The sequence below is a fragment of the Triplophysa dalaica genome, chromosome 22 (genome assembly GCF_015846415.1).
Source record: "Triplophysa dalaica isolate WHDGS20190420 chromosome 22, ASM1584641v1, whole genome shotgun sequence".
Lineage (NCBI taxonomy): Eukaryota > Metazoa > Chordata > Actinopteri > Cypriniformes > Nemacheilidae > Triplophysa > Triplophysa dalaica.
The window spans coordinates 6,115,789-6,186,699 of record NC_079563.1 but is presented as its reverse complement, the minus strand read 5'-3'; the positions used below and the strand labels follow the sequence as shown (position 1 = coordinate 6,186,699).

The window sequence follows — 70,911 nt, the reverse complement described above, 5'->3', positions numbered from 1 at the left end:
AGAGCTGGAGTAACAGCAGACAAGACTGTAAAGAGAGAGAAGCAGATCTGGTGATTATAAACAGCAAAAAGGAACAAGTGAGTTAAAAAATGAAAGGATCTGGTCATTTGTGTGTATACATGTGTGATTGATTTGTGTATTTCACTGCTCCATCATGACAGGAGTTTTTGCAGAAAGCTACAGCTGGTTACTACTTTTGGATTGGGCTGAGGAAAGAGGAAGAAGTGTGGAAATGGATTAATGAAACCCCATCGACAACAAGGTGAGAGATCATTAAATAACTGATCATAAGTCAGAAGATTTCAAAAGTCTTACTCTTTGGTACTTGCTTCATTGTTTCAGTTTTTGGATGAGTGGATACCCAAGACAGTACAATAACTACTGTGCTTTAACGTATACATCAGGATTCGCTGATGATTCATGTAATGATAACTATGGATGGATCTGTGAGAAAAGTTTCAAATCGCTCATAGTATGATACATACTGTATATAGAGACAATGATATAAAACCTTTTTTAATTCTGTACCAGTATCTCTGTTAAGTAATTAAGTAAGTATTCACTGCATTATAGTGTATGTAGTAGAGTAGGCGGGGCGAGACAATGGTTCGGTGTGCGCACAGCTGGCGCTAATTCACAATTACTCACCGGACTCGAACCACGGTCTCGCCCCGCCTACTCTACTACAGTGTACAATCTATCTTATATTTTTATGCATGTATTATGTATGTTTTAAATTTAAAATTATGGCTGTATTTGAAATAAGACTTTTTGACACAGATTAACTGCAAACCTATTATAGATGTTCTCTATTATGTAAAGGTTAAATTAAGGTTATATAATAGTTAAGGTTATAAAAGCAGGGAAAGGTTTTCTCATGATCCTGTCTGTTTCTCTCTCGTTCCAATGTTGTTCCGCCCCCTTGTTTGTCACCATGGACTTTTATCATAGACCACACCCATCTCATCTGTTATCATAGCCATTCATTTATTAATTGTCACTTCATCTGTGTCTTTTTATATTGTGTGTGTGTGTGTGTATATAGTGCCTGTGTTTCTTGTATCATTGTCGGTTATTGAATGTATGTAGTTGTGTTGTTTGCTGCCATGCCATGCCTAGCCCATGTTTATATATTTTACTTGACTAGATGCTGCACTTGGATCCTTCACCTAGTTGTCTGTTTTGGACTATATTGTAACAGAATAACCGACCCTCAATAGATCCAGCAGTTCGTTTGGCTCGACTCCATCAAGGTGACAATTCCCTCGAGGACCATATAAATACATTCCTAGACATCGCTCATCTATCTGGACTGTATACTATTGAGTTGTTTTTTGATAGTTTAAATGATCAGTACCAATGTACACTTAACCGTAGTGTCCTCAAGGGTCCCTGCCTCAATACCTGGAAGGTATTGGCCTCCAAGCTAGAGTCTCGAGCCGTGCCTGCCGGCCACCACTGCCCAGCCCCGCCTCTGCTCCCCAAACCATGCCAGTACCATAGTTCTAGTCCCTTTCATGGGATCCTGGACTTCATTTTTGGGGGGGAGGCGTCTGGAATCCGCCCTTAAGGGCTGGGTTATGTTATGATCCTGTCTGTCTCTCTCCTGTTTTTAGTGTACCTTGTTTCCCTCTTCTTCCAATGTTGTTCCGCCCCCTTTGTTAGCATGGACTTTTATCATAGACCACACCCATCTAATCTTTTGCCACTTCACCTGTGTCTTGTTATCTTGTGTGTGTATATAGTGCCTGTGTTTCTTGTATCATTGTTGGCTATTGAATGTACGTAGTTGTGTTGTTTCCTGTCATGCCATGCCCATGTTTGTCTTTGACTATCTGCTTGATTAAATTAGTTTGATGCTGCACTTGGATCATTCTCCTAATTGTTTGTTTTGGATTAGATTGTTACAGTTTGTGCTGACCTGTAGATTGTGAAAAAATCTCTTTGCGCTGTCCGGCAAAATTGAAAGAAAAGGGTTCACAGTGTTTTTTCCCGTACTTCAGTTGTCATGTCCATCACAGTAAATATTTATTTAAGGCTCACTGGTGCGACTCACTTTCTCAGTGTAAGGAGCTCTGCACCCCTGTCAGCCATTCCCCAAATGCAAATTTGTTTTAATTTTGTAATATAAAATGTATGGTATTTTAATGGAAGCCACTAGAATTTCTGTGATTTGTTTTTTATGTAGAACATCACAAATCAATGACTTTAAAGCTGGGTTTTCAAAGACTGGATCCAAAATGTGCATTGAAAATTGCCAGCCGATAAAATGTCCTTTAGGGATTGTATACATATACCATCTAAAGCTAAGGCAAGTTTCATGATACAGTAATGTATTATTTTTTTTTGGTATGTTTTAACAAGAAATGTCATCAGTAGTGTAGTAATTTATAAATTTCACATCATTGAACAAGATATATGATCGTTCAGTGGTTGAGAAATTAAGTTAACTTAAAGCCTTAGAAATGTTGCCAAATTACGAAATATTTTATGTGTTGCTGATGTAGAAAAGCTTATTCATGCATTTGTGACCTCACGGCTTGACTATTGTAATGCTCTACTTAGTGGTTGTCCTGTATCATCGATAAACAAACTACAGTTAGTTCAGAATGCAGCTGCCAGAGTTCTTACTAGGTCAAGAAAATACGATCACATAACCCCAGTTTTATCATCGCTTCACTGGCTACCCATTAAGTATCATATTGATTTTAAAATTCTTTTAATTACTTACAAAGCCCTGAACGGTTTAGCACCTACATACTTAACCGAGCTTTTATCACGTTACAACCCATCATGCTCTCTAAGATCTCAAAACGTAGGACTTTTGACAACACCTAGAATAACAAAATCCACCAAAGGGGGTCGAGCTTTCTCATATGTAGCACCTAACCTCTGGAATAGCCTTCCTGATACTATTCGAGGGTCAGACACACTCTCCCAATTTAAATCTAGATTAAAGACACATCTTTTCAGCCAAGCCTTCACTTAATGCATAGTTAATGAACAGCAGCTACGCGTATCATTCTCTTTATTCTCTTTCTGAATTCCAAGTTACAGCATGTCTAGACGACCGACAGATGCCCATCCCCAACTTGGGATTACGCCCGCTACAGCTGCAGACTGACTGACCATCCCAGCTCCATCTAAGGCAATTCCACCACCAGCCAAGAGAAATATGACCATCGGACCATCCCAGCTCAGACCAATACACCCCCAACCAAGAGCAAAGATGGACTATTTGTCTTATTAATGCTGAAGTTACAATATTTGGTATTAAATGTTAAACTTAAATCACATGTCAGCAGTTTGAGTGCAGCTATGACACATCAGAGGGGATCTGGCCCTCCCGGCTGAGCCTGGTTCAATAATGGGAGTTTGGGTTCCTCGCCACAGCAGGGCAGTGTTGGCCTGCTCACCGGGAGACTGCATTTATTTAAAATTAGATATCATTTATTAGAATGATCTTACTCGTTGTATAAATACCATGCATTGTGCTGTGTTTTACCTTTTCTGTTTTTCCAGTTTGCCCCTGTAAAGCTGCTTTGAAACAATACACATTGTGAAAAGCGCTATATAAATAAACTTGAATTGAATTGAAGTAACAAACTCTGTTTCTCTTTGCCAAAGTGAAATGTTTGATTTGACTGCACTCAGATGATGTAATGCTGCAGTTATTGCTAAGAGTTCATAGTGACACAGGGATTGAATTGAGACTTCTGTTTCTAATACATCAATGTCACAGTTTGGTTTGGTTCGTGGATTTGGAACCACAGTTTGGTTCGGTTCTGTTTGATGTGAGGCAGGGTTCATGGCATGACAGCAATGCTAAAGAGCACTAGAAACACAGGGAGTGCTCTTCTACTTTTTTTGTCATGGGAACCAGTCCTTTACAAGATCTAGAACAGATTTGACAAGGGGATGAGATCTCACGTGTAGTTGGTCATAATCTTTCGAGAACTTTGGTCTTTGCTATTTGACTAAAAGCTTGCTAGAGGTTGTGGGGAACACATCAAGAACATACTGACCTGGGATAAAAGAACGAATTCTAGAAGATTTATCAAACCAGGTTATAAAAAAGGCTGAGACAACATGTACACCTACCAGAAACGTGTAAACAACATGCAAGAGGAATCTGTGGAAATTCGAAAGAGAGGTGGAATTCAATACCAGCCTGTGTGTCCCTGGTTGACGGCACCTTTCCTCCGGGATCCTGATGTACTCTGCTTTCCTGGCACCCAACTCCACCAAGCATTCCCTCTTTTCAGTCTTGACTGTCTGAGAGCAAATGATGGGAGCTGATGATGATGAACAGTCTCGGCTATTGATGACCCAAACAGGAACCCATATTCAGCATTCTCCACACCACATTCTCAATAAATGCACAGACATCTTTGCATATCTTAGGCATCCAGGAGACTTCCAGGATCCAGTTTTCAGCTTTCCATGATGCCTCTCCTCAGAGCATTTTTGGAAGGGCATTATCCAATGCCGTCCAGAGACCTTTGAAGGGGCAGGTGTTTAAGACTTTTTGACAGTATTTCAGCATTCGGAATTGCTTCTCTGCTCATTTACACTCGCGCTCGCATTCCTACCGGCCTCGAATGCCCTCTTCGAGGGGGTCCCCTCCATCTGTTTATGAAAAGGGCTCTTTGGGCAAAGGGGCAAGTGCACGAGCACCCTTTGAACCCCCCACAAAATTACACATACGGTTCTCACTCTTTTTTGAGTACTGGACCACATTATATCTCAAACCATCCTCATGGACCCCCAACCCCCGCACTCACACCCCATATCATTTTCTTTCCCCAGTACCAAAACATTCCATTCCATTCCATTTTCTACCGCTTATCCGAACTACCTCGGCTCATGGGGAGCCTGCGCCTATCTCAAGAGTCATCGGGCATCAAGGCAGGATACACCCTGGATGGAGTGGTACCAAAACATATTTCCACTAAATTATAATATATATATATATATATATAATATATATGGACCTTGAACTCTGGTGTCCGGTCTGGTGTCAGGTATCAGAAACAGATGAGTGAACTTACAAAGATTGCTGTTTGCACATGCACACTTTCACACACTAGAAGGCCTCTGTTACTCTTCTGTGTGAGATGGTGGTCTAGTGGGTTAAACCACTGAACTGGTAAATCAAAGGTTGCTGGTTCGATCCCAGCAGCCACCACCAGTGTGTCCTTGAGCAAGACACTTTACTCCATGTTGCTCCAGGGGGATTGTCCCTGTAATAAGTGCACTGTAAGTAGCCCAAATGACTAAATTATTATTATTATTATTCTGAATTCTGATCGAATTGATGAGGTGAAACTGATGCCATTACTGTTTATTGCTAAGAACTTAAACTCAGGAATATGGTAATATTCCTCCAGCTGGCATATGACATCAAAGTACTGCAAGAGAAATTCAAAAGCAAAAAGAACAGAGGCTGCGCAATAGAGTATATTAAATATGATTTGGTTTACATGAACCTTTCCTGCAAAGTGAGTGAATATAATTTACGAATACAAGTAACCAGTCAATTTACAAATTAATTTGACTGCAATAGTCGACTCGATTGATTTTTATCTGTGTCTGGTTAGTGTTAATTTCAAACCCTGAATGTAAGATAATAACTCAAAACATTTTAAAAGGTTCTACGGGCTCCCTGCAATTATGCCACGGACCACTAGGGGTCTATGTACCCCCGGTTGAGGAACACTGCCCTAGATAAATATAGTCAAAGGGTGTAAAAATAAATCTGCATCATTAAGCCTTTGATCGTTTATTTTAAATGCTACAATAATCCAACATTTTATTAGAGCATAAGAATTTTAAATGGGGAGGGGATTTCATTATTTTATTTATACTTTTTCAACCTTTTTTTGCCAAGATGGCAGCTCTAAGTCTTCACCTACATTTACATTTAGTCATTTAGCAGACGCTTTTATCCAAAGCGACATTCAAGTAAGGTAAATAATGGAAGCAATAGGTTCAACATTAGGACAACATAAAGCAATTGTGCAATAAAGTGCAAACAAGTGCAATAAAATCTCACAGAGCCTACAATGCCTATATACATATAATGGTCAGATGAAACAAAAAGCAAACATTTAATGGATTTGGTGCTCACATGAAAAAAGTACCTAATATGTAAATATATATACAAAAAGTTTATTTCCAATCAGGAATCATATTTTTTATCATGTTATCATGTTTTTATTGTTCTTTTGTGTGTTAGTTAGCTGTATTTTGTTTAGTTAATATGGCTTATAAAAAAACACGGATTTTGGAAAACTGAGTTATCTTATTTGGAACCAAACACTTATGCACTTCTGTACCTTTACTATTTTGGGCCTAATTCTCTGCTGGAAATCCTAGATATCTTTTTCAAATAGGTTGCATCATGAATTCTAGCAAATATCAAGAGATTAAAAAAACAATACTTGACTGTCCCTGCAGTGAGTCATGTACTGTAATGGGCTAAGTTTGGAACTTCCAACAGGACAATGATCTAAAAACAAACATCAAAATCAAATCAGGTCACTGAACACAAGATCAAGCTTCTGCCAGGCCCGGCTACTTAAATGACTGAGGGGCATGGTAAATTCTTAAGGGGGTTATAACTTTAATCCAACAAAACACAGATAGGTCTTTTGTATGACACGTTTTCGAAGCGCTTCTTAAAACACTCTAAATGCAAACAGATACACGATAAGTTAATGTAGACATTTTGAATCTCTTCATTGTTTATCAACTCACCGGAGCGGCTGCCACATACAACATGCTTGAGAAATATGCTCTTTTAGAAGGAAATATTCTCTTCTAGAAAGATCTTGAACACTTCTGGCACTGCCGAGATGCCCAGGGGAAAGTCGCTGCAGGAAGGGACGATCCACTGCACCACGTCGTGAGAATCCGGCAATGTAGATACGAGCAGTCTTGTAGTCAGGAGTGAAGGCTCTGGAGAACAAAAGGTGAATGAATGAAGAGCGCCGGCTTCCTTTTATATCGAACATCTGTAGGCGGAGCCCGGCATGCAAATTAAATTCACCAATTTCATTGGCCTTTTCTAAAAGTAGTCGGACTTGTTAGGTTCTCAAGGGCGAACCCCATCTCTCGGTTCGACACAACGTCGAGAGACCGACAGAAAGGGAACCAGGTAAATCATTTTATTGCATGTGCACACAATACAACAACAACCAAAACATTTTTATTGTTGTGTCCTTGTTTTTCAGGAGACTGCTGGAACACAGGGTGGCGAAGTGACTGCCAGCCCAGAGTCTGCAGCATCTGTGGAGTGTCCGGAGGTCCCAGCACGAATGCTGCCCCGACCGCATGGCACGGGTGGAAGTGGTCTTGTGCTGACTGAGGCTGTCCTTCAGACACAGATGGACACAATTGATACAATCACTGTCATAGCAGATGAACTCAAACAGATAAGGATGGTTTGTGTGACATAAATATATTGCTAAAAATAAAACCTTTGCATTGTTATCTTTTTACAAATGCCGCATTACTTCCACACGGAGCCTTGTACCCTGATGATGGCCTTCATGTTGGGGAGGGCGGTGTGGTTCACCGTCAACATGCTGGTGGTAAATTGTGGTCTAGTGGTTAGAGAGTTGGACTCGTAGCCAGAAGTTCACTGGTTCAATTCTACCAGGAAATGACTGAAGTGCCCTTGAGCAAGGTACCTTACCCCTGTTTGCTCTGCAGAGCCCACTGCACCCTACTTGTAAGTCGCTTTGGATAAAAGCGTCTGCCAAATGAATAAATGTAAATGTAATGTAAATGTAAGGGAGGTCGGCAGCAAGAGGGAGACCGTTCCTATGTGCCTTGTTGTATAGAATGGCACATGCCATGATGATCGGGCAGACTTTTTTTGAGTGACATAAAAGTCTACTATCCAATGCATCAAGGCAATGCTCTTCACTACCGGGCACGAGCGTGGGCATCATTGTAGTGAATTTCTTCCGCACTGTGAGGGTTTGGGAATGGGTTAAGGAGCCAACATCTGAAGGGGAAACCACTGTCACCGGCACCGTATTACAGATTAATTGAAGACTAGGCTTGAAATACCAAGAAGCCATCGCACACGGCGCCTACTTCAAGTCTATTCCATACACTGCTGTGCACTAGAATAAATGTGTCATGTATTGAACCAGGATATCGTGAAACAACATTTGTCAGAATCATGTTGGGCTTACAAATAACTTTCACATTAATGGAATGCACATGTTTTCGATTCACATACAGTAAATAAACTCATTCTCATGGAGCTGGATATCTGAAGGGTCTGGAATGATTCTGTTTAAAGGAATTGTCTCATTAGGCATTACTCAGATCTTGGCAAAAAGAAGGTTGCAAAAAGAATTGAATAAAAGGGAATGATCAATTATGATAAAAGTGTAAAAAAAGAAAAACATTTGAATCAAGTTTAAAGTTCTTATCCTCCAATGAAAGGTGACATTTGTGTGTGTTTTTTAAATAAAAGATCAAAATGCTTAATGATGCAGATTTACTTTTACAGCCTTCTTTGGTCATATTAACCTAGAGAATAAATCATTTTGAGCACAACTGTATATACTTTATATTGGCCTTTTATGTATATACTTTATATACCCTGTACTACATCTTCAAATGTTTCCGTTGTCAGCCACTTGAATGTCACGTTATGGGTGAACATCACACATTGACCACTGAAGTCTGTCAGTGACAAAAGGTTGAGGAGATGTTTTAGACTCTCGATGGAACAACATACAGTATTATAAAAGTGTTCGATTATTTGACTGTAAGAGATCAGAGATGTCTGATGTTATTTATGACAATGTGACTCTGAACAGAGGAGAGAGAGTTGAAATGATGGTGGACATCTATGAAAGTTCAGATTCTGTAAGAAATCATGAAGTCACAATAAAGACAGCAAGTGCTTCAACATACAGGTTCTGACATTCATTTATCACTTGATTTATTGAAATGAGACAGCAAAGACAAATGTAATGTGATGTTGGTTATTTTTTCAGGAAGTGTTTCAATGAAGAACAGAAGACAAAGAGCAGTTCAAGTGTGTTTGTGGTTGTTGTGTGTTCTTCTGTTGACTGCTGAAAAAGTGCTCTGTGTGTATTTCATCTTTGACCGAAACCACTTCCTAACACACAACCAACTTGGTTGTGTGTTAACTTGGCCAAAGAAAGAGAAATTGCTTACAGAATACACTGAGACACTGAATCAGAACAAAAACTTGACTGAAGAAAGAGAGCAAATCAAAAACAATACTGATGAACCGCAAAATTCCTTGCCAAGTAATCATGTTTATTTTTACTTTAAAAGTTAATTTGAAGGTAGTGTGACATTAAATCAAATGACTGACTTGTCTAAATGGAGAGGTTGTGTTGAACTGTTGGGAAGTCGATCACAAGAAGTTTTGTCTTTGGTGAAGTTGAGTTGGTGATATTTCATTCAGACAGAAAAGTCTTGAGGCATGCCAAGTTAGGTTTAACCTGGGTTTCAAAGTTCTTAAACTCCTAAATACTTACTATGGTATCTGTGCTGTAACATTTACATCAGGATGGATTCATTATTCATGTGACAAGATCAGTCAATCGATCTGTGAGAAGAGATTTTAAAAGTCATCATATGATCAGAGTGTACATACAATTTAGTCACATATAGTTGTTTTTAATTTTATTGGTAATAAATTTAACAAAATATGTATATTAAACAGTCAACCAGTTATCCTCTTCGTTTCATTTAAGTCATTGTAGAATCCTGTTGATTAAAACAGTCCTTAAAATCATTTAAGATTATAGCCAATTTCTCGACCTTACAGTTTTAATGCTGTTATTTATTGCACAGTTATTTTTGCTTCTGTGAAACGTGTTATGAATATGACAATAATAATACAAGCTCTAAAAGCTTTGGTCAAGCATTTCTTGATCTAGAATAATTTAAGAGAGAAAGTTAACTTCTAGAAAAGATGTATTGTTGTTGTTTGCCATTAGTATTTTGAACCATCACCATTGTTGATCTTCAGCACTTTTTCACGTCACTGCAGAGAACTTTTTTCGTCACTTCCTGTTAGCTGAGAGCGTGGTTTGAGACAGAGCGCCATCAAACTTTTTCTAAATATATAGTTTATTCCTGTTATATCTTAAGATTTATGTTCTAAATTGATAATTCACAGAGGGTAAAACTTATCCTTAAGTGTATCCCATACCAAAATCGTCATATAACGCACAGATACATTTGTTTTATACGATCATTCGCTATTAGCCCTCCGACTGCTTTACTCACTGTTCTTATCATTACACCACTAATGGCTAATAATTCAGATATGTGTTTAACGTTACCTTTGAGTGCAGATGATGAATCTTTCTTCGCACTTCAGAACTGGAAGTATTGGAGAAACAGATCCACGATCTACTCGAGAGGCAAACACATCTGCGAGAATGTAAAACGGCGCTGGAAACATCCCAGGCTGACGCTCGCAAAGCTGCGGTAAGTTTTTGACGTGAGTGTCACTTCTACTCCACGTGATTCTGTGCACAGATCCCAGGCTTCAAGAACACGACGAGCCCAAATGAACTTCACTCCAACACAAACACCCACACGGCGAAATCCAGGACCGGAGCGATGACCTCTTCCCCACCGCCACCACCGGCCTTCGAGTTCCCTACCGGTAACCGCTTTGCCGCCCTCTGCGAGACGAAATGCAAAGCTGTGATAATCGGAGACTCAATCTTCCGGAACGTAAGCGCTTCATTCAATCAAGGTAAGGTGCGCACTCACTGTTTTCCTGGCGCCCGTGTTCTTGAAGTCTCTGCGCAGGTAAATGCGATTCTGAAGGACGACGCAAGAGTGGGAGCCGTAGTCTTGCACGCGGGGGTGAATGATGTGAGAATGCGGCAGTCGGAGATCCTGAAAAGGAGAGTCTGGTCGATACTGTTCGCAACGTATTGCCACGGCCAGGATCATCGTATCAGGGCCGCTTCCTACTTACGGACGAGGGAACGAAAAGTTTCAGTAGACTTTTTACGCTTAATAATTGGTTAATGTCATGGTGTATTGAACAGAAGTTGCTCTTTGTAAATAATTTTGATCTGTTTTTGGAGCGACCAAGGCTTTTCCGCCCCGACGGCTTGCACCCCAGCAGCATTGGATCGGAAATTCTGTCTGACAACATCTCAAAGATGCTACGCGCCATTTGACTAGTAAGTACAAACTTTAATCATAGTCTGTGTTCCTCTCACCCAACTGTTAAGAATGTTCCTGCTTCCAAATGCATAGAGACTGTGTCTGTCCCCCGAATAATACAACTAAATAATAATTTATGTGAAAGTCAGATAAAAAACCTTATCTTCAATAAACCAAGAGAATATATTTATTGAGCAAAATCAACGCCTAAAGTTTGGGCAACTTAATATTAGATCACTAAATCCAAAGGCAGTTATTGTAAATGAAATGATCACAGACAACAGTTTTGATATACTATGCCTTACTGAAAGCTGGCTTAAGCCAAATGATTATTTCGGTCTAAATGAGTCTACTCCACCAAGCTACGGTTATATTCATGAGCCACGTCCGGTTAGTCGAGGTGGTGGTTTCGCAACAATCTTTAGAGACTTTCTTACCATAACTCAGAGAACAATGCATACATTTAAATCATTTGAAGTGCTTGCGTTGAACATAATTGCTCCAAACAAAAGTAAAAAACCTTTGCTTTCTCTTACATTGGCTACTGTTTTTAGAACCCTTGGGCCTCACAGTAATATTCTGATAGAGTTCGCAGACTTCTTATCGGATCTATTGGTTAACGTCGATAAAGTGCTGATTGTCGGAGAATTTAATATCCACGTAGATAGTGCGTTTAAAGAACTACTACACTCTTTTGGTGTAACACAATACATCAATAGACCTACTCATCGACTTAATCATACACTAGATTTGATTATATCTCACGGAGCCGATCTAACCAATATCGATATTATACCTCAAAGGGATAATGTTTTCGATCACCATCTTATAAAATGTACAATGCGCACTGCAGAAATCAGTCGTATTGCTCGTTATCGACAGGGTAGAACAATCAACTAAACTACTAAAGATAGTTTCGTAAAGAACTTGCCAGATCTGACTCCTTTAAAAACCTTACCAAATATCAAATGTATCATAAAATATAGAATGTATCATAATATACGGACCATCTAAGGCAATTCCACCGTCACCCAAGAGAAATACGACCATCGGACCATCCCAGCTTAGACCACTAAATCCCCAACCAAGAACAAAGGCGGACTACTTTTCACATTTATGCTGAAATTACAATACTTGGTATTTAATGCTAAACTTACATCACATGTCAGCAGTTTGACGTTATAGCTGCATTCAGTGGCCCTGATTGGAGGTTCCTGGGTGGCTGTTTGTGGGGAGTGAGGGGGCTCGTTGGTTGTGTTTGGGGGGATTCATTTGCTGGGGCTGTGTGGGTCCGGTTTGGCCTTGTTTTGTGGTCGATGTCGGACAACATAGGAATAAAGTTACAACATGCCATTACTATTTTGCCTGGTTGTTCCTTTGTTTTCTGGTGTCGATCGTGGAGTGGGACCGGGTTGAACCTGCACTGTTTTTGGCGAGTGGGACTTTCTGGGTTGCGGATGGTGGGCTCTCCCTCTTCCTTGTGGAAGATCTACAGACTCATTTTTAATGAGTGAATTTAATAATAAACCATTCAAATCTATTTATTTTTTGTCTCTTATTGAAAGAAAAATGCAATAACTCTATGGGGCCCAGATAAAATTAGCCAGAGGGCCCAGAAACCCTAGTGACACCCCTGATTATGATGGTTAACCAGCTAGTTATGTCATTGTTCAAGAGGTGCACCCCTGATAGACCCTTACTTTGAACAGTATTACATTGGTGCCGAAACCCGGGAAGAAGGAGGCGGGAACCGGCGAACATTCATCCAAACTTTAATAAAATAAACAAACTGTAAAACGAAAGTAAAATGCTGTCATCTCCACACAAACATATTAAAACATAACATCAAAACCAGGCCTGGTCTTCTCTCGTTGTACACTCCTGTCGCTCATTCTTTTATGCTTCCGATCTCCTCCGTTAGAGATAGGAGACCTGTGCAACGCGCAGCTGACACTCATTATCACTCGCATCACCAGCCTTGCGTCGTTCCGTCACGGCTCTCATCCCGCCTTGCTCGTTACAGCATCTTATTGAGCGTGGTGCGCCAGTTTAATCAGACTATACTCAAGTCTCCAAATGGGCGCAAATACATGTGTTATTTAAAGGAGAGGTTGTTCGAATGCTTTCACTAGATGTTAAATAATTCTCTGGTGTCCCCAGAGTGTGTTTGTGAAGTTTTAGCTAAAAAACACCACAGATCTTTTAATATACCATGCGCTTCATGCCCACTTTTGCATGTGAGGAGAAACGCGCTCTTTTGGTGTGTGTCTCTTTAAATGCAAGAGAACTGCTAGTCTCCGCCCCCTTTTCAGCAGAAAACATGCTGTGTGAGCCTGTGCGCTTCCAGCGACAAAACAATAAAGTATGGTCACATTAAGCGAACGAGAAACATGTTCACGTCTTTGAACACCAAACACATTTTTATCGATAAACACACCTGTTACCCCCTGGGCCATTCTCGAAGCCCCTCCGGTCCCTGTTGGGAGAGAGAACCGCGTTGTGTGTTTACAAACCAATCACACAGTTTTCTGAAGTGAAGATACTCAAGACAAATGCATCGCTATTTCTCTAAATCAAATGAACGTTACACAGAACAATGTTTACAAGCCACACACATTGCTTTCTAATAGTGAACGGACAAATGTGTCACAGTATCTACTTTTTTTACCGCAGGTCGCTGGGGTTTTACTTAAAAAATACCTGTACTTACAATGTCTTTATTTGCAGCTTTGCCTCGTTCAGTGTGGATGATTTCCGTTGAAAACTAAATAAATCCATCGCTCTCTTGTCTCCCGTGAGTCTGGGAACATTGTTCTGTGCAGCCAACAACACAACAGTTCGTAAGCTTTGCTACTTTGCTACTTTTTTCATTGTGTTGGAACTTCACACATGTAAAAACAACAATGGCGGTGGCGCAATGGGTGGACACATTCAGAACAAGGGGCGGAATTGTTATAATAAGAACGGCTGCTTACGACAGTAAGAGCGCGATTTCTGAAGCGTTCGTTTTCTCAAAGGCTTGCAGAGAAAGGCTCACATACAAAAACTTAATGATTTGTCTTGTTTCACGTTTTCTGAGTTGGCAGATGCACTGGAGATCCGATTTAAGCATTTAAACATGGAAAAAGTCTGTTTTTTTATGAAATGACCCCTTTAACAACAAGGTACAGGATTGGAAAATGAGAACTACGGCGGGCTAAAACTAGCAAATAAACTTGCGCCATTTCTTGCCCCGGGTGTACGATAGGGCCCTCAAAATAAAAGTAACATATTTGCAGAAGAAACACTTGAGACTGGTGTGAAAGTTGGCGCAACAGCCCTGTGGTTAGTGCGCTGCCATATAGTGCCAGAGCATTTGCAGCCTGACCAAAGTTCAATTCTCATCTCAAGTGTCTTTTGTCAGTCCTACTCCCCCTGTCTCTATCCAATGCTTCCATCTTCTTTCTCCACTGTCCTTTTCAATTAAATGATAAAATGCCTGAATATATATACTGTATAAATATAGAGAGACTGGTGTGAAAGAAACACTTAGCAGCACTTGAACTACAGAATTATTGTAAGCTGTACCAAGAAGTGATCTGACGCAATGATTTTAATGCAAACTATTCAAAATTACCACTTTTTGAATTGCATGGAGATGAATGAAGGACTTTTTGCAATTGAAGCCAACTGATCTTGATATTGTGGTTCATAAATAAAGAGATCATCATTTGTCTGTGATTGAGAAACCTATACATGTGTTAACTAACACAACAGCAACCCAACATCCACAACATATAATGTTGATGAAATTAAATGAAGTTTGATCCTAATAGACAAGATCTGTTTACACAACAAATACTGCTGCTGCTATAAAACTAGAACAAAAAATGATGCACACAACAATGAGAGATATAGAGCAACAGAAAATCACCTGAAACAATTATATGATGAGACTCTGTACTTTTTGTTTGTCTTTTCAGATATTTATAAATGTTTCCTGTACTAACAACTTAAATGTCACATGACCTTAAGTTTTAACACATTGACATGTAGAGTAATTTCCGGTGCGATTTACAGTAAATGGTTTGAAACACAAGAGCAGAACATACTAAACAGATTCAGAATAACATTCAGGATTAAAACAGTTATAATGTTTGGCTGTAAAATCCAAGAGATCACTGAAGTGATTTACAGCAATGAGATCAGTGAAGAGAGAGTGAAGATGATACTGGATTCTGTAAGAAATCATGAGAGACAGCAAGAGCTTCAACACACAGGTACTGACAGTTATTTATCACTTGATTTATTGAAGTGAGACAGTAAAGACAAATGTAATGTGATGTTGGTTATTTTCAGGAAGTGTATATTGTATAATTCTAAAGAGGGTGGAGAAGTGGATTTGATTTGATAGGAGTGGGTTTGGTGTTGATCTGATAATGTAGATCCAGTGAGGTTGTTAGGTGCCGTGGACGATCTGAGAAAGATGGCTTCAGGTTATGATGAAATGGAAATATCGAACTTCCTTATCTCACAAAGAAATGAACTGCAATTGTGATTTGACCCCCTAGTGACAATGGTGGCTGCGCTCTTGTGATTTATCAACATTCGTTCTGATGGTTTGATATTCTAATCCCTCAATATCAGCTGTTCTATTCTAAAAGAAATGCATGAAAAATAAGAAATGAACTGAAAATCATGTATGATTAACTTCTGGAGAACCTGCAAAAGCAGATTTCTATAAATATCTTCAAAATTTTCCATAGTTAGCCACTTGAATGTCACGTGATGGGTGAACCTCCCCAATCCAATCTCACTTTACCAGTGAAGTCTCAGAGTGATAGAAGTTCAAGCAGATGATTTATACTCTCAATGGAACAACCTACAGCATTAGTACAGTGTTGGATTGTTTGAATGTAAGAGATCAGAGATGTCTGAGGTTATTTATGACAATGTGACTCTGAACAGAGGAGAGAGAATAGAGATGATGGTGGACATCTATGAGAGTTTAGATTTTGTAAGAAATCATGAAGTCATGATAAACACAGAGAGACAGCAAGCGCTTCAACACACAGGTACTGACATTCACTTATCACTTGATTTATTGAAGTGAGACAGAAAAGACAAATGTAATGTGATGTTGGTTATTTTCAGGAAGTGTTTCAGTGAAGAACAGAAGACACAGAGCAGTTCAAGTGTGTTTGTGGTTGTTGTGTGTTATTCTGTTGACTGCTGTAATAGTGCTCTGTGTGTATTACACCACTGACCGAAACCGCTTGCTAACACACAACTATAACTTGACCAAAGAAAGAGAGGTAATGAAAAACAAGACTGATGAACTGCTAAAGGCCTTACAAGGTAATCTTGTTTTTAAAATGCGTTAAACAGGTTATTTTGTTTTGTTAACACATAGTGTGACTGTAAATAAAATGGCTGATGTGTCTGAATGGAAAGGTTGAAGTGTTGGGATGTCGATCACAAGCAGTTTTGTCTTTGACAAAATTAAGTTGAATGTGATGATCCAATAATTTGACAGAACTGTCTCTCAGACATGCTGAAGTGGAGATTTTAGCTCACTTCTCCTTACAGAACACATAACAACAAATTTAAGTTCCTGAAACAACATATCAACACAACACATGTAAATGTATACATATTTTACATCAATGTCTGGTTATATAATCCAACTGCTCTTTTTTCAATCACTTTATCACAGACACTTGGTTTTATATAACATTTATCTTCTAGTTATATGTTTTTTAAAAGACCAACTTTTATATCTTCACAATTTTATTTGAAAACATTCAGTATCAAACATCATTAATGATCATTATTCCTATGCTGTGTGTTGTTATTGTGCTCTGAGTGTATTTCTCAGTAGAGAAAATAACACGCAACTATAACTCAACTTTGTTATTGTTTGTTACATAAAGTTGAGAAACACCAATGTCTCATGAACATCAGTCGTCTGTCTGAAGAAAGAAATCAGTTAAAAGAACTAAACAGATGGATGACTGAACAAGGTAATCTTGTGTTTACTCTTATTTAAACAAGAATTCAAAATATTTTTTTTCTGTCATTCCACTCATTACTAAGCATCCAGACATACAGTATTACTATTTTGATCTTTATTATGGTATAATAATTGCTGTTCACCATTGTATAATACTAATATTTTAACATTTTGTATGTTTAAGTTCTGGCAAAGCTAAAATCTGAGATCAGTTAGATATGGGGTTATAAGTGACTGTGTCTTGTTCTGTTGTACCATTTTCTTGTATGTTCTTGTGTAGTGGCCTTTAAGGTGTCTATCTCATATCCTGTTTGTGTTGTTTTTATCTCCCCTATTCCTGTAAACCAAAACAAATCATCTAAAATATGTCATAAAATGTATTAACAGGTTGGAGCTCTAAAACCTTTAACTGGATTTACTACAACTTCAGTTTTTATTACATTTCATCTGAAGTGAAGAGCTGGAGTAACAGCAGAGAAGTCTGTAAACAGAGAGAAGCAGATCTGGTGATTATAAACAGTAAAGAAGAACAAGTGAGTGAGAAAATGTTGTGTGTGTGTGTGTGTGTGTATGTCTTCATGGGTGTCTTTGGGTTTTTATCTGTGTAATATATTTGTTTCATTTTACAGGAGTTTTTGCAAAAGTTTACTAAAAGATATAATCATAATTATTATTGGATTGGTCTGAGTAAAGTGAAAGGTGTGTGGAGATGGGTTGATGATACCACATTGACAACAAGGTGAGAGATCATTAAATTTAATTTAGCTTTAACTTGGGTTTCAAAGTTCTTAAACTCCTTACTGGTGTTTCAGGAATTGGATATATGGAGACCCCAATACTTACAAAGGTAACTGTGCTGTAACATCTACATCAGGATGGATTCATTATTCATGTGATTTGAGTAGAAGATGGATCTGTGAGAAGAGATTTTGAAAGTCATCATATGATCAACGTGTAAATACAATAAATCAAACAAACGGACAAGTTTTAATTTGAAACAATTTTATCTGTTTAGTCATTTTTATAAAAAAAATGATTTTGTTTATGTAAACAATATAACAAAATGTGGATCTTTACCAATCTAGTTTGTATTCTTTTTATATTATGCAAAATCAATAAAAACATCCAGAAATATGTGAAGATTCTTAAATAAAAGTAGACATTAGGTATTCTCACACATGTTCATGTTCTCTCTTTCTCCCTTTAAACACCTGAAAGTGTTTTATACCGATCTATTGAAGATTTGAATGTTGAATATTTTCTTTCGGTTGTGTTCATCTCAAAACATCATTGATTCTTAAGAGCCGCCTCTGAAACTGTTCTGAATGGAGGTATTTAGTGTCACCAGTTTCTTCTGTGTTCAGTACAATGTGACTTGTTTCTCAGTTGTTAAATCTAAAGAAAATCATGTGTATAGCAGAACTCTTACGGAGGACTCAAGTTAAACATTTAATAATGAAAAAAATCACACTGTTGAAGAAGAAACACATGTTTGCTTAGTTTATTATGTGGCTCAGTATTGACTTTGGTAATCTGTGGGTGTTCTCTTTCTTCTTCTCCATTTCACAATCAATAAAACAAATAACAAATAAATCCATTAATAGATCAGTGCTTCGATAACTTCAAATGGATTTAGTACAATTTTAGTTTTTATTACAAATCATCTGATTCTAAGAGTTCAAGTTACAGTAGACGAGAATGTAAACAGAGAGAAGCAGATCAGAAACAGCTGAAACAGTGTAAACTGAATGTATTTCTGCCATCCACCAGAGGGAGACATCTCCTGACCTATTGATCATAGACAAAGCTGCCTCCATTTCCAGTCCTGTAAAGTCACCCTTACAAAGAGTTTATTCAAATATGATATTAATACACTTATTTTAAAGAAGACTGTTGGTAAAAATGTACACACATACTGATGAAATTATGTACATACAGTACTTGGTGCATAGTACGTTGCTTTAGATAAAAGTGTCTGCCAAGCACATAAATGTTTGGTTTTTTTTCTGAGCTGGGTTTAAAAGCTGTCCTATCCTAATATATGATGATGTCTTCTAACCTCTTAAAGAAATTATATCATAGTTGCCCACTGTTAGTCAAAGAAGCTCAAGATGTCACAAGGCATTTATTTGTCATCTGCACAATTTACGCAGGAAGAACAAGGCATTGAAATGCTTGTGATGAGGTTCAGGCTTACATTTTTACAAGACAAAACCAATTTACAACACCCGATGAAAACACACATAGAGACCACATCAGGAGGCCATCAAGGTCTTCACATAAGTCCGGTGATGGAGCGAGCCGTACGACAGCTCACCAATCAGAATATCAAAGCCTGATCATCTCTTATCAACACTTGATCATCTCATATCAGAAGGCAGCTCCACATTCACATGATCTCATTCTATGCAAAGTTAAAAAAGTTCTTTCCACTTTAGGTTACCTGAAGCAAATCAGCGAGCGTGCCCTTACGCAATAAATATATTCGTTACTATTAACTGTCGATTTATTAAATCATTTAATGTATTGTATTTGTAAAATATATAAAACAATAGGTTGTATTGAAAAATATTAAAGAATACATTTAACTATGTGTTCAGGTGTATAAAGACCTTACATAATGAAATGTTATGTTTTCATCATCTTAGAATAAGCTATTTCTAAATACACCGCGGGTCCCCTACATAGAATTCACAATGTTGTTTCTACAGTAGCCCTAAATGGACAAACTGTTCTACAGAACGTTTCGTAAAAATGTTATCTCCCTCATCAAAGAAGTGAAAACGTGATCACATCTTTGTCCTTTGAGAGCCGCCAGAGTGCTTGAAAGGCAGGGGGAGATGTGGAGTCAGCCATGGGTTGCAATTCGCAACCTCACCGCTTGATGCCGCTAAAATCACCACATTACTCCTTTAAGATCAGACACCTGAACAAAATGAGCTCAGGTACTTTTTAGCCTCATTGAAACAACCTACAGCATTAGTGTACAACAGTGTTACAATGTTTGAATGTAAGAGATCAGAGATGTCTGAGGTTATTTATGACAATGTGATCAGAACTGAGACTCTGGACAGAGAAGAGACAATAGAGATGATGGTGGACATCTATGAAAGTTCAGAATATGCAAGAAATCCTGAACACATGATAAACACAGAGAGACACCAAGAGCTTCAACACACAGGTACTGACATTCATTTATCACTTGATTTATTGTAGTGAGACAGAAAAGACAAATGTTATGTGATGTTGGTTATTTTTCAGGAAGTGTTTCAGTGAAGAACAGAAGACACAGAGCAGTTCAAGTGTGTTTGTGGTTGTTGTGTGTTCTTCTGTTGACTGCTGTAATAGTGCTCTGTGTGTATTTCACCACTGACAGAAAACACTTACTAACACACAACTATAACTTGACCAAAGAAAGAGAGACATTACTTACCGAATACACTGAGATACTAAATTTGAACAGAAACTTGACTGAAGAAAGAGAGCAAATCAAAAACAATGCTGATGAATTATCAAAAAAATTTAATGCCTTACAAGGTAATCATGTTTTTAAAAGCTTATTGTTATTTTATGTTGGCGGGACTGAGATCGTTTTTCTGTGTAAACAAGGAAATCACAAATATCATACCTGTGTTTTAGTATGGTACTTTATTCTCGTTTATCGTCATAATAGTTTGTGCCTCTATTAGTATTAAGTGCACTCAAATGTCTTTCAGAAGAAAGAAATCAGTTGATAATTGAAATGGAAGAACTGAACAGATGGTTTATTGAACAAGGTAATCTTGCTTTTACTCTCCATTTAAATCATAATTGTTCAGTTATTACTCTGATAAGCACGCAGTCTTTAAGCGGCATAGGTATTTTGCTTATTTTGGACACATTTAAGCATTTTGCTGTTTTATAGTATAACATTACAGCATTGCACATATTTAAGCACAGACAAAGCTAATACCTGAACTGTTGTTTTAACAGATCAGCACTCTGATAACTTTAAATGGATTTACTACAACTTCAGTTTTTATCACATTTCATCTAATTCTGAGAGCTGGAGTAACAGCAGACGAGACTGTCGGCAGAGAGGAGCAGATCTAGTGATTATAAACAGCAAAGAGGAACAAGTGAGCGAAAACATATGTTTGTTTGTTCTATATGTGTTTGTGTGTTTGATCTGTGTATCTCACTTTTCCATCATGACAGGAGTTTTTGCAGAAGAGTGCATCGAATCGTAATTTTTATTGGATTGGTTTGAGTAAAGTGGAGGGAGTGTGGAAATGGATAGATGAAACTGTATTGATATATAGGTGAGAGAATTAAACTGATGGTCATAGTGTACAGAAGGAATTTCTTAAAATCTTGTGTCTCATTTCATTCACTTGTTTTTCAGTTTCTGGCTATTTGAATACCCCAACGTCAACCTAGACTGTGCTTTAACATCTGCATCAGGATGGTACTATGTTTCATGTGCAAATACATATAGATGGATCTGTGAAAAGAGAACTTTGAAGTCACTCATGTGAAAAATATGTACATACATATTCATTTATTAAGGGACAGATTTACTAAACGGAGCAAATAATTTTGGAGCACAATTCCAAAAAAGTGTCGATTTGGAGGAAATTTCTGCAGTTATTTACTGACAATGCATTTAAATTCAATTTAAAAGGGATGTTCCAACAAATTAATTTGCAATAAGATCCGCTGCAAAAATAACTATATGCCTTCAAACAACACTTCAACTTTACACATGTTTGCCTGAGACTGGAGAGAAACACTTTGCAACCCATGAACTATGACCATGAGCTGCTCTGGGCTAAAGTGCTCTTTGTGTGTTTCTGATGTACCTTTGAGCACTTAGACAACTTTCACAACTTTTTTACCAACTCAGAACTATAAGAGACCACATTTTACATTTTTACATTTTAAACATTTATCCAAAGCGACTTACATTGCTTTATCATATACATTTTACATAGGTATTTGCAATCCCCTGGGATTGAACCCATAACCTTGCGTTGTTAATGCAACGCTCTTACCACTGAGCTACAGGAAAGCTGTAAAGACCAATCCATTAACAAGAGTGGAAAACGTGGCCTTTATGAACAAAGCAATCACATACTGAGTCGCCTACAGAACAAAAAGTTATAATTTACAGTTTAACAATATTTTATGGACTCCTTACTTCAATCATCTGTGTTTGCTGGAGCAGATCTGTTGATTTTAAACAAAACAAGGGAGTGAGTGTTTCAGAATTATTTTAAATGGGTATTCGTCTGTGTCTGGTCTATGTAAAATATCTTTGTTCATTTATTAAACCAGGCATTGCTGAAGGCCACATTTGGTTTTTATTTTTTAGATTGGTCTGAATAAAGAGGAAGGTATGTGGAAATTTGTTGAAACCACATTGACTGTAAGGCGAGAGATTACTGTATTTGTAACTGGAGGTTGTAACGTTTTTAATAATTTATCGTTGGATAAATTAATATTTCCCTTAATATATCTCATATTTGTGCAAATCTTGAGAAAGAATAAAAATGTCACACCTTCTACAATGTTGTATGCCTAAAAAAATTTATGAGTAGACAAAAATATCTGTTTATTGAATAAGAGATTCATGTTTCAAATGTCACCTTTTAATCTAAATGTCTTATTATACACTCACCTAAAGGATTATTAGGAACACCTGTTCAATTTCTCATTAATGCAATCATGGTGGTGGTGTTATGGTGTGGGGGATGTTTTTTTGGCACACTTTAGGCCCCTTTTTGCCAATTGGGCATCGTTTAAATGCCACGGCCTACCTGAGCATTGTTTCTGACCATGTCCATCCCTTTATGACCACCATGTACCCATCCTCTGATGATAATGCACCATGTCACAAAGCTCGAATCATTTCAAATTGGTTTCTTGAACATAACAATGAGTTCACTGAACTAAAATGGCCCCACAGTCACCAGAGCTCAACCCAATAGAGCATCTTTGGGATGTGGTGGAGTGGGAGCTTCGTGCATCCCACAAATCTCCATCAACTGCAAGATGCTATCCTATCAATATGGGCCAACATTTCTAAAGAATGCTTTCAGCACCTTGTTGAATCAATGCCACGTAGAATTATGGGGCAGTTCTGAAGGCGAAAGGGGGTCAAACACAGTATTAGTATGGTGTTCCTAATAATCCTTTAGGTGAGTGTAGGCTAATGTTCCTCACAAGCATGTGCTCTCAATCTGAGTTGACATAAAATAGGCATACTGTTCCGTCTTTTTTAAATATATAAATTACATTAAACATATGAAATTACCCTCCTGTCATGTTGGATGTTTTCTATGAAACTATTAGGCTTTATTCATCTTTCATACTCTTACCCAGAGAAGCAACGATCATTACATGAGAAACAGTGACACCCGTTGGTCCACCTGCGAACCAGCGTGTCAAATAATGGCGGAACTATTAACTCGCTGTTGCTGCAGGAGGAATTATTTTGCAGACGTACAACACTAGTGCACCTTTAATTTGTATCCGTGTTTAAGCCACTCACAATATTTCTCTCTATCAAACCGCATTGTTATGACTTTAAATAAATATTAGCAATGTTTTCCGTATAACGAGCCAGATAAATCATCTAAAGAGTCCAAATGCTGAAGAGAAGGCAGAGAAGAATTTTGCGTTATGTGGAGGAGGGGAGTCTGTTGAAGCTGAAGTCATACCTTCGTAAACACGAGGATCTGGAACTGAACTTCTCTCAGGGCAGAAAGCACAGAAGTCCTCTACACATCGCATGTTCTCACGGTGATGATGCCGTTGTCAGACTGCTGCTGAAACACGGAGCAGATCCTCTACAAACAGACGTAAATGGAGAGATACCATTACACCTTGCCGCGAAGAAAGCTCTCAAACACGGCAAAAGAGGTACTCTATTACTTATTTGTTTCCTAACATAAATTAACTGTTTATTTGTGTCAGCAGTTTCTCTTTTGTGTTAAACCGTATTAAACGCAGCTTATGATGATCTGGTGGTGCCATTACGAAAACACTGTCCGGAAGCACTGGAGGTTTCTAATAAAGCAGGAGTGACTCCTCGAGATCTGCTACAATGGATGAAATCTGACAACGTAAGATGGAAATCTACTGCGCATAGTGCAAACTACACTTCATCACATGTTTTTAAATGTGTACTATTTCTTAACTTTGATTACTTGTGCTATTATTCTAAAACGGAATAAACAGTAATAAATATTGACTTGTAGGCTATATTAGTTTTAGCCTTCAAAATAAATGTGTCAAGTAGCATAGTTGTCTTTACTATGTTGTCAAAATTGTTACACTTACTGTTATTGACAACCTGATCTATTGTGTTTACATTATAAAACAATATTCATAATGCCATATAAATATGATTTATTTATTTTCACTGGAACAGGGGGGCTTTGAAAATGGATCTCAATGTAATGCCGATCCTGAGCAACAGTGGAGAGAGAAATTATTGGGTGAATGCCAGGATGAGTTCTTTGAGACTTTTGGACAGTATGACGGTGAGATTTTTGTTTTGTTTACGGACACAGTTATGTTTAAAAAGTACTGTGCAAATACAATGATTTAATTGTCTTAGATTTTTTTTATCTTATTACGTTTCGCAGTGTTTAGTGGCATCAAATCTTTGAGTTCAAGTCGAAAAAAACTTTAATATTGGTCAGATTTTATGCTGTCAGACATACGTGTTTTTGAATGTCTGGTTGTCATACTCATCCTATATAACTTTTTATTAATTAAATGTCTTTTCTATTCTAGATGAATTCTTAAGGGATGAAAAAGACGAGGAAGACTTTGGGGACTGGGCCGATCGGATCAGACGGGAGTATGTTTCTAAGCAACGTGCCAGAGAACAAAGAGTAGCAGCTTCCTCGGGACACAAGAAATCCAAGGGCAGTAAGGTGACGGAAGAGGACGAAAAGAGTCGAAGGGAGCTGTTGAAGAGACTGGAGCGAGAACATGCTGAGTATCTGCAGCGTGCAGCCCGAAAGGAGGAGGAGACGAGGCAGGGGAGGAAGAAGCACTACGAAGAGCGCTGTGCTGCTACATTTCAGAGCTCCTCAAAGATGGCACCTCAAGGATTTCTGGGATACAATGACATCCCATGGCCGGCCCCCCGCGGCTCACTTGATGAAATGGTGGCCGTTGTGCTGCACGGGGTGGACCAATCCGATGTGCCTGTCTTCCGGAAGTTACTCCGTCGCCAGCAAGCCGTCTGGCATCCAGACAAGTTCGCTCAGCGCTGTGGAGGACGTCTTCTGGAGTCTGACAGACAGAGAATTCTAGACACGGTTACGGCTCTCTCACAAGAGCTCAACAGACTTGCACAAAACCTTAGATGAAACAGTCATCACTGATCTGAGCAATTCAAATAATCTTTGTTCTTATGCTGTTTTGTGATTTAAAGTATTCGTGAAAGACTTGAAGCTTGTCTTGATGAACTTCAATGAAAAAAATGTAAATGAATATAAAGAAATCCTGTCTTTGAGGTGCAGGTCTATATACTAGTACTGCTGCAATATTTAGGCATTTTTTGCATAATGCTTATCACGTCCAGCTCTACAGGGGGCCTGAGGAATGCCTGACCCACACATGAGCTGTGGCAAGGAGAAGCATTTTCCTGTTGTAAAAATCAGAGCAATTAAGTAAAACATAAGAAAGTAGTCAAAAGTAATTCTCGTTTAAATACAGTGCAGGTGTTTACTATAAAGTAAAGGACTGTGGGTTCAATAGTTTCAAATCAAGACACGATTTCTTTGTGTTTACTATTACTTCTTGTACTCTTCACATGTATTATTTATTAACTTAGAACTTTAAACGGCATTTTGCCTTGTATATCTTTACATTTAAGAGACTTAAACAAAGGACAAGCAGATGGTCTTCCTGCCGCTGGTCTGAAAGAATACGCCACGGAATATATTAAAAGGATGCTGTGGTTGCCAGATAATAAAATCCATCTCATCTTTGCCGGCGTATTTTTTAGCATTAAGGAAAAGACATGTACTTTAATTAATTGTAGATATTTACTTTTTCCCAATATGTTCGACAGCATCATTAAGTCTAATGTAAAATATATTTTTTAAGAACAAAATGTTTAAATCTTGAAGTATAAAATAGACACATACGGCTATCAAACAATGCTATAAACAAATCTCATATATGGATTACTGAATTAGACAGCTAAATGATACAAATAAGTTACATTAACACAGGAAGTTAAATATGTTGTGAACACCCACTGCATATAAGTCTACAAAGCCGTTTTGAATTGCACAGGGGGATTTGTAAACCGTGTATCTGGCAACGCAAGGGCGCAATCTGTATCACCGGCACGGTTTGTACTTACGGCACTGAGCTTTTTATTGTACGATTTCATTACGCGTCAATCCTTTCTCATATTAGTGTGTTATTAAGGCCTTTGTGTTTAATGGCTTACATATCGGCGTGTTTTACTGTAGGCTTTAATCTCTAATGCTATTTCTGTCGTTCCAATGCCAAGACGGCTATTAAAGGTACATACGCCTATCGATTATTATTCTCCAGCCAGCAAGGTAAGATACTCTATGATTACCGCATTTGCAGCAAGTTTCATTTATAATCGTTAAAATGCTGAGACTATTCATTCTGTTGCTAAAAATAGAGATGCTCATTTAATCTTGGTCGGAGCATTTAACACCATTCCGGCTCAATGAGGCACATTTTATTTTCAGAATACACATCTTGCAAGACAACTTCACCGCCAAATGCAGTGAAAAATAATGTTTTTTGTGTTATAAACTGAAGCACGATCGAGTGAGGTGTGCAGTGTCATTCTGAGTTGCAAAGGCCGGACGCGTATTGGGCGACCGCAGTGATCAAGGTGGCCGAGAGCGGACAGATAAAATGGGCTTTCGGAGTGAGGAGATGTGCTTGGCGCAGCTGTTCCTGCAGTCCGGATCTGCGTACGACTGCATCAGCGAGCTGGGAGAAATGGGACTGGTCGAGTTCAGAGATGTAAGTTTGTTTTATTTGACTGTTTTGAAAAAACAAAGTGGGCTGCCTGGGATATTTAGGGCATGATAGGCGCGTTCCGAGAAGTGCAGCACCTGATGCCTCAGTATGCTGGTAGCCCACTAGATTTTCACAAAAGAGTGAACACAATTAATTTGTCATGTTACTAAAATAGTACTTAATGTATTTTCGTGTATAATTCATAATTGAATACTTTAAATTAATTGAAATTTTAAGGATGCGTATTTTGGCCTCTTTTGACAGAGCTGCTAATGTGTACTGGCCAGGTTATTGTCCTGATTATAGTTGATGGATTGGATCAATTACTGCCTAAAAAACAGAGCATGTCCGGTTAAAAGCCTGTGCTTTGTATTCTGCCTCAGGCCCTTTGTCTCTAATTAACCTATTAATATAACCTCTGTGCCGGTTACTGGGTATGTGTGAGACCTGTGGTTGGGGTAAGTAATGACAGGACAGTTAACTATTATTTACATTTGTGCATGACAAAATAAATTATTCAAAGTAACTAAATGTGCATTCAGGCATCATGTGTTCGCTGGGAATTCAACCCATGACCATTTCTGACCAAATTCAGTCACCATTTTCTTACCCCTTTGTCATTTCAAACCTGTTTGACATACTTTTCTTTGCTGAACAAATATATTCTTTTTAAATGTTGGTAACAATACTGCTAACCTTGCATTGGTTTGTGTGACCATACGCAAGAATGAATGGGTCGCACTGTTCGGTTACTAACATTCTTCAAAATATCTTTTTGGTGTTTTGCATTTAATTCCAGCATTACCAGTCTTTTTAAATAGATGGGGGAAAAGGAAGTGAGGATTGTAAAGTTATACGGATAGCCAGTTCTATACCTAAATGTTGATAAATAGTTGGCTTTAGTTTTTTTTTTGGTGCGGAAGATTTGCATGGCTATAAGGTTACCACTGGGAAATGCCTGAAAAGTGAAATAGTGAATAGTGAAAAACTGTAAAATAAATGGTGACAATGTAAGATAAACATTTTCTGTCACATTTAGGTATATAGGTTTATATATACGATTATAATGCAGCGATATATCAGCCAATAAAAGGTATTTTTCATACTATACAGGCACTGGATATATCGTATCAATCAAATGAGGACTGGAAAATGCAATGAATTTGTGCTCTTTATATAGAAAACTTTAACTTTAAGAAACACCACCAGTTTAATGCTCAATATTAATAGTCATTATATGAATTAAGAACATTAATAAAGTTAAGAAATAATTTAAATTTCGGTATCAGTATAGGCAGATATCAGTCAGAATAATCGGCTATCGGTATCGGTGGAAAATGTACTATTGGTGCATCTCTGATTATAACCCCTCCAAATCACCCAAATGAACACTAAAGGTACACTTCTTAGTAAAAATGTACCAATAATAAATGCACACAAAACGTATCTTATTATCCAATATCTGGAGATTCTGGGAAAGACACAAATTCTGTTAATTGTTGTAAATGGCTATAATCCACATGATCACATTATCCGACAAGATTGTATACTGTCTCGTGCTTGTATCTCAAAGAATCATAATCTGATCATAATTTCAACCTGTTCCAGCTCAATCCCAGTGTCAGCGCCTTCCAGCGGCGTTTCGTCAGTGAGATCAAGAGATGTGAGGAGATGGAGAGGATTCTGGGTAAGACTCTCTGGACATTTTAGATGCAGTCTCAATCTTTCCTGCTGAGAATCTTTAAAGGGTGATGTTCAAATCCAGACATAGCTATCTAAAAGACTACTATGCCTGCTCTTCTCTATAATTCCAAAAGTCAGCCTAAACAGATTTTTCCACTTTTTCAAGTATATTGCAAAGAATGACATCATAAAAATGTAGTTTTATTGTAAGTAACACAACAGACATAAATAAGACAGGAGTTTTTATCCTGAGGTCTATTTTTGTGTAAAAGATGAGTCTGTGATCTAAATTTAGCTTTTTTGATGTAATAAGACCTGTCATGCTCCTATAAAAAAAACTTCTTATTTCAGTCTTTAACCGTTTTTTTTCCATTACGTACAGGATATTTGCTGAGAGAAATTAAGAAGGCAAATATCGCAGTGCCAGAAGCTGAAGATCTTCCTGCTGCTCCAGCACCAAAAAATTTTTTGGAGATCATGGTAAGTGTTGTGATATTCCAGACAGAAGGGGTCAGACAGAGACACATCTCATTTGACCAAACTCTCATCCCTTAAACTTGAATGTTAAGTGCAACAGACATAAAAGGTACATCAAATCAACTAAGAGGTGTGCTTTACTTTACTAACTCATGAGATTTTTGATCTTTGCCTGGCAGACAATAAAACCAGCAGAAATTATTTTTTCAGTTTTTCAAGTCAATACTGTATGTCAGGACCCAAATATCTTAGAAGAGTGAAGGTCAATTTAAGTCAATTCAATTAAAATTTGTTTATTGTTAGAATGTTCATTGTTATAAAGAAGCTTTACATAGAAATACAATTATAAGTTTTTTATGTAAAAGGCTATTTATGATTAGAGCACACAAATGGAGAAACAAGATCTCTCTATTGCAATAACTGCATGGATATATTAGGTGTAATGGCCATATGCTGTGTGGTTGGGGTAATTGATTTTATATGAGATCTTACTAGAGGCCTAGCCTTGAAGATCCCGCACTGGGTAATTGACCGTGTCAAGTCGTCCGGAGTGTTTGATTATTGTACATTGAGGTGTGACAAATCATGCTGAATGTGAACTGTGAGAATCGATTGTGTGTTGCGGACTCATCACGTGTGGTCTTCTATGCTCATTTCTCATCACTAGATAACGCCATTTAGCTTTTTTAATAAAGTACGGGGCAATGTTCAAGAGTTATTGATCAGTTGTTGTTTCTGAGGCATTTGTGTTTGTTATCTTTATAAATAATGTATGTTTAAGTATGATGTGTTTTAACATCATTGACGCAAAATCGTTTCATGTCATCAGGAGCAACTGCAAAGGTTGGAGGTGGAGCTCAGCGAGGTCGCCAAGAATAAAGAAAAGCTTGAGAGAAACCTCTTAGAACTGACCGAGTACACGCACATGCTGAGAATCACACGAACCTTTATGCACAGCCGATCCAGGGTGGGTACCTCATGTGTGTTTATGCTTGCATAAAAACTGCTTATTCAGTTATTGACCCACTTTAAAGTCACCATGAAATCAAATATTGCGTTTATTATAAATTATTTATTTATTTCTTGAAAATGTATATGCTCATAATCTATCTAAAATGTATCTATGATCTGGAGTGGTGATGCTTCTCTGGTGAGGTCAGTTGATGGTGTGAGCAGAACATCTTTTGAAATGCCAATTCACATTGGAGAAAACATTTAGAAAATATATAACAATATTTAAGCAGTTATTTGAGACTTCAAATTTAATTTAATGCAATGTTTAATTTATATTGATCAAAAATGTAATATTTAGATTAGTATTGAATTTATTCAGTATTTAAACCCAGTTTTATTTATAAAAATTAAAAATGTCATTTGGTCGCAAACTTGTGACACCTTAGGCCTAAAGTCTATATCCTTGTTATTTTCAACAGTATGTCTTGTTAATTGGCATATTTTTTCTTTCCCTTTTATTTGATTAATTTTGTGAATTTAATTTATAAACCAAATAAAAATGACACAATTTTTTTTAAATCACAAACTTTTCCTGACCGTTACCAAAGTTATGAGTCCTTTGCTCTTCAATATTGTGTTAAAAAGCTTTTCAGATGAGATGAATTAGGAATTGTCTAATGCATTCATTTTATGATGACCAAATTGAAAGCATGTCACATCATAATTGTGATTAACAATATTGCAAATCATAAAAAGTTATTTGATCCTTCTTCTCAGGACGTACCAGAAGTCAATGTTTCCCTTTGCATTTCCTATTAAAACTAGAAATTTCTCTTACGTAAAATACAATACAAAGAAGTAGTAAAATAAATGTTCTGTCTGAGAATATAATTATTTTTAGCTCTCACATGTTTATTAAATGTGTTCAGCATGAAGCCCTTGGTCCCCAGTATGAGGAGTTCCCCTCTCTGGACACTGAATCAGTGACAGGCTGCACCAGTATGCAGAGGCTGGGTGCCAAACTCGGGTGAGTCACACACACTCACAACCTCCCAGACTAAACAGTGTCATGGTGAGGTCTGCTAGACGGGTCATTGTGTTTTTATGACAAAGATGCACATCTCAATAGGAATCCACATTCAATTCACTGCCAAGTTGCCAGATGGTGTAGTTACAGCAGATTTTCACGGGGCAATGCTAACCAGCAAAACATTGACCCCTGATTAAGTTAATAAAATACTTTACTATTTTTTGTAAAAACTATTTTTTTGATCAATTTTATGTTCCCTGGCAAAATATTTTAGCTGACTGAAATTAATTGATTTTGAAAATTTTATTTTTTGCAATAATTGATTAACACTGTAGAGTAGGCTAATAAATGTATTGCTTTTTACTAGTGTTGAAATCATCTTAATTATCAATGATGTTTTGTACCATATATCATATTTTGTTGAGCAAATATGTTTTTAAATGTATCAAATTATTTGTTTACATAAAAGCTGTATAATACTACTAATACTACAACATTTCCTGCTGCTATTACACATTAAATTGTACTGTATATGAAATTATTTGTAATACATGAAAATAATTGTAATATAAATATTAAAAGTTCGTTTTTATCACATGTGAAATATATTGCTAAGATAAATATTTATTTTGTGGTCTGCCAGGGCAGATAATAATATGAAGCAGAAAATGAATCCTTATTGTTGAACCTTGCATCACGTGACACTGTGTGTTATGTGTGTGATTTTGTCACTGTATTGTGTACTGCAGGTTTATCTCAGGGCTGATTCAGCGAGTGAAGGTCGAAGCGTTCGAGCGCATGCTTTGGCGAGTCTGTAAAGGTTACACCATCCTCAGCTACGCAGAGGTGGATGAAAGCCTGGCTGATCTTGACACGGTATTCAAACTTGTCGTGACACAGATAACCGAAATCCTATATCCTCAGTCAGTCCTTTAAAATGACTAGTTATAGTCAAATGATTTGGTTTAATATGCTTGATGGTGCAGACATGGCTCTGTTTTTTTCACAGTTTCAGATAGCGTGTTAATGCGCCTGCTGATGCTCGAGTGTGTAAATATATTCAGAGTGATTATGTAGTTTGTTTATGGAGATTCTGTCTTGTGTGTGTCAGGGTGAGATAAATAAGAGCGTAGTGTTCCTCATCTCCTTTTGGGGGGATCAAATTGGACAGAAAGTGCAGAAAATTTGTGACTGGTAAGTGAAATGTTTTTTTTTAGAAATAATCATTCTTATTTTTTTTCTTATAGGCTATTTATGCAGAAAATAATCATTTTGATTGATTTTTAAACCAGTTACCACTGTCATCTCTACCCACATCCTGAAACCGACGAAGAACGAGCTGATATAATGGACAGCCTGCGTACACGTATTCAAGACTTACAAAACGTGTGTCTTTTTGGATGTTATTAGTGATTCGTCCTCTGTGAAATTTTGTTATATAATTGCTGATGATATTGCACTCACCAGAGGATTATCATAATTACATTTGCCTGCGATGTCAAAATTAAGCCGTTAAATTGTGCATTAGGTTTTACACCGCACTGAGGACTACTTGAAGCAAGTGTTGCATAAGGCATCCGGGTCAGCACATTCATGGGTGTTACAAGTGAAGAAGATGAAAGCCATCTATCACATCCTCAACCTCTGCAGCTTTGATGTCACCAACAAGTGTCTGATCGCTGAGGTCTGGTGCCCGGTTAGTGACCTGACTAACCTCAGGAGGGCGCTAGAGGAAGGATCAGTGAGTACATATTTTTATTACAGTTTGATTTTAATTGGCAGAGTTATATTAGTTTTCTATGTAGTTTAATTCATATTTTGCATCAGCTTTTCATGTTAATTTTAGTTCTGTTTTCAGTAATATTGTCATGTATTTTTATTTGTTAATTTCAGTTTAAGTTTAGTTTTTATAAATGCTCAAGTAATAATTTTATTGGTTTAGATTTTATTAATTAAAGCTTTTAATTTATTGCTAAAGCAATATATAATTCGTTTTTTTCAGATAATATTTAGGAATATGTTTTATTTTATTTTAATTAACAGAAATGTTTTAATAGTTTTCAGTTCAGATTTAGTAAACTAGAATAACGTCCAGATGTTAACTGGAAGTTAACATCTGGCGTCTAAATTCTAGGATCTTCAAAGAAGACATCCTTTGCTTAAATTTGCACAAATTCTTTTAAATTTTATAAGCCTTTCTGAGTTCCCAACTGTTCAGGGCTGCGTTTCCCAACAACGTTCTCTCTTAGCATGCTACAAAGACTCTAAAGGTATATCTTAACTACAGGTATACCTTTTATACGCGTGTTTCCCGAACTATACCTTAGGAGGTTACTTTCCTACGTGCCACGTTAACAGGTGCTGTCCATGGCGGTGGTGCTGAATTAATGGATATCGATCACTCCACAATCATTTATTCACTCTATAAAGGGACTGCTTTATGTGAGATAGTGGTGTTCTTTATAAAATAAGCACATTAAAAATAGTTGAGGTTGCATTTATTAGGACTCATAGGATAAAAACCAAATTACAAACTAAATCCATTTTTAAATGAAAGTTAATTGTGAAATGAGTGTGCGAACCGGCTATCTCCCTACTGTCTCAACATGCTACACTTACTGGCAGTATGGTCATTTATATCAAAGGTTATCAAACTTTGGGTCATAAGGAGGATCACGCAAAGCCGCTTGCTGTTGCGGTGCATTAAAAAAGTTTATTCCAGTAACAATTAGACTTGTATAGTTCATTCATGTTTATTGTGTTTGCACACTGGATGTGGCACGTTTATAATATCAAAAGGAATAATATAAACAAGTATGCCATAATTGTACAGCCCTAAAATTTGTTATTTTGATATTGCATTTAAATGTATTCCTTCAAGACAAGATAAACAAAAAGTTATGAATGTTTTTTTCTCCCTATTTTCTCATTTAATAGTGTACCATGAGACCTTTCATTATTGGGATCCTTGGTTTATATTATAATAATATATGTTGCTTTAGTGTCTTTTTTTACTCAATAAAAGTGCAGAATGCGGAAAGTGTAATCAACTGCTTTAGCAGGAACGACACCGGAATTTAGGGGCTGCCCTGTTTCATTTGTCTCGAATAAGACCAACAGGATCTAAAAGCTGGTGAATTTGCTGCCGTATAATTATACCTGCAGCATGAATTTTTTAATATGCACTTACACTAAATTATTATTAGATGGTGCCGTATTTGATTTAGCAAAAATATTTGCTCTATCGCAACTTCCTACCACAATGTTTCTCTTTGAATATTCTCTTAATTCTTTGGTTTGCCAGCTGATGCACCTTTAGGTAATATAATTAAAAAGCTAACAACCGTCGAGTGGTTCGTGCTCCGACATATGGTGGCGGTGCGTCCTGGGTGACGCAAGTTCAAATCTCAGTTTGTGGTCCTTTCCCCGACCCCACCCCCTTCTCCTCACGCACTTCGCTTCCTGTCCTCTCTGAAATAACGGTCTGTCCAATAAAGGCAAAAAACGCCAAAAATCCATCTTACAAAAAAGGCTAACAACCATCAGTGTGACAATTATATTCTTGCATGAAGACACATCAAAATACTTGTATATTTAACATTAGAATTTTATTTGTATGGACTTCGATTTAAATAAGACTTTTTTCACAGTGGACACTAGTGGAGTGAACTGTCAACATCGATAAGGTATAGCTGAGAGCGCTCCAGACCAACCTTCTGAACGTATGAGTTATGGAAGGTATTCTAAACTAGGAACGTTTCCGGAAACACATATTAACGATAAGGTACAGCTTAAGGTATAACTTAAGAACGATAAGCGATAAGTAGGTTTGGAAAACGCACCCCTGGACTCTTACTGGCTGCTTTTTCTTGATTATTTAGTCATAAAAGTTTTTAAAAAATCTAGTGAAAGAAAATAATATTCTTATCAAAATTATTTGAAACATTAAGGCATTCACCTGTATATGAAAAGATCATAAGAAATATTTCAGTCACATGATCACTGGTGTATTAGAGTTGTCTGTGTGGCGGTACATAATTGCTGTAATAGCATTATCAAATCACTTTCTTGATAGAGAAAAGGTGACGCCACTGTCCCATCATTTGTGAACCGCATCCCTAGCAACGACACTCCACCAACACTTCTGAGGAGCAACAAGTTCACCTCCGGCTTTCAGAGTATAGTGGAGGCCTATGGAGTGGGGGACTACAGAGAGGCCAGCCCGGGTTAGTAACATTACAGCATTTTGGTTTATATAAGTTTGAATTCTTGAATTGTATAATATATCAAATATTCAATTGGAATAATGTGATTTTATACTTGATTCCTTATTTCCACAGCCCCTTATACCCTAATCACCTTTCCATTCCTGTTTGCGGTTATGTTTGGAGATCTTGGTCACGGTGTGGTCATGACCCTCTGTTCTCTCTGGATGGTGTTGACCGAGAAGGACCACACACGGAGACGACCAGGAAATGAGGTCAGAGGAATCAAGTACTTGAATAAAAATCGCTCAATTCAATAAACTTCATATGAACTATAAATGGTCATCTGTCACTTCTCAGATCTGGAGGACCTTTTTTGATGGCCGCTACATCATGCTTATGATGGGACTGTTCTCCATATACACTGGACTGATTTACAATGATTGTTTCTCCAAATCCCTTAACATCTTTGGCTCGTCCTGGAGCGTCAAGGCCATGTTTACAGAGCAGCAGTGGTCGTAAGACAAAAATACACAACAATCACATTCCAAACAGTTTGCTTACTTGCAAAGCCTTCGCTCTATTTTCCAAAGTGTTTTATTAAAGGTGTCATAGAAATGTACGTTATTCATCTCTTTTTTCTGGTTTAGGAATGAAACTCTACAAACGAACGCTTTACTAACCTTGGATCCCAACATTTCTGCCGTGTTTTCAGGCCCTTATCCATTGGGCATTGATCCAGTGAGTTCACACTCTCTCAAGATTCATAAATCACTTCTGTGGATGGCAGCTGCATATTAAAAGAAGACAGTGAGGCTCAGAGTAATTCACTGATGTCATTACAGAGCTCTAATTTATTGTGCTCGATTGGCCCATAGATCTGGAACATGGCCGTCAATCGTCTGGCTTTCCTCAACTCTTACAAGATGAAGATGTCTGTGATCATTGGAGTCATCCACATGAGCTTTGGTGTGGTGCTCAGTGTCTTCAACTACATGTAAGTGAGCTCAAATAACATTTTCCAAGTGTTTTCCAGCAGAAAAAATCACAGATGAGATCTTTATGTGAGATCTTTAGTAGGGATGCACTGATATATCGGCCGCCGATAATAATCGGCTGATATTGAATTAATTTAACACCATCGGCATATGGGCATGACAAAGTCCGATACCGATGGTTTGATAGGCCCCTTTGATTTCCGTGAGGTGGAAAACACAGATGGAAATAGAATAGCGCTAATAATTATTCAGCTGCTGTTTAAATAGGCAAACTGCTTGTTCTACGTGTGAATGAGTGGTGCGGTTTTGTTTAACTTAATGTAGTGGACTTTTTAGCATCAGGGGGACGCAAAAACCGAATCAGCGCTGCTCTAAAAAGGCGCATTTTACCGTTTCGTTTGAGTGAAGCTGCTGTCAAACTTTGCGGCAAGCCTTCAAAATTAAAGTCCGTCGTAAAAAGCCCAGGTAACCTCATAACAAACCTGCTACTTAAAATGTACAAAATTACTAATTAAATGTAAGTAGACTTAAAACAGCAAAAGAAAAAAACATAATATTTAAGATATTGGTTCATATTAACAAAGTTGTACACCACAAAAGGAAAACACAGAATCCAGAAAAGAAACAGAATTTAGGAAAACAATCAAACGGATTTCTTAGGTCCCTGGTTTATTAACTAACTGCATGGAAGCAATGTCTGAATATCCAATTTTTGTCTCTGAGTAAATAATTACTGTAAATAGCAACAGCACAGACTTTATTTAAATTTATTAAAGAAATTATCAATTTTCCGTTTTTTAAGGTTAATGCTTTTAATAAAAGAAAGATTGGATAGGAAAAATAACCTTTGAAGATTGTCATGTTGTTTTAATGTATTTTTTATCTTAACTTACATTTACATTTAGGCACATTTTCAGTTCTGCCTCTCTTAAAATGTTAAATGGGTCCAATTCATGTGCAGGTAAAATAAATTGAATGCAGAAAAACTAGCTAGTATTCTATAGTACTGTATGCAATTGACCCATATCGGTATTGGAATCGGCCAATAGTTGTTTGTTAAAATCGGTATCGGTATGGGCTCAAAAACATCCTATCGGTGCATCCCTTATCTTAAGGTTGTCGAAATTGGAAATGTTTCTGCGTCTCAGACGGAGAAACCATACTTTTTTAATTAAGCTTTCTGCCTCTCTTCTTTCTTCCTCTCTCTGTATTTACAGACACTTCAGACAGAAGTTTAAGATCTATCTTCTCTTTCTCCCTGAGCTGCTCTTTCTGCTCTGTCTCTTTGGATACTTGGTCTTCATGATCTTTTACAAATGGCTGGCCTTCTCAGCGCGAGACTCCCGGCTGGCTCCGAGCATTCTCATCCACTTTATCAACATGTTCCTAATGCAGGGGAACGACAGTACGCCCCTGTACCCTGGGCAGGTGTGTGCTGCGTGTTTGTGTGTGTGCATGTGTTTGAGTTCATCTTTAATCTGCCTGATATCTCTGTGTGTATGTGTGACAGATGGTGCTGCAGGTGTTTCTAATGGTGGTGGCTCTGCTGTCGGTTCCAGTGATGTTACTCGGAAAACCTCTTTACCTCTACTGGCTGCATCATGGTGGGAAGAGCCTGAGGGTCCACAGGGTCTGTCTGTTTTTTTGTGTATGTATGTATTCGTATCTGATTGTACAGAGATTCAAAGTAGGGAAGGAAGGAGACGGGAACCGGCAAACATTTAAACATTTAATCAAACATAATCAAAAGTAAGAAGACAGCCGGCTGCCCCTCACGGTCGACGGCCGGCGAATAAAAGATAAATACATACATAAACATGTTCGGGCCCGGTCCTCTCTCTTCGACGGTCCGGTCGCTCGTTCTCTTATATGCTCCCGATCTCCTTCGTGATTCGAGACCGGTGTGCGCACAGCTGGCGCTCATTACAATTACTCACGGGTCTCGAACCACGGTCTTGCCCCGCCTACTCCACTACACTGATGTTAACAAGAAAAATATAATATTAATTGGTTTCTAGATACTTATAAGATTTTTTTAATTTGAACATAATTTTCATTCTATTAGCAAGAAAAATTCAATGAGATCTCTTTAATGTCTCTATTTCTCCTAGAGTTTAAATGGTGAGCAAACGAGAGAAAGTCTCATGTGTCTCAAATATTTATCATAGGAAAAATGTTCATCTCTTCTGAAACCTACAAATCAGTTTCAGAAGAGATATGAACATGTCACAGCTCAGATTTGCCAAGTCTGCAAACAAAAGTCAATATTATGAAATATTTCAGTGAATACTTGAATTTATATTTACCCAAATCAGATTGGTTTTCCCAAACATTCCTTTACAGTTCCATAGTCTTAATGTGTTTTTTTTAACAATTGTTTCATTTGTTTCCGTTTTTATTTTCTTGAGCAATTTTAGGAGAAATATTTGAGTTTATAATCAAATGAAAAACAACTAAGAATTCAAAGCAACTTTTGAGCAATAAAATACTCCTCTTTGATGACAACTAAGCATGTTTTTCTTAACACAAAGTAAAACAACCATGAAAAATCTCATTGGTAATTTAAAATACATTTTATTTTCATCAAGTTTGAGACCACTAGTAAAACAATTTTATTGGATTTTTATAATTTTATTCTAATGTTTCAATAACATTTTAATTTCACTATACATTGTATTATATCAGCAGAACAATTTGAGTAAACAATTAACAAAATAAAAAAATTACCAAGTTGATTCTTTGTACATAGTTAATAAAATAAAAATTTAAATAATGTTTCTTTTAACAAATAATTAGTTTGACTTAAATTGTTATTGGCAAGGCTAAATTAAAATTTAGGTCCCAGATTTCATCATTGCATTACACTGTGTGCAGGGCTACGAGAGAGTTCGGCGAGTGAGTGAAGAAGATCTCTCTCCATCTATAGTTCACGATGAAGAAGATGGACTAACTGACTCAGGAGGACCTCAAGAGGTTACATCCAGAACATTATTCTCTCACAAACAAAATATTCAATACGACGCCATCACTTCATTAAAAGACTGTCTAAAATCTTTTCTCTAAATGACTTCCTCACACTGTTCCCTTGCAGTTTGATTTTTGGGATGTTTTCCTGCATCAAGCAATTCACACCATAGAGTTCTGTTTGGGCTGCATCTCTAACACTGCGTCCTACCTGCGTCTCTGGGCTCTGAGCCTAGCCCACGCCCGTGAGTGCCTGTTAACTTTTACAAAACTATACTGAAACACCCGCATGTCATATTTTTAACACCCCCTTGTGTCTTACAACACATTTCTTAGGTGAATTTGGGTATTTGATGAATCGTACATGTGTCCTATGGTCTGACATAGCAAAATTTTGAAAACAAACCCTTAATATTACATATTTTTACATAGTTTTTTTAACATCGTTTTATATTAAACATATTGATATAAAATATTTATATTAATCATTTAAAGTGGCACAGTAAGATTCATCTTCATTGTTAGCTTTTTGTCTTCTAAATTGTTGCTGTCACGCCATAGGACATATTTGCATATTAGTCTGTCAACTGCCTATTTGTATGTATGTAATTCAGAACTGTCCGAAGTGTTGTGGGCGATGGTGATGCGTCTGGGGCTAAGAATGACCTCTAAATTGGGCGTGCTACTTCTTGTGCCTGTGTTTGGTGTATTCGCTGTGCTCACGGTCTCCATTCTGCTGGTCATGGAGGGTCTTTCTGCTTTTCTTCACGCTTTGCGTCTTCACTGGTGAGTTCACACACAGACAGATTCGCTTCGCAGAAATTGTGGCATTTTTGGTCACCAAGGTTAAATATTACATTTCTTTCCTCTAATATTAATTTTCAATTTACTGTTGTTTAATGTTGACTGTTTGAATACATTTATAGTATTATAATGCTTTCTTTCCATCTCTTTCTCCCCTCTCTGTTTAGTCCACATTTTCAACACTTCAGTTTACAGTTTCTTTTTCCCTCTGTCTTTTTGCAGGGTTGAATTTCAAAACAAATTCTACAGTGGCACAGGAGTCAAGTTTGCACCCTTTGACTTTTCTCTGTTACCCTGTGTCTTTGAGCAGGATGGGTTACTCTGACCTGTGATGTCACCTGTGACTATGAACAGAATACCATTGGCCAATGACATAAGGACCTGAAAAACCTGTTCATGGTCGGATCAGTAGACTGCCTTGACTCTCCCATTTTGCACCCAACCATATCAGAAGTTTCTGGTGCGGATTATCAGCAGTGGGTTTCATCAACATGTTTGAGGGGTGTTTGTCAACAAAGTCTGGTTATTATATTTATCTTGGGAGATATGACTTGTATTTGGTATTTCACCTTCATGAGCATTTACTGTCATATCTATTTTCAAAGTGCCATAACGATTTTTCAATGTACAGTTTTGTATGGGACTCTGATATGTACTTTTGCTTGCATTGCTACTGCAGATTCTCATAGAAAAATCTGTGCAGGTCAACTGGGGTAGGTGAAGCTACACTGTATGATAAACAATGCCAAATGACACATTTTCAGTATGATATTAAAGTATACTTTACAAAATTGTGTAATGCAGTTTCAAAGGTAGCATTAGTTTTTTTGTGTGTTTACAGGTCTCTCCTTTACATAATGAATCATTTCGGTTTTAAATACATTTGCTTAAAGTTTAAGACTGGCGAACACAGTTAAGGTAGGCTACACGATAAAATAAGGAATACAGTTTTGTTTCCTTCTGTTTTTCATTGAAATTCCTGTAAATTTACATTTTGTGTTTCAATCACTTATAAACGAACGAACCATTAATATACATATGGTGCAAACGAGTGGTGTTTATAGTGGTATTATATTAGTCATTATGGTGAATAGTTCATATTTTTTTTATTTTTTTGAAGTCGACATGGTGTCTGCAGAATTCATTTAAGTGCACTTGAAAGTAGGTCATTCCATAGATTTTCCGGGAGAATCCATTTAGCCAATCGCCATATTGCATTTCAATGTTATTTTTTCATTGCAATGTATATGGCATAATGAACATCATTAAATGCCAAATATAAGATCTTTCGGTATATAAGTAACATATGATATATATATAAAAGCATTTATAATTATATAACATTGGGGATACAAATCGTTTCCACCCCTGCATGTTGTATAGGTAGCGCCCAAAGAGTGTAATCCACGCATGCGCATTTCGCTAAACAGAAGGCACACGAAATGGCGTCTGCTGCAGGTAAGAGACGTGATAAGTCTTTTGTAGCTTTAAAATGCAATTTAAGGTTTTAAACAGAAATATTGAAATAAAAATGGTTTAAATTGTAATTCTGAACGTAAAATGGATATCAATGTTTCATAACACTCGGTAGACCGGTGAAATCGGCCTGTATCCTATTTACCGGTGGGCTTTGGCTGGTTGCGTTAGCCGGTTTGGTCTGCCTGCGTGTGGAAATGGGGGAGGGGCTGGAAAACTGCGGCATTTTGTATTTTGGGAATAAATACAATACGATACAAAACTTGTCTATAAAAATACGAAAACTGTCATTTTTTTTACAGAAGTTGTTTTATTTTGACCACCAATTTTACGTTGCCGTCATGTTGTTGCCTGGCAACGACGTGCTATAGCCGAGTGGTGTGCTAACCATTGTTAGCTTGATGGGCTGTATTGAGTTTGTAATAGAAAGCTGTTGTAATTTTTACCATTTTATTACTATGGAAATGCGAAAAAAATCTCTAAAATATAAATGAATATTCCTCTTGGTGTCCTTTACTTGAGCTTTTTCGTGTAAGCAGTGAATTTGCATTGAAACCTAAACACTACGTTCTATTAATAATGCAGAAAATATAGTCTTTTGTATTTGTACATAAACTAATATTTATTTCGTTTGTTCTTATTGTGTTTTAATTAATGTCCACGCATCTTTCTACCAACAGATTACAGTACTTACAGTCAGGCTGGAGGCCAGCAGGGGTATGTATATCACCTGGAAACCTATATGAAAATGTTGCTTCTGTCTCTCTTGGTAGCAATGAAATAATGGAATAAATAATCTTTTCTGCAATCAGGTACAGCTCCTACACGGCCCAGCCCTCACAGGGTTACGGACAGAACACCCAGGTACACAATCACCTTCTATTGTGTCTATAAGCAGCACAATGACAATTTAAGTTGTCTGTGTCGATGACTTACAAACTTGATTTTGCTTGTGTTTTATAGCAGTCATATGGGCAACAACAAGGATATAGTTCATACAGCCAGCCGGCAGATTCAACCTACTCCCAAACTGGTAGCTCCTCAAGCAATTATGGTCAGCAACCCTATGGATCATCCTATGGACAGCAACCACCAGCTAGTGGTGTGTTCTTTTGTTGTGTCTTCCTTTGGTCTGTTGACTTATAAGTGTAATGTTTATATTCTGATTTTACTCATGCTCTATAGCTGGTTATAATGCTGCTCCAGCTGCAGCCCAGAGCTACAGTCAACCTGTTCAGAGTTATGGAGCCGGAAGCTATGATTCCTCCTCCACAGCTGCTGCCTCAACCACAAGCAGCAACCAGACATCATATGGTGGGCAGGCCAGCTATGGGTCTCAGTCTGCGTATCCTGGATATGGACAACAGCCTGCTTCAGCTGCACCTCCTAGGTATATCACTGAAGTACCTCCACAGCCCTGGGCAACATTTAAACTTTGAATAAAATGGCTGACTTATAAATACGGTGTTTATTTGCAGCAGTTACAGTTCTAGCAGCCAGCAGCCTTCTGGATATGAGCAGAACTCCTATTCCCAGCAGTCCCAGCAAAGCTCTTACTCCCAGCAGCCGCAACAGGGGGGATATCAGGGGCAGCAAGGAGGATATGGACAGCAGAGCTCCTACAGCCAGCAGGGAGGGTATCAACAAGCTCCTCCCCAGCAACAACAGGCTCCGCCTTCCAGCTATGCTCCTCCTTCTGGGTCTTATGGACAGCCCCCTGCTAGCCAATATGGACAGCAGGGAAGCACAGCAGGAGGCTACGGCAAATCAGATTACAAACCACCCAGCCAGTATGGTAAAGGTCGTTTTCTTTTTTTTTATCATTTCAATGCTTAGATGCTGTAAGAGTTTGAGTGAAATTTTCTTCGAACAGGTAATTACAGACAGGACCACCAGAATGGCATGGGAGGAGGTTACTCAGGCTCTGAGTCTGGAGGATATGGGGGCCCTGGAGAGGGCCGTGGCATGGGAGGGGGGGAGAACCGCGGACGCGGCCGGGGTGGGTTTGACCGGGGGATGATGCGAGGAGGTGGTGGAATGCGAGGGGGCATGAACCGAGGAGGCATGGGGTAAGTGCTCGTTGTGCATTCTTACCTCACCATATCTTTTTCCTTTAGACAGGTGCTGAAAGAGGCCATACAGAGCTGAGAGCTGCGTGGTGCTGTATTTAACTAAAATAAAACATATTTTCATTTATTTTAGGCAAAGTAGTACCACAGCTTTTTCTGTGAATGGAATGCACATTAAAAATAGAATTTAAAAAAATTCCAGCTGCTCTCAGCTTTGCCTCATTATGGCTTAAGGTAAGATGAAAACAACATGCTTTGGGAAAAACATTTTTGGGTCATTTAAGCCTTTCATCTTAATCTATTACATTAGAGAACTCCTATTATATAGTAAAACCTTTTTATTAATGCAACTAGATGATTGAAGTACACATTATAAATTACCGTCAGATGTGCACAAGAAAATCTGTGCTCCAAAAGGTCTCCGACCTCAGTGTATAGTGTGATCCTGTAGAATAAATCCAAAAGGTGTATTCACTTATTTTAAAAGGGATTTTTTCCCCAAATCCGTAACTGCAAATATGTGATCTGCAGGCAAAGTTCAATTTAAGAAACTTTTAAATGTTGTGTTTAACAAACAATTTGGGTATTTTGAAGTAAAATAAGTATTTTTTTAATGGTAAGTCAAGTGTGAGTGTTTTTAAAAGATGAAAAGGTGTAAAACTGGGTAACATTAACTCAACTAGCATCCTGCATAAAAGTTTACTTTCTGGTTTGAAGCAAATTAACACTTTTATAATTAACCCCATTGGTTCCCAAAGACATCTTATAAAGCTGCAAAAGGCGAGAAATTAAATATGAAAGTGAATGCTGTGACGCTCCAAACATAACTGTGATTTCAGAATTCATTCAGATACTTATCGTTATATTTTGTATTTCCTATGCTGTGCTTTGAACACATTTTGAAACATTTGTAGATTTTTTTTACTGTGAGAGCTTTTGCACATATCTAAACTAGACAATGTATAGTTACAAAGGCTGTAAGATACACTGCATTCATTTTCACTCCTTCCTAAAAGGGTATGTTTTCTTTAACTGTGACGTAAAATTTGGATTGCAATTGTCTTGTGAATTTTGAAGCTTTTTCTTTAACATGCTTTGTCGCATTTATACGCTACAGGTAACAAAGTGAGAGCCATGTAAACACATCTATACTTTTACAGTACCACTACTCAGTTCTGAGTCTGGGCCGGCAGCCTTTTGAAATGGGGACTTAAAGTTGCTGGTGACAACATTTAAAGCGAAGAAGTGTTTTCCTACAAGAATGAAAGAAACATGTTTTTCAAGCCCTTAAAATTGTATTAACTCAGCATATTTAAACATTTGATAGCCTCTTTTCTGTGTGTAATTATTTGGTAAACATTTGTGTAAAGAAAAAATGGTGTTTACTTGATTTTCTTTTTTTATTTGACTGAAGTGCATGTACCAGCTTTATGTAAGCAGATTGTTTCAGATGCAGCCACAAACACGCTTCTCTTGACGCAGTAACCGCACTTATGCTGTTATTAAGTAATGAATTTTTCCAAAGTGGGTTTCATCACATTCAAATTATTCCGTCGAATTGAAACAACGTTTTTGCCATCTTTCCTTTTTGAGGTGAAGGGATGTAGTAAAATACATGGTTTGGGTGTTTTCTTTAAATGGTTTCAAATATGGCACGGTTTCACTTATTTTCATTTCTTAGGTTGGGAGTATGGCTGCGTCTGAAACAATAAAATCCCAATTCAAGTGTACAAATATCTGGGGTTTTCAATTTAAAAATGGTAATAAAGATCAGCCCTCTCTACTTTATACAACCCCAATTCTGTTCAGCCACAAATGTTATGAAGTTAGGCCAATGGTAACGCTGTAATTCTATAACACCCCCAACAGAGTTTTAATCTCAAATATTGTACTTAGATGGGGGGGTTAAGGGTGACTTGTTGGGGGTTTAGTTAGTTAGAACTGTGTACATACCCCCATTACCCCTTTTGTGGTACCGAAGTGGCTGTTTTAAGGGAAATCGCCTTCATATCTTCGCTTATTCCCCCCAGCATCGCTGGAGACAGAGGTGGCTTCATTAAGCCTGGTGGTAAGTTATAATAAGAATCACAAGACTATACACTAGAATTCTCTACCTTTCATGGGTGCTTTTCAAAAGGGAAATATTTAAAACTTTGCAAAACTACACTGCCGGCTAGAGTTTTTAAAGAGTTTCATTGGTTGAGTAGAAATGGTTCATACTATTTTTATTGGTTAAAAAATCCTGAGTATGGACTCCTTCAACGAACACAGGTTACTTTTCCTTGACACGTAGGAGTTAATGGTAACTGGCCCACCCAGCCATGTAGCGTATGTTTATTTCAGTGTTTACTGTTTTTTGGAAAGGTATGGAGTCCATTTTGGGTCCTTGGTTTTCAAGGGTTTTTAAATATTTTTTGCTGTTTAAGGCACATTGGAACTGAATAATAGGTAGCTTTTGAATAATTTAATAGTTAACTTTTTTTTTTACAATAATTAAAAACATTTGTGTCAGCAGCATGGTATTTTGTGTCTGTCTTTGAATGGTCAGAACAAATGTGCCGTGACAGTCATTACCAGGATTTGGTAGCATGATGTGATGTCAGGTGCTTGAGAAACCGCGCCTGTAAACTAACTTGTGTCTCATTCTGTTTCTCCCCTGGTGTCCTTCTTGGTGAAAATCAGGACCTGATTCTGAAATGGGTAAGTCTCGATCTTAAGTCTTGTCCTCGATCTTTGATTGTCTTTTTTTTTAACCCGTGTGTTCTGATCCCTGCAGGACGACCAGAGGAACAAGATGACTCAGAAAACAGCACCATTTACATCACCGGACTGACTGAGAACGCTACCGTGGATGAAATGGCCGAGTTTTTCAAGCACAGTGGAATCATTAGGGTATTTGATGATTTACACATAGTCTGCTTTTATCTTTTCCAGATTTTCATTTATTAAAGAAATTTATACAATTCTAAATATGTTTCTAGATAAACAAACGAACAGGCCTGCCTGCCATCAACATATACACAGACAAAGACACAGGGAAACCCAAAGGTGATGCCACACTATCCTATGAGGAGCCTCCATCCGCTAAGGCAGCAGTGGAGTGGTTTGATGGCAAGTTTTTTTTTCCTTAGCTTATTTTATTGTTTGTTGAATAATGGAGACCCTAAATCTCCATATTTTCCTCACCAGGCAAAGAATTCCAGGCCAAGAAACTAAAGGTCTCCATGGCTCGGCGGAAGCCTATGATGGGAATGATGCGTGGAGGCATGTCCATGAGGGGAGACCGAGGTGGCATGATGGGACGAGGAGGTTAGTTCTGACATCATCATAGTTATTTATAGCTGTTTAACGGGAAGTGACATTATTGTGCATTTCAAACATCTAAGCATCTCTTGTCCTGCAGGAATGATGAGTCGTGGAATGGGTAGAGGTGGTGATCGAGGTGGGTTCATGCCTCGTGGTGGTCCCAGGGGAATGGGCCGCGGGGGACCGACTGGAGGTAACATGCAACAGAGGGCTGGAGACTGGCAGTGTCCAAACGCGTATGTATTTCAGCAGTGGCGCAGTCAGTAATTCATTAGTCCAGGCTCTGATTTTAAGGGTTCTCTTTGTTTTTCTAGGGGATGTGGGAACCAGAACTTTGCCTGGAGGATGGAGTGTAACCAGTGCAAGGCACCCAGACCTGAAGGCTTTGGACCTCCACCCTTCCCTCCTCCAGGTCGCCATCTTTTTACACATTTCAAGCATCATACTGTTGCTAATTCAGAACCTTTGGCAGCTGTATTTACAGCTTGATATATTTGGTAGATAAGATGTCATGGCAGTTGATATTCATCTGCTTCTGTTTGGTGTTCAGGAGGTGAGCGGGGTCGGGGTGGCCCGGGTGGCATGCGCGGGGGCCGTGGAATGGACCGCGGAGGTCCCGGAGGCTTCCGTGGCGGCAGAGGTATGGACCGTGGAGGCTTCAGAGGACGGGGCATGGACCGAGGAGGATTTGGTGGAAGGGGTCGTGGTGGGCCTCCAGATGATATGGGAAGGAGGGGGCGAGGAATGGGACCACCTGGTAAAATGGATATGAAGTAAGTATTGAGATGCATGTCTGCATTTGCTCATGAAGATCTTGGACTATAAAACATTATCTGTCTGGGCAGGAAATAGTTAATAAAAGTTATTTTTTATTTTTAAAGGGGAGATCATCGTCAGGAGCGGAGAGAGAGACCATATTAAAAGAAGCCTTGCTGACCATAAACCCCCACTCTTTGTTTTTCAAATGGTTTTAAAGTTGTAGTTCCATATTTATAAATGGTTAGTATGGAACTAATTACTGCTCTGCTATTAGTCCTCAGTAAATGTTTTATTTTTTTTACTTGTGTTTTGTGCTTTTTGTTCTAGTCAGTAAATGAGATGCACATGTTGTAAATGCAGAGTGTTCAGTGTGCCATTTGAAGTTGTCTAAATGTATTTGTAGTTTTTAATCCCAATGCACATAATTTGCTTTACCCTTCTTCCCTGTGTTTTCAAATGTTGAATAAAAAACATGAAAAACATATTCTGGGTTTCTTTTAAAAAAGGAAGGTTTATTAATCTATTCATTTCTTTTTTCCATTTGAAACCATGAGCTATCCTTGTATTTTAGAGTTTAGTGTTAATATGTACTTTTGTCCGAAACGCAATCTGGAAGTCATAATTTTGTCATCCAATGGAGGTGGGTGAGGAGAGACCCTCCTCATATGATTGTAAATCACTTTGGGTGTAAAGTAATACACAATAAACCGCTATATAAATGCCTCACTCATTCATAAGGTTTAAAACCTATTTAAAGAGGTATCATAACCAATATTTGTTGAGTAGATATTTGCTGTGAAACTGGTCATAAAAATTATAATCAATTCGCCAAAAATAATGTAAAGCGAAAGTGATTTTTGCAGAATTGGGTACAACCAAGGGTTGAAATCCAAATGTTGTGTCCCCTCATCCCGTTAAATGTTTATTGTGGCGCCATCTTTTGGACAGTACAACATGCTGCATTTAATACATCTGTTTAAAGTCCTTAAAACGGAAATACTGCATTTTGTTGCTGCATGCTCACATGTGGTGACTCGTGTAATATTTAATTATACTATAACAGCTAATTGAGCTCTTAAAAGCACGTGCGTCTCCTCACTAACGACTTTACGTCATATAGCAGATTCTCAGCAATCCGCGCCTCCGTAATGCATCTACGTCATCCAACATCTTTCCCCCCAAAGCCGCAAATTTCCCATCATAGCCCTCAGATGCGCTTCCCCTCCACCAGTGACTCCTCACAGTGACCGCGGATTTGACTCCTCGCTTCCAAACGTGTTGCGTGCGTGCGTGCGTGCGCAGGGACGCGCGAAGTTAATGGCAGGTGGCTGGCGCGCTACCCGCAGCACCGTAACATCACCGCTCCCTCTGCGCAGTTGCTGAATCGCATCCCATCGCTGACCCGTTTGCAATGACCGAACTCGTTGTGCGGACCCTTCCGTCCCCCTCAGGTGTGCAGAGTCCAGGACCGGACACGTATAAAGGGTGGCTTTTTAAATGGACCAACTACCTGAAGGGATACCAGCGCCGCTGGTTCGTCCTTAGCAACGGCCTCCTGTCATACTACAGGTATGTTTACGTTATTGATTTTTTATTGACAGCATCTCATGTCTATTAACTTTGCTACGTCGCATTTTTAAAACCCATGTCGTACTGCATTAATTGGGAGTTTTTTATGGTACAGAGCGCTCAGAGTTCCTCATAAGTTTTAATGAATAGGCCTCTGATCCATGTGTGCACAGGGGTGTAACTGTAGTGTTAAATAATGCATCAGCTGTCTGTGTTGCAACAACATCTCGTGCTTCTATAATTAGTGACGGGGACATCTGGAGCATCTAGATCTCGTTTCACCCTTCTTTCAATGGGGTGGTTATTTAATACGTTTGATCACAAAATGTCAATTTAAGTAAAAACATATTTTATTTGTGTTCAGAATTATGTTTCCCTTTCTTTAACATGTAGAAAAGGTTACTAAAGGGATAGTTCCCTTAAAAGAAAATTCTGTCATTATTTCAAAATATTTGTTGACTCTTTATTCTGTGAAACACAAAAGAAGATATTTTAAGAGTGGTTTTGTGTCCAAACAGTGGAAGTCAGTGAGGTTAGTTCTTTTAAATATCTTTGTTTCGTCCAGAAGAATGTGATACAGGTTTAAAATGAGTACATTTAACTTTTGGAGAACTTTTCTTTTCAACCCAGATCTCAATCAGACCCTACTTTCTGTAGTATAATTAATATATACATTTACATTTACGCATTTGGCAAACGATTTTATCCAAAGCGACTTACATTGTATCGTATTATACATTTGTTTCTTACTAAGCGCAAACCTTGGGATCGAACCCATGACCTTGGCATTATTATTGCCATGCTCTGACCACTGAGCCACTGGAAAAATACACAATTTTATACATTTAAAAAAAAAGCGATGTCATTAGTATTCTCACATGACAAATGCGTAGTATGTTACTGAGATCCCTTCAAAAACAAATCCGGGCTATACTGTAGAAAACAGACTTTAATGCAGCAGAAAATGCTACCTCTCCACTGCGGTACTTTATAAAGTAACTGTGTATGGATTAGATATGAAAGATGCTCTGATTCAGCACTCTTGACTCAGAGATCCTGCGGTCATTGTATTGCGGTCGGCATGCACGCATTACAAAACGAAAGTCCAGGGGTTTGGATTATAGGGCTTGATCCATATGGCATTGCTGATATCTAGGGATTGAAAGAAAGACATTGGCCAAATTCCAGTACTGACTATATAATATTGTGCTTCCGAAATGAATACCAAATCTGATAAACGTATTAACATTTAACTGCACCATTAACCTGTGTGTGTGTGTACATTTGCCTTCAGGACTCAAGCAGAAATGGCACACACCTGTCGTGGCACAATTACACTGGCAACAGTGCACATCGAAGTGGGCGATACCTGTCATTTTGTTTTGACAAGTGGAGGGCGGAGCTACCACCTGAAAGCTGGATCAGAGGGGGAGTCTCAGCGATGGGTCTCTGCTCTACAACAGGCTAAAGCAAATGCTACGCAAATGTTGCACCATTCAGGTGAGATCTGCAACCATTCTATCATACTAGTACTACTCTTACTACCACTGCAGTAAACAGTGTGTTAGGTGAGGTACTGTTCGTTCACACTCCAGTGTACACTGCATTCTGTGCAGTATTGAGTTAGTAAGGTAGAACGTTTTGATGTTAATGAAATTTAAATTACAGAATTATTACAATGTAATGTGTATTAAAACATTCAAAAGAATCTGGGCATATTTTATTTCACGTCAAGTTTATTTAATAAGTAAAACAAATAATAAATAGAAAAAAAATCTTTATTCTATTCAGAACATTAAGTACACGTTTAACCAAGTTAAAACTGTTTATTTTATTAGGCTACTTAGTATGGAACAAAATATACAATACCACCAGTGCCGCCAGGGGGTAGCATTGTCATTGGATATTTGAGAGCTATTTTTAGACTGCGAGTTTAAATACACCTTAATGTACATCTAGATACATGCATTTTATATCCCTTTAAATATTTTAATTGTGGTTGTGTAATATTTTTATATTCATTAGGTAGGTTTTAGTCCCTGTCTCGGATTTCAGATGCTTAACCATTTATCCTCAAATTATATAATATTAATAATAATAAATACTGCATGATTTACTTTAGTACCCTGCATAATTCGCAATGCATAATTAGCTTTTGTTTTTTTAATATATACAGCACACATCATTTATATAATATATTTATATGGTCTATTTACCTCACATCATTGAAAATGATTAATTTGCATACTGTATAAACTATCCCACTGTATAGATGATTTCATCTGGTCCTGAATGTAAGGTCTAGTGTGTTAGCCCCGCCCACTGTGTGGGATGAAGGAAGAGTATGAGGTGAATAAGAGGGAGGGTCAGAAGGAAAACAGGAGAGGGTGAGAGAGAGAGAGAGAGAGAGAGAGAGAGAGAGAGAGAGAGAGAGGGGAGCTAAGAATGTGACGTCGAGGAGACACGCTGTTTTCCATTTTCAATGAAATCCACTTTGAGATCATCATCTTCACTACAAACTGTGTAGGACATTCCTCTTCGTTTCTCATCCATTAAGTGCACTCATGAAAAGGTAGGAACAACTGTTTGCAAATGTTTGAATGCAATTTGTGAATGAAATGTTAGAAGCCTTTTGTCTGTGTAAAGAATAAGTTTAAAGGGCCACATGCCCAATTTCATAGACGTTGATGTGTCTTGTACTTCTGTGCCATATGATAAAAATTGTGCTATTTAGAGGAAGGTCCTCATGATTTATTTTTACAAGACTACCCGTTTTACATCCCAGTTGATCGGATGTGCTTTTATTTCACCCCATAGATGTCTAGTATAGTTGTTCTCTCTTTGTTATGAAAATGTATGTATTTTAAAGAGGCTTTGAATCATGTCACTACCTCTCCCTATAATGTTCTTATTGAAATGTTTGCATGTGGTCAGCTCTTCTTTCATAAGCCAGATGCATTTAGTGCTTCGAGTTAAGTCTAAGGATTTGTCTTGGGGTTTAGGGTTAATATACAGATTACATATATTGCAGTTCAGATATAGCTTGGAACCCAAGCCTTTTATATCAATCCTATGCCAATTTCTGATCAAAGGAAACAGAGACTTCATTCTAAAGAACATGAGTGGGGCTTGTCCACGTGTGTGATTGCCGGTGAGTTGCTAAGGTGTTCTGGCCACTTCCTAAATATGGTTTATTATTGTTTATAAGACACACCCCCAAGTCTCTGTATAATATTCTGGTTTCTTAGACTTCTCTGGGTTTTGTTTGCCTGTTCAAGGGAAAACACAGTTTCCTCAAGAGCTTGTATTTGTACAGTTATGTGTGAGGTACTTTCTACATGACTCAATGTAAATCAGATTATCCGTGTGAAATGCAAGCTGGCAATTTGGCCAAATTGGATTGTCAGGTAGACACGAGTTTAGTGTCGCACGGTTTCGTCTAGTCGTTCTTCTCATCCTTATTTGTCTGTTCTTATCCGCATCCATTCTTCCATAATCACACTTTTCTATTGCATTATTCCTCTCAGCAATCTCATTTATCTCATACCCACACACATTTGATTTCTCCTCGCTGTTAGTTGAGGTGTGGTTAGTCACGGATGACTCATTCTCCAGCAGGTCAGAGGAAGGGGATCTCTTACTGGTTTCTCAATGCTTTCCTCCTCCTGTACACTTAGACCAGGCCTCTCTTTTTAATTTAAGATTCATCATTGCAAATATGACTGTAAATTGTAGTCTTCCGCCAATGTCTATATGAGGCAATTCGTGAGGTATATGGTTATTTGGTTTCACGGGTTTGTGTCTTGCACTTATAAGGCAGAAGTTGCACAATAGTTTTCGATGTATTTGGGTCAGCGGACCGCTTTAGCAGCCTGGATGAGCTCTGGCTCTTTTTTCTTTAATTCTGCACTCGAGAGATGTGCTAATATATTCTTTCCCATTGTCTTCACCACAAGTGCAAAATTGCAGCGTTTTTCTTAAAATAGGCTCAAAAAATAGTTTGGATTAGATACAGCTGAGGAGAAGATCGAAGTTGGCAGTTTGGTGTGAATGTAATGAGGAAATGTATTCTTGTAGCTGGTGGATTTGTTTATTCTGCCCTTGTTTGTTGTGCGTTCTAGCTAAACAACATACTTAATAAATATGTATTCATGTATTATATCACGTGTGTTTATAATGTGATTCATTGCTTTGGTGAGCATCACATGTACTGAACATTTTTTGTGTGGCTGTGTGTGGGAGATATTATGTTTGAAAGCACACAACAAAGACTTGTTTTAATTTATTGTTTGGTAAAATGTGGACAAACTCAGCCGCTGGGCTAAAGAAATGTCCATATTTTACCCTACAATGGGCTAAAAAAACTCTGTTTTTATTCAGTGACTATGGTGCTGTTTAGTTGCTAGGGTTTCTGAGGTGGTTGCTAGGTTGTTCCGAGAGGTGGCTGGTTTGTACTACCCAAGTCTTTGTGATATTTTGCTTCCTAGATATTGCGTGGGTAATTTTTTGTCTATAGAATTTTTTACATGTTTTATAATCCGATTGGCTAGAAAAATATGAGCATATCTTTATCACATTTTTTAAACTCTTATATATGAGTACATTCTTTTATTACCATGCAAAAAAAAACAAAAAAACACAACAGACAAAAAAACTGAAAATTGAAAGTGACGAAAAGAAAAGGAAATTAGTCAATAATACGTACTATGATATATAAACACATATCTGAAATTGGTAATATCTGGATTTTTTTACAATCCTATTAGTAAGTTTTGTTAATGTAACAGCTGTATAAAATAAGTTTCACAAAGATGCTGTTGTAGTAAATATCTGTCTGTGATTACCCGAAACCAAACCTATCAATCATTTCAAGACTAATAATGCATGACCTTGGTGGCGCCACAAGCCATCAGTTCAGACCCAAACACAAGGTCAACTGAGGGTCTGTTGTACCTTCACATCTGTCATGAGATAATCTGCTCATGTTCAGGTGCCAGCAGGTTATTGAAAATGTAAGGCTATTACCTGAGTGTCCACCCACCCCTTCCTTTTATTTATCTCCTGTCACTCATACACAGATTGTGATTCCTGTGATTCACAGACATCTGTCTCTGTTGTGTATCTGCTTTGGCCTCCTACACTCGACAAGATGTCTTGTGTCACAAACAAGTCAATTTGCCAGTGAATGATGGCCGTGTTTTCATAGAGAAGGAGACGATGGCGAGACGCATAAGCCTGTTTGCTTTTTCCATTCTTCTAAGCTTCTAAAAATAGACGCCCTACCGATTGCGTGGGCCTTTGTTTCCATGGTAACTGTGTTCATTCACAGAAATCTGGGGTTTGAATGGGATGTCGGTGAAAGTATCGCCTCAATTCTCATTCACACTTAACCATTCCATCATCTGCTTCACATCTTCAGTAACATCTTTCATTTTCCAATCTCTTTCTTCATTCATCTTATTTTTTCTTAGTTTGAATACAATCGCTCTTTCTGTCGCTCTCTCACCTCTCGATTCATTTGTGTGGTCATTTTGTCGAGTCCATTTACAGAGTCATTGGACAATTTGCTTGTAATTGTAAAGACCTCCAACAAAGGACAGAACTCAGCTGTCACATCACACCCCTCCAACACTCTATCTGTGCTATTTATACACTTGCCTAAAGCACTCCAGTACATTTTGCCCTCTCCAGGGGCTGCAAAATATAGTCCATACAAAAATCATGCTGTTTTTATCATGGTCACATAAAAGCGAGTAATGAATATTGCCATCGGTGGCACAAATTGATTGTGTTTTTCCTGATGTCCAATCTACAGCAGACAAAACGCAGTCTCGCAACACATTTTCAATGTTTTTGTTAAGACTGCCACAACTGCGATATACAATAAGCTAAAATGTTTTTTTTCTGGTGAAGACACGGTTGTAGATTTGTCGCTTCTGCACCTTTAAGACTTTTTCACAAACATCCTCTTTGCATGTTTAAATCAGCAAAATGCAATTTCAAACAATTTTATTTCACAAAGTCAAGAAATATCTGATTTTACATTATCCAGCTGTAACCTTTAGCTTTCACTATAAGATAACCCTACATGGCATTTTTCCGGGACATGTTCTGCCCAGGATTTTAGCTGCGTAGCATTTGTAAACCGCATACATCATCAAGGTTATCTGGTTAAATGGCACGTATGGTCACATTACTATAAAACAGACTACATCACCATCGATAGATTACCAGTCAGAAAAAAATACCAAATGAACACTTTAGGATTGTGAAAAAGAGACTTTTTTCATATTTGCACAACATAAATTGCGGTTCTCTTCATTCTGCAACAAACCAAAAACTAAACAGATCTCTTCCCCCATTGACTCCCATAGTAGAAAAATACTATGGGAGTCAATAGCGGATGAGATTTTGTCAAGAAACTCAGTGGAGAACATGGCGTGAGAACCCAAGTGCAGGCACAGACAGGACAAGGCAGATGAAGGGGTTAACGGATTTATTAAATAACAGGGCTATAAAACACAAAACAAAACCCACGCGGGGGAAAACAGGACAGGAATCTATAACTTTAACAGGAAACACTGACTAACTAAGACTACAAAACAAACACTGGAAATACAAACACTAAACTTACACTTACTATGACAAGGGTGATAAACACGACCAGACACGGGCAAGGAACAGTCAAAACAGCATACAGGGTATCATATACAATGAACGCGCACAGGACAATGGAACATGAGGACTCTTTATAGGGAAGACAGACAGAGGATCATAACGAGCAACAGGTGCTGGGGATTAGCACTAAGGAGAGGCTGACGAGGAATGAGATGTAGGGAACAATGACGAGACTAGGGATGCTCCGATACACCTTTTTTGCTTCCGATACCGATTCCGATACCTGAGATTCAGTATTGGCCGATACCGAGTACCGATCCGATACTAAGGTAACATTTTTAAAGTGCACAATTACTTAATAAACTGTGTGCATTGCTGTGCAAGACATCAAGCTCGACTTAACATTAATTTCCTGACCCCGTAAAACAAAATAACAAACAAATGATTCACAAATTTTGTGAATTATTTATTAAACCAGCAAAATAAAACAAAATGTTCACTATCTTAAACTTGAAATTCAAAATTAAAGTGCAAATTAAGCAGCTGAATAAAACAACAGCTTCACTAGCTTGATAGACAAGTATTAATAAATGGAAACAAAATCTCTTAATAACTGTTATGTGCAAATATAATTTAAAAAATCAATGCACAATAAACAATAAAGCAGCTGAAATTGAGCAAAAAAGCAATAGCTTCACTGCTTTAGATATTCAAACAGGAATCAGTTCTTTTTAATGCTTTAGTCATTAAAGCAAAGTCCACTAAACTAAGCTAAAGTTTAGTGGAAATCAAATTTAACATCCAACACCGAAAGATAAATAAAACACTAGCTTCCCTAGCTTGTGCTGCACATGTAAAAATAAACGGAAAAAGATATAATAGTTTAGTCGGTGCAAATAGAAATTCAAAGTCAAATTATCCACAAAACTCAGCGCATTGACATCTTTATTTTTTTCGTATACATGTTTGCAGACTTTTTGGTACAGTTCAGGTCTCAGTTACGCTTCACAATGTCGTACCACGGCTCCAGGTGGTTTATAAGGAGTCTGAAGCCATTGTTCGCAACGACGGACAGCGGTTGCAAATCCATTACCATGAAATTCAAAATGCTTTCAATGATTTTCGCTGCTTTCACACTACTAGATGGAAATTTCTGAATTATTTTCGTTGTCTCCTCTAAAGTTAGCTGCTTCGTACCGTCTCGTTTTAGTTTCTTCAGCTTATTGAACTCGGCGTGCTTAAATTAGTAGTATTATAATGAACAGCTTTATCACAACCCCTCGGAACATTTACTTCTCATGTATTGCAAACAGCGGTGTAACTTGTTGGCGTAGCTGTTCTAAAGTAAATCTAAATGGCAGATATTTTTTGTCGCTCCATGCTGTTCGCTGCTCAATGTAAGCTATGTTCGCTTGTTCACGCACACTACGTAAAGAGCACGTTGCTAGCGTATGATGTCACACGCTTCGCAAAGCACAGCCACGAGAGAGTTTAAGCGCCGGTGTCTCCAGGAACTTTTACATCGCCTAGCAGAAATTTTATGTAAGCTAGATCGGGTATCGGTGCAATTTTTTCACCGATCTAGAATTTTATTCAGTATCGACGCCGATTTCCGATACAAATATCGGATCGGAGCATCCCTAGACGAGACACGAGAAAGATCACTCAATCTCACACAAAACCATAGGTTATGCCATGACTCCACTCAAACAACAAGAATAAACATGACATGATAGTGGAATCATGACATAAGCCCCCCCTTTAATGAGCACCTCCAGGTGTTCATCAAGGGGTAACTAACGAGACAAGACTGACTGGGAAACAGACAAAAACCAGACAGACAAGGTGAACATGACAAGGGGCATACAAGAAATAATAACAAATGGGTTGGGGTGAGACAACAAAAATAGCAAACAAGGGAGGGGGGGTGGGGGCAGACAAGAAAACGTGGGAAGTCCAGAAGGGGTAGGGCTGGGTGGGGAAGTTCCAGCCCTTGGGGACGCGCCAGGGCGCGGAGCCCCAGGAGGCTTGACAGGGGTAGTCCTGGGGGGAACTGGGCTAGTCCTCGGCTGGAATGCCGGGCTGGACCAGGGCTGGAAGGCCGACTGGATCTTCGGCTGGACAGGGCTTGGTGCTGACGGCGGCTGGGCAGCCGGACTTGACGGCGGCTGGGCAGCCGGACTTGACGGCGGCTGGGCAGCCGGACTTGACGGCGGCTGGGCAGCCGGACTTGACGGCGGCTGGGCAGCCGGACTTGACGGCGGCTGGGCAGCCGGACTTGACGGCGGCTGGGCAGCCGGACTTGACGGCGGCTGGGCAGCCGGACTTGACGGCGGCTGGGCAGCCGGACTTGACGGCGGCTGGGCAGCCGGACTTGACGGCGGCTGGGCAGCCGGACTTGACGGCGGCTGGGCAGCCGGACTTGACGGCGGCTGGGCAGCCGGACTTGACGGCGGCTGGGCAGCCGGACTTGACGGCGGCTGGGCAGCCGGACTTGACGGCGGCTGGGCAGCCGGACTTGACGGCGGCTGGGCAGCCGGACTTGACGGCGGCTGGGCAGCCGGACTTGACGGCGGCTGGGCAGCCGGACTTGACGGCGGCTGGGCAGCCGGACTTGACGGCGGCTGGGCAGCCGGACTTGACGGCGGCTGGGCAGCCGGACTTGACGGCGGCTGGGCAGCCGGACTTGACGGCGGCTGGGCAGCCGGACTTGACGGCGGCTGGGCAGCCGGACTTGACGGCGGCTGGGCAGCCGGACTTGACGGCGGCTGGGCAGCCGGACTTGACGGCGGCTGGGCAGCCGGACTTGACGGCGGCTGGGCAGCCGGACTTGACGGCGGCTGGGCAGCCGGACTTGACGGCGGCTGGGCAGCCGGACTTGACGGCGGCTGGGCAGCCGGACTTGACGACAGGACTCGGGACCACAGGACTCGGGACCACAGGACTCGGGACCACAGGACTCGGGACCACAGGACTCGGGACCACAGGACTCGGGACCACAGGACTCGGGACCACAGGACTCGGGACCACAGGACTCGGGACCACAGGACTCGGGACCACAGGACTCGGGACCACAGGACTCGGGACCACAGGACTCGGGACCACAGGACTCGGGACCACAGGACTCGGGACCACAGGACTCGGGACCACAGGACTCGGGACCACAGGACTCGGGACCACAGGACTCGGGACCACAGGACTCGGGACCACAGGACTCGGGACCACAGGACTCGGGACCACAGGACTCGGGACCACAGGACTCGGGACCACAGGACTCGGGACCACAGGACTCGGGACCACAGGACTCGGGACCACAGGACTCGGGACCACAGGACTCGGGACCACAGGACTCGGGACCACAGGACTCGGGACCACAGGACTCGGGACCACAGGACTCGGGACCACAGGACTCGGGACCACAGGACTCGGGACCACAGGACTCGGGACCACAGGACTCGGGACCACAGGACTCGGGACCACAGGACTCGGGACCACAGGACTCGGGACCACAGGACTCGGGACCACAGGACTCGGGACCACAGGACTCGGGACCACAGGACTCGGGACCACAGGACTCGGGACCCCCTGGTTCCCGGCTGACCTCCGCTGCCTCTTCTTTTTCAGCCGAGCCACCCGTCTGGTGGTCGGCTGAAGGAAGGAGGTAAAGGGCAAAGCCGGTTCCGGGTTGGAGGCCTCAGAGGAAGACCCTGAGGAAGTTCTCCTCCCCCGCTTGCCACGGAGACCAGTCGGTGGTGGTGAAGCTGCTGCGGTTGAGGCGGAGGGCACGGTGATGCCCACAACCCCGACCTGCAGGGTACGACCCTCTGGAATAGCAGCCAGCGGAGATGGATAGCAGGATTGTACTGGGACCCTGGACTCGGACCTGTTCGTGGCATACCGCCACACGACATCGAAGTCCAGCGGTCTCAGCATCCTCATCTCCGCCGGCGACAGAGGATCCCTGAGGCCGCGGCTGAACAACACCGCTAGCTCCGCCTCCCCAAAGACCACCTCCTCTGCGGCATCCAGGAACCTCTCTACGTAGGTCCCCAGATCACCATCTCCTTGGCGGATACCGCAGAGGTGGCGTGCCTGGCGGGACCGCAAGCGGTTCACCTTGGCTGCCTGCTGGGTTCTGTTTGGCGCGTTCATTCTGTCAAGAAACTCAGTGGAGAACATGGCGTGAGAACCCAAGTGCAGGCACAGACAGGACAAGGCAGATGAAGGGGTTAACGGATTTATTAAATAACAGGGGTATAAAACACAAAACAAAACCCATGCGGGGGAAAACAGGACAGGAATCTATAACTTTAACAGGAAACACTGACTAACTAAGACTACAAAACAAACACTGGAAATACAAACACTAAACTTACACTTACTATGACAAGGGTGATAAACACGACCAGACACGGGCAAGGAACAGTCAAAACAGCATACAGGGTATCATATACAATGAACGCGCACAGGACAATGAAACATGAGGACTCTTTATAGGGAAGACAGACAGAGGATCATAACGAGCAACAGGTGCTGGGGATTAGCACTAAGGAGAGGCTGACGAGGAACGAGATGTAGGGAACAATGACGAGACACGAGAAAGATCACTCAATCTCACACAAAACCATAGGTTATGCCATGACTCCACTCAAACAACAAGAATAAACATGACATGATAGTGGAATCATGACAAGATTTGTTTTGTTACTGGGATTCTTCTAAATATCTTTCAGTGTGTTAAGAAGAACAAATAAATGTATATAGAACCTGAGGGTAATAAATTATGACAGAATTGTAATTTATGGGTGAACTGTCCCTTTAAAAATATATTATAATTATTCAACCCTCCAGTGATGCCAATACACTGTTTAAGCATCTTGACATGTATATCCCTTGTATTTCTCATTTTACACTCCTCTATAGATGACTCAGGTGATGAGGGTCCACTGGCCCAGCCGGATCGTGCTCTGATCCAGGGGGCGCTCAAAACTTTGGCCAGTAAACTCGATGACCTCAGCACCTGTAATGAGCTGATAGGGAAGCACGGTGCCGCCCTCCAGCGCTCCCTCAGTGAACTAGAGGATTTGCGCGCCCCTACCGACGGTGCAGATAAACTGAAGACCGTCAACGAACGAGCAACTCTCTTCCGCATCACCTCCAATGCTATGATCAATGTGAGTTCATTTGAATCTACACTGTGTACCAGGGCTGCTAACCGAAAGGTTGTAGGTCCGAACCCCAGAAGGTATCACGTTAACCTAACCGCTTTGTGTCAGGCCTGTCAGGACTTTGTGGATCTAGCAGAAGCGCACAGTCGGCGATGGCAGCGTTCGCTGCAGTATGAGCGGGAACAGCGCCACCATCTGGAGGAGACCATTGAGCAGCTAGCCAAACAGCATAATAGTTTGGAAAGAGCGTGGAGGGAATCGCCCAGCACACACAACCGTGAGAACAAAAATCACACATCACTCAACAAACACTTTGAGTCGATATGAGCTGTAAATGCATTAACACATCATTGATTTAGATGTGCTGAATTTTACAGAAGGTTCAGAGAGAACACCAGAGGGAGAATCCAGCGAAGAAAATGATGACATAGAGTTCTTCGATGCCATGGAAGATTCTCAAGCCTTCATCACAGTGCCAGTGAATGATCAGCTACAGCACAGGTTCATTTATACATCATCTTCATTCAAAGTGTTGAGAAGTATATTAAAAGTCCAATATATAGTTTTTTGTAGGATCTATTGACAGAAATGCAATATAATATACATAAATATGTCTTCATAGGTGTATTAAGACCTGATATGATTAAGCGATATGTTTTTATTATCTTAGAATGAGATATTTTTATCTACATACACCGCGGGTCACTTACATGGAATTCACCATGTTGTTTCTACTGTAGCCCTAAGTGGACAAACTGCTCTACAGAGAACATTTCGTAAATGTGTTATCGAAAACTTAAAGACATCTTGGGCCCAATCCCAATTCTATTTAATAACCCTACCTCACCCCTATTCCCCTTTCCCCTAGAAACAGAGTGGCAAGGGGAAGGGCTGAAAAACACTCCCCTAAGAAATGGGACACCACTACTACACTGTTATACCTCATTATAATACGTCACTGATAGCTCCTACAGAGATGCGTCAATATTTAACACAAACTTCCAAGATGCTGCTGTCAGCTCTAGTCATGTCAATTTCGTGGATTACAGCCTAAAACGTGACACTTATGGCATGAATTAGCTTTTAATCATTCTCAGGATATGCATTTTGATGTCAACAATTAAATTTGTAGTAGTAAAAATTATAATTCATTATATATAAGACATTATCATTAGTAACTACACAATTTTTGATATAAAAAATTATGTTTTTTACTAGTAAGAAATGCATTTCTGATATCTGAAATTGAATTTGAATGGTCCCGGTCTGTTCGCGATTGCATTCCAGAGACGTCCCTGGTAACAATTACTTTTTGCAGTAAGCTAAATGTTGTGACTTTTTTAAACGTTTCAAGTATTCACGACAAGAAACTGAACACAACATTAAATTGAACATAAACAAGATGATTATTTGTTGTTTTAATCCTTAGTAAAGCCAGTATAAAGGCTTACATTATACAAGCATGAGCAGCCATGATGGAATATTTCTTACCCTTCGTTTGTTGTGAAGTGCCGAAAAATCTTCGTTTGAAGGGCTATACAGACCTAACCCCTACTCCTCCAACCAAAAGAGAATGCGCCAAACAGATGGGTGTAGAAGGGGTAAAGGGGTAGAAATGGGATTGGGCCTTAGTCGTGTTTCAGCCACCGTAGTGCTTTCAAAGGGAGGGGCGAACGGATGCTGCTAAATTGCATACACTTGACCTTTAACAATAAAGACTTCATATTCAAACAAAATCCAAACAACATGAAGAAATATGTAAGTGGCATCCTGTCAGCCAATTAGAGAGGAGGGGCACACATTTTTCAGTGCCCTTTGGCCACGCCCCTGTCTATGCCACTGTTGTGTTAAATATGCATATGGGTACAGTATGTGTGTTTGTGTGACAGACACTTGAGCAGTACTCAGAGCGTGAGTGGAAGTTTGTCCAGTAACTGGAGTCAAGAGGACAATGTGAGTTTGAAAACACACAAAATGTTTAAAACATACACCGCAGCCAACTAGATGTGTAGATGTGTGTAACTTACTATAGTGATGTGTCCACAGGATAATTCAGGCATGTACCTGCGCCGGGGCAGACGCTGTCGCATTCCAGACAAGCCTAACTATTCCCTGAACCTGTGGAGTATCATGAAGAACTGTATCGGCAAGGAGCTCTCCAAGATTCCCATGCCTGTAAGTAGTGCCGTTCAACGAATAATCACGATTAATCGTGTCAATGTTTGTGTTTACATAATAAATGTCTGTGCACTGTGAATATTTATTTTGTATTTATAAATACACACACATACATGTATAAATTTAGGAAATATTTGCAGGGATGTATTTGTAAATAATTTTGATTATAAACTTTTATTCATTTTTATACTTAAAACAATATAATGTATGTGTTTATAAAAACAAAATAAATATTCACAGTAAACAGACAGCTTATATTATGTCAACACAATCTTTTATTCTGGATATGATTAATCGCGATTAACCATTGAACAGCCGTACTTTTAAAACTGAATTATACATGTTAAATGATGATGATCATTCATTTGGATGCTGCTTCAAGGTAAACTTCAATGAGCCGTTGTCGATGCTCCAGCGCTTGTCGGAGGATCTGGAGTACAGTGAGCTATTGGACCGGGCGGCGCGCTGCGAATCCTCTCTGGAGCAGATGTGTCTGGTGGCCGCCTTCTCCATCTCGTCCTACTCCACCACCATTAACCGCACGGGAAAACCCTTCAACCCACTGCTGGGAGAGACCTACGAGCTGGACCGCCTGGAAGAGTACGGGTACAGGTCCATTTGTGAGCAGGTCTGAAACAATCTACAGTTTTATCGATATACACTCCATGTTTATCTGTGACGGTGTGTTGTTAATGTTACACTGTTTTGATCCCCTTCTGCTTGATCTCTCTCACAGATAAGTCACCACCCCCCGGCGGCAGCCCATCATGTGATATCACAGCGAGGTTGGACCCTGTGGCAGGAGATCACCATCGACAGCAAATTTCGCGGCAAATACATCTCTATAATGCCGCTAGGTGAGCTGTGAACATCAGCTCAGAGAACATCAGGGAAGGCCAGACACAAAAAAAAGCTGATTGCTGTCGGCAGGTTTATAGCGGCGTGTGCTCATCTGGAAATAAGAGGTTCTGTTTGGCTGTTCAGCTTAGCAAACCAGTGCACAAGAAAAGGGAAAGAGCAACCAAACTACAAAGTCAAGAGCAAACTCGCGGAACGCAATTTTTTATTTGTTGATGTCTTGTTGATATTTTTAAGTTATCAGACATTGTGGATATATTACAAATACGTTTGTGAATTGTGAGATTTTTTTTAATTGATAAGCTATCGCTGCTTCATTTATGTTTTGTATACCAACAGTCACTAGCGTTGTGAGTTGTATGGAAAATTATTTTCTCACGTGCAGACCCAGAACAAACGTGCTACTTCGCCGCCGGGTTTGACCATCTGCATGGTGTCAGGTGCAACATTGGACCTTGACGCAGTCAACCTCTTTTGTCTGCGATAGTTCATTACGTCCGCTTGCTATACTGAAATCAATAAGGGGAGATTCACATTTCACGTCTAAAACCTTGAGTAAAACACTATGAAAAGTTGAACTATTTCCATCTCGATTTTGCGCCGATGAGCCTAGAAAAACATGCGCGCCGCGCCGTATACACACCCCCACCCTATTTGCGTGCCTGCCGCGTGTCTACATTTAAAATAACAAACTTGCCCATGCAAAAGACGCGTAATGTGAATCTCCCCTTAAGCTCTCCAGAGTACTTAAAGTTTGGATTGTTTATCAACTGGTCCTGATGATGCTCCACTGTATTTTTGTATAACTCAAGCAAGATGCTAACAGAATTAGTAAGTTAAAGAAAATGCCTTTTTCAGCACTGTAGATAAAAACACAACTGAAGCATTATATCGCATGGTGACAGGTAAACATTACACCATGGTGAAACATGACTTCTCCTTTCTTCTACATATTACATTTACATATTTGGCAGATGCTTTTATCCAAAGCGACTTTCATTTCATTATACTATGTATTTGTATGTGCAGTCTCTGGGATCGAACCCATGACTCAAACCTCTGAGCTACAGGAAAGCTACAATTCTAGGGCTTTTATCCACTTCATGAAGTCTTTTATCCACTTCATGTTCTTTCACATGCTTTAGGGTAAATATTTCATCAAAGAAAAAGAAAAGCTTTCTATTTAAAGAGCCTGTTATTCAGGCGGAATCTGATGTTTTTAAAGAACTCTCTGCAGCTTTGAGTTTATTTTTAGTTCAAATGTCTTGTATTTCCACAAAAATGTGTCTTATTCTTGCTCACAATGGATCTGTTTGGCTCCACAGGAAGCATTCACCTGAAGTTCAACGCAACTGGAAATCATTACGTGTGGAGCAAAGTGACCTCCACTGTCCACAATATAATAGTGGGCAAACTGTGGATTGACCAAGTATGCACTTTGTTTTATACACCTTCTTATAAATCTCTTCCAAATAGACAGTTTTAGCAACTACAACATAAATGTTCTGTGGCCCAAACTTAACTTCCAGTAGACCTCCCCAAAGAATCAATAACTGTTGAATAATTTTAATTCAATGTATACAATTAATACAAAATAATATATTTATATAAATTAACATTAATATAAATGAAATATAAAATGAATTGTTTTATTACAACCCAAACAAACAGGTGCATGCGTCTAAAGCAACTGTTATCAATATGTTTTAGTCAATATCGAATGATGAATCAATCAAAATTACATATTTTAACGTTTTTTCTTGTGAAAGTATTTTTTCGTCTTAAATAGCTTGTGTTACTCTACACCTCAGCTTAATTAAGTATACTCAGATATATGAATATGCAAATTAGCCCCGCCTCCACTCAATCGCACTCAGGTGTTTAGATTTTCAGCACAGGGAGTCTTTAAAAGAACTATTTTAGTTGTTCTTATGTGTTTGTGGATTATTATACAATGTGACATCTCCTGCCAATAATACTATCAGCTGTATTATACTATCTGCACTTTATACATCTTCAGATCTAGTTTGTGTAATTTACAGACTTTCCCCAAAATCAAGAGCAGAAATTGAAAATTATGTTTACTGATTCTGTCAGAACCTGTGTAATATTGTGAATATATGGTCATGCCTGAATACCGTGGTTAGAGAAACTGACATATTTACAAAAAAAGCACGACTTTCCGTGTCTGATCGAAAATGTCTATTACACAAAAAAATACTAAGGCCAGAAATATACATTTTTATTAAAACGCAATCTTATAAAAGCTGCAGTCTGTAACATTTGCCTCTCTGTTTGAAACATAAAATTGCAGTTATTTTCTATACGGAGTTGAACTGAAATTATGTCAAACTGACACTTACATTAAATCTGACCTGATAGCTTGAATGATAAAAAGTATTTCCACAATAAGGGTAATGTAAAAAAAATATGTTTTACATTCTTGCTAATAATGGATTTTTATTGTTTTTTAACCAATCAAAGTTCAGGCTACAACTAGTTACTACAATTAAAAATAAGAGCATTTATTGAGAATAGTAACATCTGCATGAAGGTTAATATTAGACATCTGCCATTGCTGCACAGTAATATCCAGTCGCTGATCAACGGCTCCTTCATATTATCACTATATTGGTTGTTTTAGCACAGATGTACATTAACATTCAGGACTGAAACGATCTGTTTTCACTCCTTCAGACCTCATTTTTTCCATGATGTCCTTTCCATTTGATGCAGGTTGGAAGGGTCAAAGGAAAGATTATGAATTAACAATATAATAAATGTATTAATTAAAATAACTTTTATGAAATAGTATTATTTGCTCATCCTGTGAACTTCACGCTTTGAGTTTTTTCATCTACATAGAGTGGCTGTGACTCATCATCTGCACTCCATCTGTTGGAGAAAAGTCACCATTGGGACTGTTTTTCTCCATCTGTCTCCACCCCCCATCTCTCTCTCTTTCTGTCCTTCTCATTCCCACTTGAGAGCAAACCGGAAGTCCAAGCATTTATAAAGGGATATAACTGATAAATGCTTTAAATAATTAATTTAAATCTATCATATGCATATTATAGACATACAGCTTGAATGCATTGTATGTGTTTACCAAATGCATCCACGCAAATGTAGTATTAATCTAATGATTCTTTTGTTTGACACAGTCTGGGGACATTATAATAGTCAACCAGAGGACCAAGGACACATGCCACCTCAAATTCTCCCCTTACAGTTATTTTTCCAGAGATGTTCCCCGCAAGGTCAGTGTGACCCTACAGTGTGCCTGTCAATTCAATGATATAAAAAGCTGTATTCTGCTGCCCTCTCCAGGGCAATAAATGTAACCACAAGAGCATTAATATGTGTGTCCTATTTGTCTCCAGGTGACAGGCGTAGTGACGGACAGCGAAGGCTCCGCCCATTACATACTTTCAGGAACGTGGGATGATAAGATTGAAAGCGCAAAGATTATAGAGAGCAGCCATGGATGTGGGGAAACCGAGGGCAAGCAGAAAACCGTCTATCAAACTCTACCGCCAAAACTACTGTGGAAGAAATACCTTCTGCCGTACGAGACACTGCTGTTGAGTGTTTTGAAATAATGTTGTTGTCACATGATTTTGAAAATCTTTTGTTTTCTGATTTCAGTGAGAATGCTGAGAACATGTATTATTTCTCTTCTCTGGCCCTGTCTCTGAATGAACCAGAAGATGGTGTGGCCCCGACTGACAGCCGTCTGCGGCCCGACCAGCGCATGATGGAGGCGGGTCTGTGGGATGAAGCAAACACAGAGAAACAGCGTCTGGAGGAGCGGCAGAGACTGGAGAGGAGAAAGAAAGAGGCGCAGGCCAACCTTGCACTGGAAGAGGGTATGAGAGAGCTGCAGTGTTTGTTAATAATGGATTGTAGTATAATATTCATACTATATTTTTAATATTGAATATTAAAAAATTGAATTGTTCATTATTTTAATTATATTTAATATTTTAAAATAGATATATACATTTAAATTTGTTTATTTATGTATATTTGTGTAAAAAACTATAATACTTATTAATAGCTAATATTGATACTATAATATAAATAAAAAAAGCTATAGACAGTTTCATCGGATGCACTTCCCCGACACAAATTTAACTGCCGGTCTGTGTTTTTTTTTCAGTCTATATAATATTACAATTTATATTATATTTAATTGATATAAATATTTGAGTTTATGTTTATTGTAATTTAATAAACCATTGGGACTCTGTTGTTTGTTTGCGGAGGTCTACCGGAAGTTAAGTTTGGGCCACATAACGTTTGTTTATGTAGTTAACGCTGAAGCCGTCTTTAATTGAATACTATAATATTAAATACTAGTTAATTACACAAATATGTTCCATAATATATACCATCATACTGCACTGATTATGTGGTATGTATTATGTATACTATCCCTAGTATATTTTAGCAAGTTTTTGTATTTTTTTTATGTTAACTCGGCAATATTTCCCAGAAAGCTGTAATTAATCAATTAAAAGTATTTCATTTTTATCCTTTATAATTATTTTATTATATCTATAATGTTTTTTTTAAATTAATAATATTTATAGATGTATTAATATAATTAATAATTATATTCTTAATAATAATGTAGATTTATTTGTTTAACACCCTATTGGCACTAAAAGCTTTTTATTACAAAAATATTCATAATACAAGCAAACTTCACAAGCAAAGATTGTTATATACAATAACTATGCTTAAAACAATGTATGAAAAAAAATAGTATTTACTAAGGTTTTTTCATTTAAATACTTGGATATGAAAAAATGGATATAATTAGCATTAATATTATTGCAGTATGCATTAACATTGCACTCTGAACATTTGCTTATTTCTCATTGAAAATATTTTGCATTCTGCAGGCAGAGTGGTGGAGAGCTACCATCCCCAGTGGTTTCACAAAAAAACTGATTCAGAGACAGGTGACAGCAGCTATGTGTACAGAGGAGGATACTGGGAAGCCAAAGAAAGACAGGACTGGAATCAGTGCCCTGCCATCTTTTAAAGCCTCCGACACAGACGACCGATCCATGATCTGAATCAGGAATGCTGCTTACCAATGCTTCCAAATGAAAGATGAAGAGTATATGAAAGCTCTGCAGTATATAATGTAATTTAGTGTGTGTGTGTGTGTGTGTGTTTTGGGGCATTGAGGAAACTGGTTTGCAGCAGGGAAAAAATATTGTTTTCAGCACAACAGATGGAGACACTTTTTTTAACATGATTCAGACTGATGGACAAAAATAGCGTTTATTATTAGTGGAATGTAACACTTCACAAGGGATACGATTCTTCTTCAAAGATTTGAATTTATATCCAGTTTTGCAATTGTTTCAGGTCAAATGTGTGATGTTCCTGAATTATCCACTGTTGTGTGAAGAAAAACACATTTAACAGAGCACACACTACTTCTGAAGTTTGCAGATTGAATCGTTTTATTGAAATGTAGTATACAGTAAAATACTGTAGATTATTTAGTGCAAACATGCAAACTAGAAAAAAAGTGAGATTAGTTTTGCTTTGACAAAATAAGAATTACTGATGTTAAGTCATTAGATGGCAGTTTGTTAATGCAAAAATCCATTTAATTGCAGCCCATTTAGGCATTAAATATAAATGTAATGTTCTGTTATTGTGTGGGTAACAAATTATGGCTTAATGGACATTAAAATGGAAATTTTCTGTATATAGTTACGGCTAAATGTTTGCAAACATACTGAAAACATCAATGGTGTTAATTTATTTACGCAGACTAATGAATCATTTATGATGTCCAATTTAAGGGCCCATCTGTATATTAGTACATTGCATTAGTTTGTACATAGCGAATAATAGCGAGTAGTTCAAGCATCTGTTGTGTTTGCAAACCTTTGGCAATGAGTTTAAAGTAAAACGCTGAAATTTCATGGTAGCAATATTACCTTAGTTTCTAGAATTAGCTGCAAAAGCACATTTCCTACATTCATGCTGCAAATGAACAGTAAAACATTTTAAAATATTGATCACAAACTGTGCACCGTAAGAATGGATGCAAACTTATATTTGAGCATTAAAGAACATTCTGAACATTGTCTGATTAGAGTTATGTATCAAACTTATTATCATAGCATACTTGAAGAGCTCCATTGCTTATGGTACATGTACTGGATGAACATTTTCCTAACATCACTAGCTGCTGCCTGTTCAACAGGAAGTTAATAATCCATTGACAGGTAGAGGTTGCCACAGAGAGCTGGGTAAAATTGGGCAGATGGAGGTCCGGGATTATGGTGTTCAAGGCCGAGATGAAGTCTACAAACAGGATCCTGACGTAAATCCCTGGTCTGTCTAGGTGTTGTAGGATGTAATGGAGTCACATGTTTACTGGCTTGTAGATGGTAATGTCTTTCAGGCCTTTCCACACAGGCTTTAAACTGTTTTTTTCAGAGTAGCTTCTATTAGATGCTCATATCTCCTTTGTCAGTGTCTTTTTGGCCTGATTATACAAGACTTTGTCCTACTTCTGTAAGCATCAGTAAGCAGTTAAGTGAGTCCAGGTGGGAATACAC

At 38.8% G+C, this 70,911-nt stretch overlaps 6 protein-coding genes across 9 annotated transcripts in view; all 6 read left to right on the top strand.

The window, feature by feature from the left end:
* Positions 1–3,216, top strand: part of LOC130411413 (C-type lectin domain family 4 member K-like) — a 3,452-nt gene extending 236 nt beyond the window's left edge. The window contains exons 2-4 of the mRNA XM_056736036.1: positions 1–77; positions 162–262; positions 3,052–3,216. The exon at positions 1–77 is cut by the window's left edge and continues 69 nt beyond it. Coding sequence (XP_056592014.1) covers positions 1–77; positions 162–262; positions 3,052–3,124 — 251 coding nt within the window. The 3' untranslated portion in view covers positions 3,125–3,216. The remainder of the gene's footprint in view (positions 78–161; positions 263–3,051) is intronic.
* Positions 3,217–20,209: 16,993 nt separating this feature from the next.
* Positions 20,210–21,584, top strand: LOC130411412 (CD209 antigen-like protein E). The gene is made up of 5 exons (XM_056736035.1): positions 20,210–20,366; positions 20,447–20,722; positions 21,158–21,303; positions 21,383–21,472; positions 21,570–21,584. Exons 1-5 carry the CDS (start codon positions 20,210–20,212, stop codon positions 21,582–21,584), a joined length of 684 nt encoding a protein of 227 aa, XP_056592013.1.
* Positions 21,585–23,680: 2,096 nt separating this feature from the next.
* Positions 23,681–26,174, top strand: nfkbil1 (nuclear factor of kappa light polypeptide gene enhancer in B-cells inhibitor-like 1). Its single transcript, XM_056736852.1, has 4 exons — positions 23,681–24,088; positions 24,179–24,291; positions 24,600–24,711; positions 24,968–26,174. Exons 1-4 carry the CDS (start codon positions 23,815–23,817, stop codon positions 25,549–25,551), a joined length of 1,083 nt encoding a protein of 360 aa, XP_056592830.1. The 5' UTR covers positions 23,681–23,814; the 3' UTR covers positions 25,552–26,174.
* Positions 26,175–26,502: 328 nt separating this feature from the next.
* Positions 26,503–41,349, top strand: atp6v0a2a (ATPase H+ transporting V0 subunit a2a). Of its 3 annotated transcripts, XM_056737168.1 has the most exons (22): positions 26,537–26,573; positions 26,709–26,760; positions 26,993–27,202; positions 28,808–28,886; positions 29,265–29,362; positions 30,189–30,326; positions 31,243–31,340; positions 32,093–32,219; positions 32,455–32,537; positions 32,636–32,729; positions 32,872–33,084; positions 35,419–35,569; positions 35,684–35,823; positions 35,909–36,066; positions 36,199–36,289; positions 36,427–36,545; positions 37,764–37,974; positions 38,057–38,194; positions 39,421–39,519; positions 39,638–39,755; positions 40,125–40,296; positions 40,537–41,349. In XM_056737168.1, exons 3-22 carry the CDS (start codon positions 27,092–27,094, stop codon positions 40,637–40,639), a joined length of 2,541 nt encoding a protein of 846 aa, XP_056593146.1. In that variant the 5' UTR covers positions 26,537–26,573; positions 26,709–26,760; positions 26,993–27,091; the 3' UTR covers positions 40,640–41,349. The 3 variants fall into 3 exon arrangements, with proteins under 3 accessions (XP_056593147.1, XP_056593145.1, XP_056593146.1); XM_056737169.1 differs by having other exon boundaries at positions 26,503–26,760; positions 38,057–38,176; XM_056737167.1 differs by having other exon boundaries at positions 26,503–26,760.
* A 385-nt stretch (positions 41,350–41,734) lies between these two features.
* Positions 41,735–48,406, top strand: ewsr1a (EWS RNA-binding protein 1a). Of its 2 annotated transcripts, none has more exons than XM_056737037.1 (16): positions 41,735–41,772; positions 42,471–42,507; positions 42,603–42,654; positions 42,754–42,892; positions 42,976–43,180; positions 43,269–43,585; positions 43,664–43,859; positions 45,890–45,927; positions 46,542–46,559; positions 46,636–46,751; positions 46,841–46,970; positions 47,049–47,168; positions 47,263–47,401; positions 47,480–47,577; positions 47,716–47,938; positions 48,047–48,406. In XM_056737037.1, the coding sequence occupies exons 1-16, from the start codon at positions 41,757–41,759 to the stop codon at positions 48,084–48,086; spliced, it is 1,884 nt and encodes a 627-aa protein (XP_056593015.1). In that variant the 5' UTR covers positions 41,735–41,756; the 3' UTR covers positions 48,087–48,406. The 2 variants fall into 2 exon arrangements, with proteins under 2 accessions (XP_056593015.1, XP_056593016.1); XM_056737038.1 differs by having other exon boundaries at positions 41,741–41,772; positions 42,754–42,844.
* A 729-nt stretch (positions 48,407–49,135) lies between these two features.
* Positions 49,136–70,434, top strand: LOC130412142 (oxysterol-binding protein 2-like). The gene is made up of 14 exons (XM_056737289.1): positions 49,136–49,493; positions 50,788–50,993; positions 61,035–61,285; positions 61,388–61,556; positions 61,657–61,780; positions 63,169–63,232; positions 63,326–63,454; positions 63,840–64,085; positions 64,194–64,314; positions 65,641–65,744; positions 67,480–67,575; positions 67,699–67,883; positions 67,964–68,184; positions 69,226–70,434. Exons 1-14 carry the CDS (start codon positions 49,336–49,338, stop codon positions 69,366–69,368), a joined length of 2,217 nt encoding a protein of 738 aa, XP_056593267.1. The 5' UTR covers positions 49,136–49,335; the 3' UTR covers positions 69,369–70,434.
* Positions 70,435–70,911: the final 477 nt, after the last annotated feature.

What these genes read in the sequence shown, in the direction of transcription:
- LOC130412142 (XM_056737289.1), top strand. Translation starts at nt 49,336, where the DNA reads ATGACCGAACTCGTTGTGCGGACCCTTCCGTCCCCCTCAGGTGTGCAG. An exon ending in GCAAATGTTGCACCATTCAG is followed by an intron (nt 50,994 to 61,034) that starts GTGAGATCTGCA and finishes ACTCCTCTATAG; the next exon opens with ATGACTCAGGTGATGAGGGT. An exon ending in CATCTCTATAATGCCGCTAG is followed by an intron (nt 64,315 to 65,640) that starts GTGAGCTGTGAA and finishes TTGGCTCCACAG; the next exon opens with GAAGCATTCACCTGAAGTTC.
- LOC130411412 (XM_056736035.1), top strand. Translation starts at nt 20,210, where the DNA reads ATGTCTGAGGTTATTTATGACAATGTGATCAGAACTGAGACTCTGGAC. An exon ending in CCAAGAGCTTCAACACACAG is followed by an intron (nt 20,367 to 20,446) that starts GTACTGACATTC and finishes GTTATTTTTCAG; the next exon opens with GAAGTGTTTCAGTGAAGAAC. An exon ending in TAAACAGCAAAGAGGAACAA is followed by an intron (nt 21,304 to 21,382) that starts GTGAGCGAAAAC and finishes CCATCATGACAG; the next exon opens with GAGTTTTTGCAGAAGAGTGC.
- atp6v0a2a (XM_056737167.1), top strand. Translation starts at nt 27,092, where the DNA reads ATGGGCTTTCGGAGTGAGGAGATGTGCTTGGCGCAGCTGTTCCTGCAG. An exon ending in CTACAGAGAGGCCAGCCCGG is followed by an intron (nt 35,570 to 35,683) that starts GTTAGTAACATT and finishes TTATTTCCACAG; the next exon opens with CCCCTTATACCCTAATCACC. An exon ending in GGAGACGACCAGGAAATGAG is followed by an intron (nt 35,824 to 35,908) that starts GTCAGAGGAATC and finishes GTCACTTCTCAG; the next exon opens with ATCTGGAGGACCTTTTTTGA.
- ewsr1a (XM_056737037.1), top strand. An exon ending in ACAGCAACCACCAGCTAGTG is followed by an intron (nt 42,893 to 42,975) that starts GTGTGTTCTTTT and finishes CATGCTCTATAG; the next exon opens with CTGGTTATAATGCTGCTCCA. An exon ending in TCCACCCTTCCCTCCTCCAG is followed by an intron (nt 47,578 to 47,715) that starts GTCGCCATCTTT and finishes TTTGGTGTTCAG; the next exon opens with GAGGTGAGCGGGGTCGGGGT.
- nfkbil1 (XM_056736852.1), top strand. Translation starts at nt 23,815, where the DNA reads ATGCTGAAGAGAAGGCAGAGAAGAATTTTGCGTTATGTGGAGGAGGGG. An exon ending in TCTCAAACACGGCAAAAGAG is followed by an intron (nt 24,089 to 24,178) that starts GTACTCTATTAC and finishes TATTAAACGCAG; the next exon opens with CTTATGATGATCTGGTGGTG. An exon ending in GACTTTTGGACAGTATGACG is followed by an intron (nt 24,712 to 24,967) that starts GTGAGATTTTTG and finishes TTTCTATTCTAG; the next exon opens with ATGAATTCTTAAGGGATGAA.